General features: G+C 44.9%; 1 protein-coding gene across 1 annotated transcript; it reads right to left on the bottom strand.

Annotated features, from left to right (window-relative positions):
* Positions 1-13743: 13743 nt before the first annotated feature.
* LOC115462836 (oocyte zinc finger protein XlCOF6-like) lies at positions 13744-70258 on the bottom strand. The gene is made up of 5 exons (XM_030192874.1): positions 70176-70258; positions 60559-60713; positions 49399-49525; positions 29868-32189; positions 13744-14424 (listed from the first exon to the last, which is right to left on the bottom strand). The coding sequence occupies exons 2-5, from the start codon at positions 60583-60585 to the stop codon at positions 14369-14371; spliced, it is 2532 nt and encodes an 843-aa protein (XP_030048734.1). The 5' UTR covers positions 60586-60713; positions 70176-70258; the 3' UTR covers positions 13744-14368.
* Between the last annotated feature and the right edge of the window lie 1831 nt (positions 70259-72089).

The following is a 72089-nucleotide window of genomic DNA, read 5'->3' as shown; positions in this document are numbered from 1 at the left end:
CGTTTTCATTACTATGTAATTATATATATCAAAATGACAATTAGCATAGTTTTTGAACATATTTACAGAATAATAAAGTTAAAAATCTATTTCTTTGAAAAATAATCTGTGGCCCTTAACTCCTTTTGGAGGTGCAGGAATAGGATGCAGGGGCTGGAGTCCGGGACCTGCAACCACATAACTGAAGTTGCCCTTTCATTTTAAAGTTTCTTTTCTTATATAATTTGTATTGTAATATTCATAATGTTATGTAATTTCTTTTTTCCCTTTTGGTTTTTCCTCTGTTGTTTCCTTTTTCAATTTTAATTTTCCTTGTATAATTTTTAATAATTTTGTAAACTGCTTACATGATATCCCTGATTAGCAGTATATCAAGATAAAATAAAACAAAAAACTTGAATATGCACCTCTTGCCCATTCATTCAGAACCTCCTCTAATTAAATTTAGATCAGCTTTGAAGACCCACCGGAAGATTGGAGGGTGGCCAATGTAACTCCCATTTTTAAAAAAGGCTCCAGGGGAGATCCGGGAAATTATAGACCGGTGAGTCTGACATCGGTGCCGGGGAAATGGTAGAGGCTATTATTAAAAACAAAATTACAGAGCACATCCAAGGACATGGATTACTGAGACCAAGTCAGCACGGCTTTTGTGTGGGGAAATCTTGTCTGACCAATTTACTTCAATTCTTTGAAGGAGTGAACAAACATGTGGACAAAGGGGAGCCGGTTGATATTGTACATCTGAATTTTCAAAAGACGTTTGACAAGGTACCTCATGAAAGGCTACAGAGGAAATTGGGGGGTCATGGGATAGGAGGAAATGTCCTATTGTGGATTAAAAACTGGTTGAAGGATAGGAAACAGAGAGTGGGGTTAAATGGTCAGTATTCACAATGGAGAAGGGTAGTTAGTGGGGTTCTTCAGGGGTCTGTGCTAGGACCACTGCTTTTTAATATATTTCTAAATGATTTAGAGATGGGAGTAACCAGCGAGGTAATTAAATTTGCTGATGACACAAAGTTATTCAAAGTCGTTAACTCGCAACAGGATTGTGAAAAATTACAGAAGGATCTTATGAGACTGGGAGACTGGGCGGCTAAATGGCAGATGACGTTTAATGTGAGCAAGTGCAAGGTGATGCATGTGGGAAAAAAGAACCCGAATTATAGCTACGTGTACGTCATGCAAGGTTCCACGTTAGGAGTTACGGACCAAGAAAGGGATCTGGGTGTCATCGATAATACGCTGAAACCTTCTGCTCAGTGTGCTGCTGCGGCTCGGAAAGCAAATAGAATGTTGGGTATTATTAGGAAAGGTATGGAAAACAGGTGTGAGGATGTTATAATGCCATTGTATCGCTCCATGGAGCGACCGCACCTTGAGTATTGTGTTCAATTCTGGTCGCCGCATCTCAAGAAAGATATAGTAGAATTGGAAAAGGTGCAGCGAAGGGCGACTAAAATGATAGCGGGGATGGGACGACTTCCCTATGAAGAAAGACTAAGGAGGCTAGGGCTTTTCAGCTTGGAGAAGAGATGGCTGAGGGGAGACATGATAGAGGTATATAAAATAATGAGTGGAATGGAACAGGTGGATGTGAAGCGTCTGTTCACGCTTTCCAAAAATACTAGGACTAGGGGGCATGCGATGAAACTACAGTGTAGTAAATTTAAAACAAATCGGAGAAAGTTTTTCTTCACCCAACGTGTAATTAAACTCTGGAATTCGTTGCCGGAGAAAGTGGTAAAGGCGGTTAGCTTAGCAGAGTTTAAAAGGGGGTTAGACAGTTTCCTAAAGGACAAGTCCATAAACCGCTACTAAACGGACTTGGAAAAATCCAAAATTCCAGGAATAACATGTATAGAACGTTTGTATGTTTGGGAAACTTGCCAGGTGCCCTTGGCCTGGATTGGCCGCTGTCGTGGACAGGATGCTGGGCTCGATGGACCCTTGGTCTTTTCCCAGTGTGGCATTACTTATGTACTTATGTAAACACTCCCTCACTGAGGTTACAGTTCAGCCACCTTTCAGCAGGTGGCACTAATCTGGTAAGACTGAGGCTGTTAGAGGGGTGGGGCTCAAGTCGTGGAAAGGGCGTTAAATGTCCTCAAGTCAGTGAGAGAGAGGGAGGCCCCGAGTGTTGAGGCTTGCAGGAGGGAGGTCTCCATTCCAAGCTACGCTACAGTACCTTAGGAGAGGCTCAGGGAAGCAGTGTGGCTCAAGGTTAACCCTCCAGAGTGTATGCATGAAAACTATCAAGGTAGGAGAGAACCCTGAATTCTATGCAGAAAGTACTATTTTGAGGCATGTCCAGAGGGAACCTAGGAAGGGCTTAATGGACACTGTGTTGGGCTAGGCAGGGAGCCAGCCCTAAAGAAAGAGTGATGATAGCGACATGTGAGGAACCAGAGAGAGAAATATAGAGACTGCACTTGTGCTGGACTAAAACTTGTGAAGTAACGGGTGCACATGTTGAATCAAACAATAAAATATTTTCCCTTTTACTTGCAAACCCTGTGTGTATGACTTTGTGCCTGATCCACCCTCAATCACATTACCACAATAATAATGCAGCATGGTAGATTTGCTCTATGTCTTGAGTGATTTTTTTTTTTTTTGAAGCGTCATATTTATTTATTCATACTTGTATCCCACAATTATCCAAAAACGAGTTTCGGTTCAATGTGGCTTACATTTAACAGTTGTTAGAGATTACATTGATCCAATTACATTTTCAAGGTTGAAAGATGCTGTGTTTTACAGTGGTTGGTAAGATAACTACCTTAGTGCGTATGGAATAGTCATTGGATTTCTTGAGAAGATCTGTCTTAGTTCATTTCTTAAATGAAACTTCCCAATATGCCTGGTACTAAGAAGGTTTGTATTATGTTTGTAAGATTACCCCCCCAAGTCAGAAGTGTCTTTGTATGGTGAGCTGTATGTCCTGCCTGTGTGTGGGGTGACAGACAGAAGGATGGTTGCAGGTGTGTGCGGAGGTGGGGGGGGGGGGGTGGACAGAAAAAGATGGCAGTGTGCATTTGGGAAACAGCAGCGAAAGAGAGGGGGGCAGGCTGGCCATGCACATTGAGGAAGGGCAGAGAGAAGGGCAGGCTGGCTGTATGTGTGTTGGGGAGGACAGAGGGGGGGCATTTTACCTATAGGTGTGGCGGGGGGGGGGGGAGGTGGCAGTGTGCATTGCATGGGACAGAGGGGAGGGATGGGCTTGCTATGTATGTGTGGGGAGGAAAGGGAGGGAGGGACGTGCTAGCTGTAGCTGTGTGAAGGTGTGGGGCAGAAAGAGATGGCAGTGTGTACTGGAAGGAGGACAAGAGAGAGGGAAAGTCTGCCCATGTGAATTTAGGTGTGTGTGGGGGGTGGGAACGAAAGAGCGGGATGGACTGGCTGTTCATGTAGAAAGATGTGGCAGTATGCCAAATTGGCAAGAGGAGGCAGATAGATAGACAAGCTGGCTTTATGGGGACAAAAAGGAATGGTTTTGTTTTACTCCTTTGTTTGCTCTTTTTCTGTATCTCTACCTTAATAATACTGTGCATTTTAGTTTAAAGCATGTTTCCTGGCATTTCATAGTTATGTGGCCAGTGGCCAATGACTAGCAAATGACTACTACTAATGATTTCTGTAGCGCTACTAGACGTACGCAGTACTATGCACATTATATTCAGATACTTTCTCTGTCCCTAGAGGGCTCACAATCTAAGTTGTTTGTACCTGGGACAACGGAGGGTTAAGTGACTTGTCCAAGGTCACAAGGAGCTGCAGTGGGAATCAAACCCATGTCACACTCCTCCACTCAACGGCAGTGGAGGAAGCTTCGCTTGAGTCAAGACGGGAACCGGCTCCTTGACACCGTTCTTGAAGGCATGGGTCCTCAACGTCAAGGTGGGCCCGGTCTCGGATATCCGAGAGAAGTGCTGTCTGATACTGAAGAGGAGCGCTCATGGGGATCAGAAGAGGATCCCAGGTACTTTTCCTCAGATGAGTCCTATGGGATCCCTTCTGAGCCCTCCCCTCAACCTGAGAGGAGACTGTCCACCTGAGAGCCTCTCATTCACCTCTTTTGTACGGGAAATGGCTGAGGCCATTCCATTCATAAGCACCGCCACGCTGGGAAAAGACCAAAGGTCCATCAAGCCCAGCACTCCGTCTCTGACAGCGGCCGATCCAGGCCACAAGAACCTGGCAAAACCCCCAAATTTAATAACGATCAACGGACTTTTCCTTCAGGAATCTATCCAGACCTCCTTTAAACTCAGCAAGGCCAGCTGCCGTCACTACCTTCTCCGGCAATGAGTTCCAGAGTCTAACTACGTGCTGAGTAAAGAAAAACTTTCTCCGATTTGTTTTAAACCATCACACTCTAATTTCATCTTGTGTCCCCTGGTTCTATTATTGTTAGAAAGTGTAAACAAACGCTTCACATCTGTCCGCTCTACCCCACTCATTATTTTGTACACCTCTATCATATCACCCCTCAGCCGCCTTTTCTCCAGGCTAAAGAGTCCTAGCTGTCTTAACCCCTCCTCATAGGGTAGTCGTCCCATCCCTTTTATAATTTTTGTTGCCCTTCTCTGCACCTTCTCCAATTCCTTTATATCTTTTTTGAGATGAGGCAACCAGAACTGAACACAATACTCCAGGTGCGGTCGCACCATGGAGCGATATAATGGCATTATAACATCCTCATGTTTGTTTTCCATCCCTTTTCTAATAATAACATTCTGTTCGCCTTCTTAGCCACCGCAGCACATTGAGCTGAAGATTTCAACGTCCTATCCACGATGACTCCCAGATCCCTTTCTTGGTCCGTAACTCCTAAAGCGGAACCCTGCATAACATAGCTGTAATTCGGGTTCCTCCTTCCCACATGCATCACTTTGCACTTGTCAACGTTGAACTTCATCTGCCATTTGGATGCCCAATCCCCCAGTCTCGCGAGGTCTTCGTGTAATCTTTCACATTCCTCTTGCGACGAGACGACCCTGGATAACTTTGTGTCATCTGCGAATTGAATTACCTCACTAGTTACTCCCATCTCAAGGTAATTTATTCCCCGAATAACTGGAGGACAAGCCCAGGACCAAGATGCTCGAGGACCTGAATTACACCTCCCCTGACGGCTCCTCTTCACAAGCTACTAAAGGCAGGAACTGGGTGTCTCCTCTGTCAGTCCCTGTGGATCCCAAGAAAATCAACACCCAGTATCGGATCCACAGAAGCACACTGATGTTATGTCTTCTCTCTCCCCCGCTGGGCGTCTTCTGCAACTGCCTCTTCATCCAGGAGGTATTTTGGTAGGTCACGGAGTGCCCTCTATTCCTAATCCAAGTGTAGGTATACTCCTGCGGCTCACCAGCCTGCTCAGGCTCAGCCCCAGCACGCTTGTTCGCGCAATAGAATGCACCCAAGGCCCCTGCTGCTCCCCAGCAAAAGCAAGGGACGAGTTTTTGACTGGCTCCAGCAGAGCACAGTCACAGTAAAAGTGTCCGCCCCGGACGATTTGTTGGTTGGGGGAAGGTTAACATTTTTTCACCAAAGGTGGCTTCTCATAACCCGCGATCGGTGGGTTCTTTAAATCATCCGGCTCGGATACACCCTCAATTTGCTTTCGAAACCTCCAAATTTCTCGAGAACCCATTCTCTTAGCTCTCAACACAGGCAGGTATTTGCAGAGGAACTCTCCACCCTTCTAAAGGCCCATGCGGTCAAACCTGTTCCACCAGGGGAGGAAGGGCAGGGATTCTATTCCAGGTACTTTCTTGTGCAGAAAAAGACAGGGGGGATGTGTCCCTTCCTAGACCTAAGGGCCATGAACAAATTCCTAGTCTGAGAACAGTTCAGGATGGTTTCCCTGGGCACCCTTGTTCCCATGATTCAGGAAAACGATTGGCTATTTATTAATTTATTTGTTGCATTTGTATCCCACATTTTCCCACCTATTTGCAGGCTCAATGTGGCTTACATTATTCCATAATGGCGAACGCCATTCCTGGAATGAGAAATACAAATTGGTATTGCATTAAAGTTCATAAGTGACAGAGTAGATTAAGTGGTCAAGTATAGAGAATTCATTTTCGGGATGAGAAATGAAGAGGTAGTGCGTTAAAGTTCACTCGTGACAAAGTAACTGATGCAGTCAGGTATAGAGAGTTTGGTTTTGTCAGTTCTGGTATAAGTTTCGTTGTATGGTATTTAGGATGGATCATTGTAGTATGCCTTATTGAACAGTTGGGTTTTAGCGATTTTTGGAAGTTAGTTAGGTCGTGCATTGTTCTTATGGCATTTGGTAGTGCATTCCTTTGTTGCGTGCTTATGTAGGAGAAGCTTGATGCATATGTTGCTTTATATTTTAGTCCTTTACAGCTGGGGTAATGAAGGTTCAGGATTGTGTGTGCTGACCTTTTTGTGTTCCTGGTTGGTAAGTCTATGAGGTCTGACATGTAGGCTGGGGCCTCGCCGTGAATGATTTTGTGAACCAAAGTGCAAATTTTGAACGTAATACGTTCTTTAAGTGGGAGCCAGTGTAGTTTTTCTCTTAGGGGTTTGGCGCTTTCGTATTTCGTTTTTTCAAAAATGAGTCTGGCTGCTGTGGTTTGGACATTTTGGAGTTTCTTAATGATTTGTTCTTTGCATCCGGCAAAGATTGCATTGCAGTAATCTAGGCTATGCTCTCTGGACTTGAAGAATGCATATACACACACCCCGATACTTCCAGCGCACAGTATCAGTACCGCGTATTGCTTTTTGGCCTTGCATCAGCTTCCAGAGTCTTTACCAAGTAGTCGCTACGCAGAATGGGAGTTCATGTGTTCCCTTATCTTGACGATTGGCTTGTGAAGAGTACCCCCGAGGACGGTGCTCAGGAGTCCATGTGGATGACTATTCGGGTGCTGGAACTACTAGGTTCGTGATCAACTATCTCAAGTCCGCCCTTTCTGCCTCGCCTCACCCCATGCTTGGAACAAACTCCCTGAGCCCATACGCCAGGCCCCCTCCCTGCCCATCTTCAAATCATTGCTCAAAGCCCACCTCTTCAATGTCGCCTTCGGCACCTAACCACTACACCCCTACTCAGGAAATCTAGACTATCCCAACTTGACATTTCGTCCTTTAGATTGTAAGCTCCTTTGAGCAGGGACTGTCCTTCTTTGTTAATTTGTACAGCGCTGCATAACCCTAGTAGTGCTCTAGAAATGTTAAGTAGTAGTAGTAAGTCTCATCGCCATCCTGTTCAACAATTGGAATTCATAGGAGCCCAGCTTGATAAGAAAAATGTCCAAGCTTACCTCCCGGGGGTGCGTGCAGGCAATCTTCTTTCGCTAACATCCAAGGTTTAGGTCACAGCTCGGCAGATGTTGAGATTGTTGGGCCTCATGGCTTCCACAGTATATGTTACAAACCTTGCACGTCTACACATGAGATCTGCTCAATGGACCATGGCTTCTCAGTGGTATCAAGCCACGGGAAGTCTAGAAGATGTCATCCAAGTGTCCCCTGAGCTTGTGCGCTCTCTTGATGGTAGACAGTTCGGCCCAATTTGACCTTAGGACTTCCATTTCAAATATCTCAGCCACAAAATGTGCTGATGATGGATGCATCTCTCCTAGGTCCCTCCAGGAAAGAGCTTGGTCCCTCCAGGAAAAGAATCTTTAGATCAATCTCCTGGAACTCTGAGCGATCTGGAATGCTCTAAAGGCTTTCAGAGATTGGCTGTCTCATAAAATTATTCTCATTCAAACAGACAATCGGGTTGCGATGTATTACACCAACAAGCAGAGAGGCACCAGATCTCGCCCTCTATATCAGGAAGCTGTCCAGATGTGGCGTTGGGCTTGCCAACATGGCACGTTTCTTCAAGCCACTTATCTGTCAGGCGTAAACAATGACCTGGCCGACAGGCTGAGCAGGATAAATCAACCTACGAGTGGTCTCTGAATATGGGCTTAGCACGCAAGATCTTCCGAGCATGGGGCACCACCTCAGTGGATCTTTGTGCCACTCACATCAACCACAAGGTCCCTCAGTTCTGTTCCAGGCTTCAGGTCCACAACAGGCTAGTGTCAGATGCCTTCCTCATCAACTGGGGGACAGGTCTTCTGTATGCGTATCCTCCCATACCTCTAGTGGAGAAGACTTTGTTGAAATTCAAACAAGACTGCGGAATCATGATTCTGATCGCACGCTACTGGCCGCGGCAGATATGGTTCCCTCTTCTTCTGGAATTATCCTCCAAAGAACCGTGGAGATTGGCGTTTTCCGACCTTCATCACACAGAAAGAGGGGTCGCTTCTTTATCCCAATCTCCAGTCTCTGGCTCTCATGGCCTGGATGTTGCTGACTTCCGAGAAAGATTCAACTAACAGGTGTTATTCTTTTAAATGGAGGAGGTTTGCCATCTGGTGTGACAGCAAAGCCGTAGATCCCCTTTCTTGTCCTACTCAGACCTTGCTTGAATACCTTCTACACTTGTCAGAGTCTGGCCTCAGGACCGTAAGGGTTCACCTGAGTGCAATTAGTGCTTATCAGCGTGTAGAAGGTAAGCTTATCTACTACTACTACTTATCATTTCTATAGCGCTACTAGACGTACGCAGTGCTGTACACTTGAACATGAAGAGACAGTCCCTGCTCGACAGAGCTTACAATCTAATTAGGACAGACAAACAGGACAAACAAGAGATAAGGGAATATTAAGGTGAGGATGATAAAATAAGGGTTCTGAACAAGTGAATAAGGGTTAGGAGTTAAAAGCGGCATCAAAAAGGTGGGCTTTTAGCTTAGATTTGAAGACGGCCAGAGATGGAGCTTGACGTACTGGCTCAGGAAGTCTATTCCAGGCATATGGTGCAGCAAGATAAAAGGAACGGAGTCTGGAGTTAGCGATGGAGGAGAAGGGTGCAGATAAGAGAGATTTACCCAGTGAACGGAGTTCCCGGGGAGGAATGTAGGGAGAGATGAGAGTGGAGAGGTACTGAGGAGCTGCCGAGTGAATGCACTTATAGGTCAATAAGAGGAGTTTGAACTGTATGCGGAAACGGATAGGAAGCCAGTGAAGTGACTTGAGGAGAGGGCTAATATGAGCATAACGACACTGGTGGAATATTAGTCGTGCAGCAGAATTTTGAACAGATTGAAGAGGAGATGGCTAAGTGGGAGACCTGTGAGAAGCAAGTTGCAATAGTCTAAGCGAGAGGTGATAAGAGCGTGGATGAGGGTTCTGGTAGTGTGCTCAGAAAGGAAAGGGCGAATTTTGCTGATATTATAGAGAAAGAAACGACAGGTTTTAGCAGTCTGTTGAATAATCTCTGGACAGCCTTTAGTTGTTCACTTCACGAGAGGTTTGCTTTTGTCAAAGCCCCCTGTCAAACCTCCACCAGTGTCACGGGATCTCAACGTTGTTCTCACCCAGCTGATGAAAGCTCCTTTTCAGCCACTGAATTCCTGCCATCTGAAGTACTTGACCTGGAAGGTCGTTTTCTTGGTGGCTGTTACTTCAGCTCGTAGGGTCAGAGAGCTTCAGGCCTTAGTGGTGGATGCACCTTATACTAAGTTTCATCTAAACAAAGTAGTCCTCCGCACGCACCCTAAGTTCCTGCCGAAGGTGGTGTCAGAGTTCCATCTGAATCAGTCGTTTGTCTTGCCAACATTCTTTATCCAACCTCATACCCATGCATCTTGCACACTTTGGACTGCAAGAGAGCGTTGGCCTTTTACATAGATTGGACAAAGTCCCACAGTCCACCCAGTTGTTTATTTTGATTCCAACAGGATGGGGGTCGCCATCAGGAAAGAAACACACCATATCCAATTGGCTAGCAGATTGCATCTCCTTCGCTTATGCCCAGGCTGCGCTGACTTTGGAGGGTCATGTCACGGCTCATAATGTTAAGAGCAATGGCTGCGTCGGTAGCCCACTTGAAGTCAGCCTTCACTGAAGTGATTTGCAAGGCTACGACGTGGTCTTCAGTCCACACATTCACATCTCACTACTGCCTTGAGTGAGATACCCGACGCGACAGTTTGGGCAGTCAGTGTTGTAGAATCTGTTTGGGGTTTAGAATCCAACTCCACCCTCCTAAGCCCGTTTTGTTCTGTTCCAAGCTGCACCCTCATCTAGTTGTATATAGTTTCAGGTTAATTTGCGTTAAGTCTTTGCGAGGCCCAATTGACTAGTGTTTGTGGTTTTGGGTGAGCCTGGATGCTAGGGATTCCTCACTTGTGAGCATGGTAAGCCTGCTTGTCCTTGGAGAAAGCGAAAATGTTTACCTGTAGCAGGTATTCTCTGAGGACAGCAGGCTTCACATTCTCACAATCCTGTTGTCTTTTCTTCATATTTTATTTCATATTTTGCTTTTGTATTAAACTGAATGGCCGCGCTGCGGGCGGGAAGGCACTCGCGCATGTGTGGTGGAGCGCTGCTCATGCTCCAGAAAGCTCTCGTTCTTTTTGTATGGCATTTTGCTGACCCTGGCGACATGGGATGAGTCTACCCACTTGTGAGAATGTGAAGCCTGCTGTCCTCGGAGAATACCTGTTACAGGTAAGTATCTTTGCTTTATCACTGCAAGAACATTTAAAGCGTTTCTCTCCAGTGTGAATCAGTTGATGTGTTTTCAGATATTGCTTATGCCTAAAGCTTTTTCCACACTCAGAACATCTAAATGGTATCTCCCCTGTGTGGGCCATGCGATGAAACTGCAACTGTGACTTCACAGAAAATTGTCTTTCACACTCAGTACACTGAAATGGTTGGTCTCCCAGGTGGATCCTGAGGTGCTTTTCTAGCTGTAATTTTATATAAAAATATTTATCACACTCTGTACATGAACAACATTTCTCCATTGATGATGGAATCATTTTATGCTGATTTAAATGTAATAATAAGAAATCCACACGAATGAACTTTTTCCCACATTCCATACATGGAAATGGTTTCTCTCCAGTGTGACTTGTTAGCTGATAATTTAGGCTTCCTTTTCTAGCAAATTTTTTATCAACATTCTGTGCATGGAAAAGGTTTCACTTGTGTGAATTCTCAGGTGAGATTCTAGGCTTTATTTTCTTGAAACCTTTTTATGGCATTCTGTGCATGGAATCTTATCTCACCAGAGTGGGTTCTTTGATGTCTAACTAATTCTGTGCTTCGAATAAACTGCTTTCCACATTCTCTACACTGGAAAAAGTTTCGCTCCCGTGTGGATTTTAAAATGGTCTTTTAGGCATCTTTCCCAAGAGTAACATTTCATACATTCAGTACACTGAAAAGGTTTCTCCAGATGGGTTGGCATTCTCTCTCATGGTTCCTACGATGTCTCGCTAGTTCATATTTCAAAACAAAACATTTCCCACATTCAGTGCATTGAAAGGGTGTACTGCTATGGATTTACAGCCTATCTCACTGACACAGGCTACTCAATAATTATCGTGGATTCTTTTGGATTTATATTAGATAAATGAAACCTTTATTAGAGGTGCTAAAATCTACAATGATTTATTTATTTTATTTATTGCACATTTTCCCACCCATTTGCAGGCTCAATGTGGCTTACAAAGACCTGTCATGGCATCACCATTTCAGGGTACAAAGATACAATAGATGTTACAGGGATAACAAGAATGAGAAGGCTAACAGCTTGATCTAAACATCAGTTTTAGAAAGAGAAGAGACTGTCATAGTAATGAAGGAGTGGCGCTGTGTTGTACTTGGTTATGGATTCTCATGGTAGGCTTTGGTGAAAAGATAGGTTTTCAACGATTTCCGAAAGTTGGCTATTTCTTGAATTGTTTTCAGGTGGGTTGACAGTGCATTCCATAGTTGCGTGCTCTTGTAGGAAAAGCTGGATGCGTGTGTTAGTTTGTATTTTAATCCTTTACAGCTGGGGAAGTGAAGATTAAGAAACTTGCGAGTGGATCTATTGACATTTCTGAGAGGGAGGTCGACAAGGTCGAGCATGTAAGATGGGGCATCTCCGTAAATGATTTTATGAACAATCGTGCAGATTTTGAACGTGGTTCGTTCTGTAAGTGGGAGCCAGTGTAGTTTCTCGCTTAGGGGTTTTGTGTTTTCAAATTTAGACCTTCCAAATGTAAGTCTGGCTGCGGTATTTTGGGCCGTTTGGAGTTTCTTGATAATTTGTTCTTTACAACCAACGTAGAGTGCATTGCAGTAGTCCAGATGACTTAGTACCATTGATTGCACCAGGTGTCGAAAGATGGTCCTCGGAAAGAAAGGTTTTACTCATTTAAGTTTCCACATGGCGTGGAACATTTTCTTAGTTGTATTCTTCACGTGGTTCTCCAGTGTGAGATTTCGATCTATGGTGACTCCAAGGATTTTCAGAGAGTCAGATACGGGGAGGGATAATGTTGTGGTGGAGATGGTAGGGAATTTACTTGTGTTATGTTGTGAGGTAAGTATCAGGCATTGTGTTTTTTCTGCATTGAGTTTTAGCTGAAATGCATCTGCCCAAGAGTGCATGATTTGGAAGCTTTGGTTAATTTTGTGGTGATTTCCTTGAGATCGCGCTTGAACGGGATGTAGATCGTGACGTTGTCTGCATATGTATATATGGATTAAGATTTTGATTGTCAAGGAGCTTGGCTAGAGGTATCATCATTAGGTTAAAGAGGGTTGGCGATAGGGGGGATCCTTGGGGAACTCCACATTCAGGTGTTCCTGGGGCTGATGTCGCTGCATTAGTTGTTACTTGGTATGATCTTGTGGTCAGGAATCCTCTAAACCAACTAAGCACGTTTCCTCCGACTCCAAAGTAATCTAATATGTGTAGCAGTATTCCATGGTTGACCATGTCAAAGGCACTGGACATTTCAATTTGCAAGAGGAGTATGTTGTTGCCAGTTGCAATCATTTGTTTAAATTTGTTCATTAGTGTTACTAGTACTGTTTCCGTGCTGTGGTTCGTTCTAAATCCTGCTTGAAATTCATGCAGAATTGAGTGTTTATTTAGGTGGTTAGTGAGTTGTTTTGTCACTGCGCCTTCCATGAGTTTGGTTATCAGCGGGATCGATGCTACTGGTCTATAGTTGGTTAGGTCACTTGTGGATTTCTTTGCATCCTTAGGCAAAGGAGTGAGTAAGATGTTTCCTTTATCTATTGGGAAGAGACCATTTTGAAGCATGTAGTTAAGGTGTCTCGTGAGGTCTACTTTGAATTGTTGATTAAGATATATACAATGGTTAGCTATATACACACAATGATTAGCTATATAAACAATCATTACATCACTGGTCTCTACATCTAAGCAATGCTAAGAGTTCTTAGACCAGGAAAAAAAGCAATAATACACTATACATACAATCATCACTGGTCCTTACACATCATCCAGGCTCTTATCATCAGCTGGGGGGGGGGGCCGTTACAGCGAAAGCCAGGAGCTTTTTAGACCAGGAACAAGTCCTCTGCGCAGTACTTACGTTACTCACAGATGAGCTCCCGATTTCACTGAAAGAAACTCCCCTTTTTATTAGGCTCAGAACTCATGTTCAGAGCTAAGGAAAATTACAGAATGCTTCTCTGTTTAGGTAAACAAGCCATACTGTGAGAACGTGGTCACATGCTTTACAAGTCCAGGTGGCCAGGCTGAACTTCAAAAAACAAGAACCATCCTCCCCTTTGCATACCAAATTAAGTCTTATCTTCCAACTTGTTTTTGTTATTTACAAGGAAAGTTAGTTTTGGTCAAAGACAGATTTCAGAGTTCATTATCGATCAAAGCAGTGTTGAAAAGCAATCCTTTACATCTTCCATTACAAAGGGTTTCTCACCTGCGTGGAGTTTCTGGTGATTCTCGGAATACTTAAGACAGAAAAATTTCCCACATTCAGTACACTGAAACGGTCTCTCACTGGTGTGGCTTTTTCTAGTGTCTTTTTAGGTTGCCAGTATAACTGATTGACTCCATTATGCATAGAGACAAGACCTTAAAGATCTTTCTTTAGTAATATCTCCAAATGCTGCTGCTTCAGTGAGTGCTTTCAGGTGTGCCATTAGTGAATGCTTATAAGAAAAAAGTCTTCCACATTCAGTGCATTGAAGAGACCTAGAAAGCCCTTCTAAGGGCTCAGTCTTCTCTGCTCCAAGAGATTTCCTCCGTTTTGTCTCTCTGTGATGGAGGTCAGAGGTCGTTTGCTCACTGTTATTATTTTGGGAGGGTATCTCTGTTCTTAGGTATCTCCAGTGCTCGGGGAGGTTTGTGAGCTCCCTGTCATTTCTTTCACGGTGACCCAATTCAGTGAGTCTCCTGCAGGGTAACTCTGTGATTCCTGCCAGATTCTTCCATCTCTGTCCTTTGGGAAACACAGACATGTCTTGGGCGCAGTTTCCATTTTCAAGGATCTTCTCTACTTGCCTCCTTCACTTCTTCCTCTGTCGCCTCATTTTCTGCTGGATATAAAAACAAGAAATTAAATATTTTTTAGCAATCGGAAATCAGACTTTATCCATTGCCAACTTGACTCTCCCCAAGCTTCCTTGCTTTCAGCACTGGCCTGACTTTCCTGACTTCTGCTTTCAGCCTCTTCTATCAGATCGATTCTCTCCCCTCCTCCATTTCTGCAGCTGTTTCACCCCTCTGTCAGCCTCATGTTTAATTTAATATGACGTTTATATCTTGCTTCTTGAAAAACGTGTCCCTGTGAGTAGTGCCATTATAGAGAATGGATATAAAATACTATATCGCTGGTACTACACCCCGGACAGACTAGCCAAAATGATACCAGAAGCGTCGAATCAATGCTGGAGGGGATGTACAATGAAGGGAGACATGCTACACATCTGGTGGACGTGCCCAAAAATACAAAGATACTGGAGAGAACTGTTGGACATGCTTAAACAAATACTGGGCAAGGAGTATCCAATGACAGTGGACCACTGCATACTACACTTTCGACCTACAGGACTTTCGAAACCGCTACATCGATTGGCCTCCATGTTTTTGGCGGCGAGCAAGATAGCGGTGGCATCCGCATGGAAGCAACAATCGACTCCACCAGTAATGAAGGTTATATATAAAATGGACTACTTTTACCAAATGTCTAAATTGACAGCAATAAAGAATGGACAAGTAGCCCAATTCTTAAAAATATGGGATAAGTACAAAGAGTGGAGGCATCGAGACGGGATCGACCTTGATACGCCCCAGCTGATGACACCGAGGCTCTGAACGCCACTAAGAGCACAAGGACCGAAATATATCATAAATTTATCCACGGGTGCAGCAGTGTTGTGACTATTGCAAAATGAAAATAGAAGAGGCATATGGGCAGGGAGTTGGGGAAGTGAGGGAGGGGGGAGGGGATATGGGATTGTTTATATGTAAACTACAGCAATATACTTTGAAATGTATGTTTAAATATATAAATAAACATTTAAAAAAAAAAAAAAAAAAAAAAAGAAAAACGTGTCCAATGCAGTTTCAATATACAAATACAAAATATTTTGACAGCGTTCATGAACATAGCTAAGACGAAAACATAATACAACTTCTAAATCCTTTCCCAACAGCCAGAGGAAAAAAAAAAATAAAGATTTTCTTCCCATATATAAGGCCAGAAAAACCCTTTTTTTATACAGGAGAAAGAAGCGGCAATCAATTATAAATTACTGAGAGAAAAAATATGAAAAAATATTACAGGTGTTTAAAACTGATACTGAAAAGTGTTTTCAATTAATGGAACAAAATACAAGCCATTAATCAGCTGGCAATTCCTACACTCTCATACAGCTTTGGAATTGTAGACTGGCATTATAAAGGATCTTGAAAAACTGCAAGTACAAAAAAGAAAACTTCTCCATGCCCACAAGGTCACTATAAGAATCATTATGTGCCAAGATTGTATATTCCCTAAGCCAAAGGAGACATGAGCCTCACAGAAATAGATTATACCTATACAGCTACTGTCATCGGCCTCCAGGTCTGCTTAACAGCATTATTAGATGCAAATACACAGAAAGAGACACGTTCTAGACACTTTGTTAATGTGCAAAGATCCATTTGAAAGACCCGCAGCAGGGTTGCACGTATAGGTGCAATGTAAAAAAATCAGCAACTCTCTGCTCCCTGGAATACACAAGTTAATTAAAAAAAAAAAAGTCCGGCTGAAGATAGATGTGGAAATGATCTAAAATAATATCATAAGTACATAAGCACCGCCATACTGGGAAAAGACCAAGGGTCCATGAAGCCCACCAGCATTCTGTCTCCGACAGCGGCCAATCCAGGCTTCAAGAACCCGGCAACCTCCCCCCCCCCCCAAAAAAAAGAAATATATATATATATTTAATAATGTTCAATGGACTTTTCCTTCAGGAATCTGGCCAAACCCCCCTTAAACTGCGCAAGGCCAGCTGCTGTCACTACATTCTCTGGCAACGAGTTGCAGAGTCCAACAACACGCGGAGTAAAGAAAAACTTTCTCCTACTTGTTTTAAATCTACCATGTTCTAGCTTCATCTTGTATCCCCTGGTTCTATTGTTTGAAAGTGTAAACAAACGCTTCACTTCTGTCCGCTCTACTCCACTCATTATCTTGCAAACTTCTATCATATCACCTCTCAGCCGCCTTTTCTCCAAGCTGAAGAGCCCTAACCGTCTTAGCCTTTCCTCATAGGGAAGTCGTTCCAACCCTTTTATCATTTTTGTCGCCCTTCTCTGCACCTTCTCCAATTCCTTTATATGTTTTTTGAGATGCAGCGACCAGAATTGGACACAATATTCGAGGTGCGGTCGCACCATGGAGCGATACAATGCCATTATAACATCCTCGTGTTTGTTTTCCATTCCTTTCCTAATAATACTCAACATTCATGTACAATGCCCATACGTCTAAAGGATGTGAAGAAGTGCAAAACATGTTCAAAATGCAGATACAGTGCATATTGGACCAGAACATCGCCTGCACATGTAAAATCTGCTAGCTACGATGGACATTTGCAGATATTAGTGTAGTTATTGTGGTATGCTACAGTGTAACATAGTAACATAGTAGATGACGGCAGAAAAAGACCTGCACAGTCCATCCAGTCTGCCCATCAAGATAAACTCACATGTGCTACTTTTTGTGTATATCTTACCTTGATTTGTACCTGTCCTTTTCAGGGCACAGACCATATAAGTCTGCCCAGCACTATCCCCGCCTCCAAACCACCAGCCCCGCCTCCCACCACCGGCTCTGGCACAGACTGTATAAGTCTGCCCAGCACCATCTCCGTCTCCCGCCACTGGCTTTGCCACCCAATCTTGTCTAAGCTCCTTAGGATCCATTCCTTCTGAGCAGGATTCCTTTATGTTTATCCCACGCATGTTTGAATTCCGTTACCATTTTCGTTTCCACCACCTCCCGCGGGAGGGCATTCCAACTACTACTACTTGACATTTCTAAAGCTCCAAGCATCCACTACTCTCTCTGTGAAAAAATACTTCCTGACATTTTTCCTCAGTCTGCCCCCCTTCAATCTCATTTCATGTCCTCTCGTTCTACCGCCTTCGCATCTCCGGAAAAGGTTCGTTTGCAGATTAATACCTTTCAAATATTTGAACGTCTGTATCATATCACCCCTGTTTCTCCTTTCCTCCAGAGTATACATGTTCAAGTCCGCAAGTCTCTCCTCATATGTCTTGGAACGCAAATCCCATACCATTTCACATGTAAAAACACTTGGTGTATTTACACATGCCTGCCACCTCATTTCTGTATCTACTTCTGATAGGAAACTAAGACATATCTTCTCAATAAACCCACTGACTATTCCCATATGCACTAACAGTTATCTTGGCAACCCACTGTAAAACACAGCATCATTCAACCTTGTAAATGTAATTCAACCAATATAATCTCTAACAACTGTTAAATGTAAGCCACATTGAACCAAAACTCGTTTTTGGATTAATTGTGGGATACAAACATGAATAAATAAAATAAATAAAAAATACATTTAAATTTATGTATGGCTGTTGGAAGGGGGGAGGGGATACAGAGGGGGAGATGCTAGACCATGTTGGGGGGAGGGGAATTGGGAAAGATGGACAAGGAGGCTGATGCTGGATGGTAACAAAAAGGGGGTATCGTGTTAGAGAAAGGGTCTGATTCTGGAGGGGCAGAGACAGGAGTTGGGAAAAGCAGAATGTCTAACATTCTGGCATTGGGGGCTGAGTTAGGAATGGAGGCTGAATATGGGGTTAGGGATGATATAGGGGCAATCCTTGGCCCATCCTTGGCCACCTTTTTTTTTTTTTTTTTTTTTGAAAAATGAAATAATATTTATTTTATGCAGATACATAAAAACAGCATACAATTTTCCTCTAACCGCCCAACATGGCCATATTTCACCCTAACAAGAGCTGCAACAGGGGGTTAACATAAAACTGTAAAATAAATACATAAAATGCCATCAATATGATTAAGCAAAAAGAACTATAACTTAATACACCCTCCCTCAAATTTCTATAAAGGGCACTTTCAGTTGTGTTCGCTAATTTGGTTAATTGATTAACAAGCCAATCAGTGCTGATAATTGCTAGTTAACAACCAATTAGGCGCAGGTTTTTAGGCATGGTTTTAGGTGGTCTATGTTTCAACGGTTTTTATTGATGACTTGAAGAAATACAAATCCGACTCAATACCTTAACGGTGTTATAACATTACAATTTTAAAATCATAACAAAACAGGGGAGCTACCCCACTACTTACAGTCATCACGTTTTTTCCAACTTTTTCCCCATCCCCCTCCCTCCCCCCTAGCCATGCTTTATCAACAGTGTTCACCATGGCCAATATACAAATAATAACTTTCATTGATGTGTTAGCACAGCCTTCCCTTCTCCCATATCCACATTCCAAAATAATATGTTCAAAACTCATATGTTCCCCCATCTCACACCAATCTCCACCACTTTTTAAACGTTATGAGGAGCATGTTATTACCAAAAAGTGTTGTGATATAGTGAAACAACTACAAAGATCCCTTCCTCCCCCCTCCCTCTACTTCCCACCCCGTGTTGAGAGATTTCCAGATTTTAACTTATTACCACGAAGGATGATCCAATTTCAAGATACATCTAAAGTGAGTTCACCATTAAACTGCGTCCTTTAGGAGACAGAGTATTAATATATGGTCCCCAAACATCCAAAAACCGCTTCAACCTCCCAGGGGAGCTCCCCACCCCTCTTCTCTCAAACAATACAAATTCGTGTAACTTGTTGCGCCAGTGCCAGAAGTCCGGGGGGGTCTCCGCCATCCACTGACTCATTATTAGTCTTTTACCAATCAAAAAGGCCTTCCGAACCATTTGACGGGCTGACCCCCTCTGCAACAGAAAAGCTTCATATTTATCTAACAAGATTCCCATCGGAGAGCACATGATTCTCAAGTCCAAAAGATTCGCCAGGTATTGGGCAATAGAATCCCAAAAGTGTCTCACTTTATAGCAGCTCCATAAATAGTGAAAGAAAGATCCCGGAGCCCTCCCACACTTCCCACATAGAGGTGTAGAAACTCCTCCCATCTTGAATACCTGAGCCTTCGTTAGATAGGCCCTATGAAGAATGCGATATTGGCACTCTCTAAGCCCTGCATTCCCCGTTAAGCTCCGTATCCTGGCCGTCAAAACATTGAAATCTAAAGAAAGATGTGGTCTTTCCAAGTCTCCTGCCCATCTCTGACGAATGTTCTCCCGATCCCTGGGCGCCAAAAGTGTCCCCAAAACCTTATGTAACCCAGAAATAGATAGTCGTTCACTTTGTACCGAATGGAAAAACTGTCTCAATAAGCGACAGTGTCCAGCGCTCAAGGCTTCCATCTCCAATGAATCCACATAGTGTTTTAACTGGGCATAGGCAAAAGTACCGCCCATATCATATCCCAGCCCCAGTGCTCCTAGGTTTAACATGCGACCTTGTCGATTTAATACATGCTCCAACCGATTTATCCCATGTCTCGACCAGGTCCGAAAAACCGCGTTCTCCAAGCCCGGCCGAAACAACAGATTACCCTGAATAGGGAGCAAATCTGATACACACCTATTCAGGCCATACATCCGCATCATATCTCTCCAAAGCATCCGTAAAGGGAACACAAGTATACTAGAACGTAGATCAGGAGGAAGCGATTTACTAGGAGCCTGCAAAAGAAAATGAAAGTGACACGGTGCATAATATTGGCTTTCCAACCTTCTCCAAGTATAATCATCTCGCGCCAAAAACCAATCTCCAAGATGACGCAAAAGACAGGCCCAATTATACCTCCTTAGATCCGGGAGCCCTAGGCCTCCCTCCCTCCAAGTCCCCTGCAATATATGTATTGGCAATTTTGCTTTTCTACCTCCCCAGCAGAAGCATCTGAGCACTTTGGTCAGCAAATTCACATCTTTTGTTTTCAAATAGAGGGGCAACATATGCAATAAATACAGCCACCTAGGAAACTCTACCATTCTGAATAATTGAATCCGTCCACTGAGAGACAGAGGCAACGACCGCCAAGCACGTAATCTCTCCGTCGTGTTCCCCAACAGTCTAGAAACATTCAAACTATACAGCTCTGAGACTTTCATCGAGATATGTAGACCAAGATATTTGAAAGATCCCGGTGCCCATCGAAGAGGAAATCTCTCTCCCCATGTTTTCTTTAGACCTTCCACCGAGGGCAGTGCCAGTGATTTACTGTAATTAAGACGGAACCCTGCAAAATCTCCAAACTCCGTAAATAATTCCAGGAGAGCTGGTAAAGAAGAGTGCGGCTCTGTGAGATGTACTAGTAAGTCATCTGCAAAGGCAGAAAGCAAGAACTCAGAATTCCCTATCTGTACACCTCTAATCTCCGGGTGTTGTAGTATTTCTCGGAGAAGAGGATCCAAGGATAAAACAAACAAAAGAGGAGACAGGGGACATCCCTGTCTCGTTCCTCTATAGATCCGGAAGGATCTCGAGCGCTCCTCATTTACCCATACATAAGCACTCGGCTCCGAATATAGGACCTTGACCGCTTCCAGGAAAAAACCCCCAAAACCATAAGCACGTAGTACCGCAAATAAATGTGACCAACTGACCCGGTCAAACGCCTTTTCCGCATCAAAACTCACTAAGAGCGACGGAAGGCGGCTTTTGGCTACAACTTCTAAAGATGTCAATAAAGATCGAACATTTTTCACTGCCGTCCTTCCCCGCACAAAACCCACTCCTTGGCCACCTTTAAATCTAGACTGAAAGCCCACCTCTTTGACATTGCTTTTGACTCGTAACCACTCGCCTCCACTTACCCTCCCCTCTCTTCCTTCCCGTTCACATTAATTGATTTGATTTGCTTACTTTACTTATTTCTTGTCTATTAGATTGTAAGCTCTTTGAGCAGGGACTGTCTTTCTTCTATGTTTGTGCAGCGCTGCGTACGCCTTGTAGCGCTATAGAAGTGATAAATAGTAGTAGTAGTAGTAGTCTCTTGTAACCAGAGCTAATAGTGTGATGTCATAATGCCTCAGTCCACCAATAAGAGCCAACCTCATCAGTGATGTCACAATGGCTTGATTGTCCTATACTTGGCTCACTTTTATTACATAGCTCTTTGAGCAGGGACTGTCTTTCTTCTATGTTTGTGCAGCGCTGCGTACGCCTTGTAGTGCTATAGAAATGCTAAATAGTAGTAGTAGTAGAAGGGAGCTGATGCTGGCAAGCGGCAGAGGTAGAAGTGACAGTGATGCTGGGGGGACTGACATAGAAGAGGAGGGCATAAAGGGTGGGGGGGGGGGGTACCAAGAGCCTAGGGAGGTGACAGTGGAAATGAAGAGGGGTGGGGCAATGCAGAAGAACAGAGCAAATGAATATTACGGGAGGAAGTAGATGAGTGGATATCATAGAAGGGGGTATCAGGGAAGACGTGTGTCAATGGATGCTTGGATTGGAGGAGTGGCAGGGGCACTGGATGCTGAAGCAGGAGAAGAAAGAAGCTGAGGCCTATGATGAGGGTGAGATACAAAGGAAAAGAGGCAGATATTTGCCAGAGAATGTGGTTAAGGCGGTTAGCTTAGCAGAGTTTAAGAAAGGTTTGGCCGGCTTCCTGAAGGAAAAGGCCATTGAATGTTATTAAATGGACGTAGGGAAAAATCCACTATTCCTGGGACAAGCAGTACAAAATGCTTTGCTCCGTGGATCTTGTCGGGTGATTGTGACCTGGATTGGCCACTGTCGGAGACAGGGTGCTGGGCTAGATGGACCTTTGGCCTGTCCCAGTGTGGCGATGCTTATGTCTTATGAAGGAGGTAAGAGGGGGTAAAATGGGGATGTAAAAAGAGGAACAGAAGCCTTAATAAGGGGGCAAGACATAAGAAAGGGACTGGAGAAGAAAAGGGATTGACTGACAGGGACCTGGGGTTGGTGAAGGGATGAGAGGAAAGTAGATAAGGTTAGGAAGGAGATGAGTAAGATGGAAATGGGGGACTAGAGAATGGCTCAAAAACAAGAAAATAAGAGGCAGACAAAGGAATTAGAAACAGAGAAAAAAAATGTAGGCAAATAAAGACCATCCCTTCAATATTCAGCGCTACTTACAGTGGGGGAAATAAGTATTTGATCCCTTGCTGATTTTGTAAGTGTGCCCACTGACAAAGACATGAGCAGCCCATAATTGAAGGGTAGGTTATTGGTAACAGTGAGAGATAGCACATCACAAATTAAATCCGGAAAATCACATTGTGGAAAGTATATGAATTTATTTGCATTCTGCAGAGGGAAATAAGTATTTGATCCCCCACCAACCAGTAAGAGATCTGGCCCCTACAGACCAGGTAGATGCTCCAAATCAACTCGTTACCTGCATGACAGACAGCTGTCGGCAATGGTCACCTGTATGAAAGACACCTGTCCACAGACTCAGTGAATCAGTCAGAGTCTAACCTCTACAAAATGGCCAAGAGCAAGGAGCTGTCTAAGGATGTCAGGGACAAGATCATACACCTGCACAAGGCTGGAATGGGCTACAAAACCATCAGTAAGACGCTGGGCGAGAAGGAGACAACTGTTGGTGCCATAGTAAGAAAATGGAAGAAGTACAAAATGACTGTCAATCGACAAAGATCTGGGGCTCCACGCAAAATCTCACCTCGTGGGGTATCCTTGATCATGAGGAAGGTTAGAAATCAGCCTACAACTACAAGGGGGGAACTTGTCAATGATCTCAAGGCAGCTGGGACCACTGTCACCACGAAAACCATTGGTAACACATTACGACATAACGGATTGCAATCCTGCAGTGCCCGCAAGGTCCCCCTGCTCCGGAAGGCACATGTGACGGCCCGTCTGAAGTTTGCCAGTGAACACCTGGATGATGCCGAGAGTGATTGGGAGAAGGTGCTGTGGTCAGATGAGACAAAAATTGAGCTCTTTGGCATGAACTCAACTCGCCGTGTTTGGAGGAAGAGAAATGCTGCCTATGACCCAAAGAACACCGTCCCCACTGTCAAGCATGGAGGTGGAAATGTTATGTTTTGGGGGTGTTTCTCTGCTAAGGGCACAGGACTACTTCACCGCATCAATGGGAGAATGGATGGGGCCATGTACCGTACAATTCTGAGTGACAACCTCCTTCCCTCCGCCAGGGCCTTAAAAATGGGTCGTGGCTGGGTCTTCCAGCACGACAATGACCCAAAACATACAGCCAAGGCAACAAAGGAGTGGCTCAGGAAGAAGCACATTAGGGTCATGGAGTGGCCTAGCCAGTCACCAGACCTTAATCCCATTGAAAACTTATGGAGGGAGCTGAAGCTGCGAGTTGCCAAGCGACAGCCCAGAACTCTTAATGATTTAGAGATGATCTGCAAAGAGGAGTGGACCAAAATTCCTCCTGACATGTGTGCAAACCTCATCATCAACTACAGAAGACGTCTGACCGCTGTGCTTGCCAACAAGGGTTTTGCCACCAAGTATTAGGTCTTGTTTGCCAGAGGGATCAAATACTTATTTCCCTCTGCAGAATGCAAATAAATTCATATACTTTCCACAATGTGATTTTCCGGATTTAATTTGTGATGTGCTATCTCTCACTGTTACCAATAACCTACCCTTCAATTATGGGCTGCTCATGTCTTTGTCAGTGGGCACACTTACAAAATCAGCAAGGGATCAAATACTTATTTCCCCCACTGTAACTAGTCAGGAACAGCCGCTGCCAATTTATATAGCATATCGGCTCCTAAAAAAACTGCAAACTGCTCAGAACACAGCAGCTCGACTCATCTTCAGTAAATCGAGATTTGAAACCTCGAGACCACTGCGTGAGAGTTTGCACTGGCTTCCTGTGAAGGACCGCATCGCTTTCAAGATCTGCGCATTGGTGCCCAAAATCATTTACGGAGAAGCCCCTGCTTATATGGACACTCTCATTAACTTGCCGCCCAGGAACTCCCGCAAGTCAGCTCGTTCGTACCTCAATCTCCACTACCCAGCTTTTAGTGGCCTAAAATATAAGGCCGTCTATGCTTCCTCTTTCTCTTATCTCAGCACTCAGTTGTGGAACGGGCTGCCTCAGGTGGTCAAATTCACTCCTGATCACGTGACCTTCAAGAAGCGGCCCAAGACCTTCCTTTTTGGTACAGCATACGCCGTGAGCCTGCCTGGTGCCACATCCTTCTGAACCACGGCTCTCTTAGCGACCAATTGTCACCTTCTCTCCTCTCTCCCTTTCCCTCCTACGACTTTGAATACTGTATTCTGAATTATTGTTTGCTTAATAAACCATTGTACACCACATTGAGCCTGCCTGTGGGCGGGAATATTTTGGGATATAAATGCCACAAATAAATAAATAAATAAATATGCAGCAGGAGATAACTGGTTAAATCTTGCTGAATAATGCCAGTCAGACGCTAACTGGTGTAGAAAAATGCTATCACTTGCCTTCAGTAAAATACAGGTCAAGGCAGGCTTAGAGCTGAGAACTTCCTCAATCTGAACTTCCCCAGCTGCAAAGGAATTAAATACAAACAGTCATACGCTACTACTTTTGCGTATAAAAGCACACAGATCTGCAACGCATTACCCATGGCCCTGAAGAATATGGACAATCTAACCAGCTTTCGCAAATCTTTGAAGACACACCTCTTCAACAAAGCCTACGAAAGACATCCTTAATAAATCATTCCTCAAATCACTCAGGTGCATCAAAAACGCCTCTCGCAACACCTTTCTAGCACCTTGCATCTAATTCACTGACCTTCAGCTTATTATCGTCTGTATTTAAGATCATGTAACGACTGCATCATAACAACGCTCTGTAAGCCACATTGAGCCTGCAAAAAGGTGGGATAATGTGGGGTACAAATGCAATAAATAAAATAAAACTAGGCCTCCAAAAATCAAAGAGCATGTCTGACCCAGACAATGCCACTACTGTAAAATGCTGAATTAAGCAACTGAGAGCCGACAGAGGAAGACGGAATCTGTTCTCAAAACAACAGGTGGACAGACAATAACAAGAGGTTGAGAGTGAAGATATTTTGTTTAAGGCAGGTAACAGTGGGTCAAGGCGAAAGTAAAATAAGAACATCCAGGGGGGCTGAAGGAAACATGTGAACTCATTATGGAGGAGTGGCCTAGTGGTTAGGGTGGCGGACTTTGGTCCTGAGGAACTGAGTTCGATTCCCGGCACAGGCAGCTCCTTGCGACTCTGGGCAAGTCACTTGACCCTCCATTGCCTGCCGCATTGAGCCTGCCATGAGTGGGAAAGTGCGGGGTACAAACGTAACAAAATTAAAATAGATACTATTGGAGATTCTACATGGAATGTTGCTATTCCACTAGCAACATTCCATGTAGAAGGCTGCGCAGGCTTCTGTTTCTGTGAGTCTGACGTCCTGCACGTACGTGCAGGACGTCAGACTCACAGAAGCAGAAGCCTGCGCGGCCACATTGGTGATCTGCAAGGGCCGACTTCTACATGGAATGTTGCTAGTGGGACTCTGGGCAAGTCACTTAACCCTCCATTGCCTGCCGCATTGAGCCTGCCATGAGTGGGAAAGCGCAGGGTACAAATGTAACAAAAATAAAATAGATACTATTGGAGATTCTACATGGAATGTTGCTACTGTTGGAGATTCTACATGGAATGTTGCTATTCCACTAGCAACAATCCATGTAGAAGGCTGCGCAGGCTTCTGTTTCTGTGAGTCTGACGTCCTGCACGTAGACGTCAGACTCACAGAAGCAGAAGCCTGCGCGGCCACATTGGTGATCTGCAAGGGCCGACTTCTATTTGGAATGTTGCTAGTGGAATAGCAACATTCCATGTAGAATCTCAAATAGTAGCAACAGTGGAGGAGTGGCCTAGTGGTTAGGGTGGTGGACTTTGGTCCTGGGGAACTGAGGAACTGAGTTCGATTCCCACTTCAGGCAGCTCCTTGTGACTCTGGGCAAGTCACTTAACCCTCCATTGCCCCACGTAAGCCGCATTGAGCCTGCCATGAGTGGGAAAGCGCGGGGTACAAATGTAACAAAAATAAAAATTATTAGCTAAGATGTTGATACTTGGAACTTGGAAACATGTGAAGTCATAATTATCAACTGATAATATGCCAAGACTGGCAGTGGGAAAGTGAAAACCTAATAGGGATCAACGGTAGATGAAATGTATTTAAAGGCTAGTAGCTAAGGCATTGCCCCAGGAGACTACAGAAAACGCTGACGGCACCCGTTCTGTGTCACGGAGCTCTGCTCTCCCAATACGAGAAACGAGTGTCTGATAAATGCCCTGTGATGATTCTGTACTAATCTGGCTTTTGGTAAGTGAGCTAATAAACTTTGACAGCTACTTTCTCATGCTTTCAGAATCCCTGTGTCCTTCTGTTTGTGGAGTTCCTTAGTGCCTAGACTGGCTGATTGTTCTCACAAACCCACCCACCTCCTCTTTGGAGTTGTTCTAGTTCTCTGGTTGCTTTTTATTAAACTGACAATGTCACGCTCGTGCCACCGGCAGGAAGCCGTTCGCGCATGCGCGGTGTGCTCTGCCCGCGCGCCGGAGCGTTCTAGAGAGTTTTTTTTATTTTGCTTGCAAACTTTTGTCGGTTTCCTGGGCCGCCGCGGACGTCGACCCAGTCGTGAGAACAATCAGTCTGCTGTCCTCGGAGAATACCTGCTACAGGTATGTATCGTCACTTTTTCTTCATTTGGGTGCTTTTTCCATTTTTTGAAGGATAATCTTTTGGCTGTAATGGTCTCTTTCACTTCACCTTTTAACTATGTTGGCTGACATTTTCTCTTCTTTCCACCTTTGCAAATATGTGGAATGCATCTGGACTGGGCTTCTAAGATGGTATTTTTTTAATAACACCCACACCTGATTTAGCGTCCTAACCTTTGTAGCCGATCATTTTAGATTCTTTTTAACCATTTTCCTCATTTTATTAGTCACCCTATCGAAAATTAAATGCAGCTACAGTAGATTTCCTTTGCAGGTTCATCCCATTTAGTAGCTCAAACTAAATCATATTATGATCACTGCTTCCCAGGGGACCCAACACCGCCACCTCTCGCACTATGCCCTGCACGCCACCAAGTACCAGATCCAAAATGGCTCCCCCAATTGTCGGTTCCTGGAACAGCTGCCCTAAGAAGAAGTAATTTATTACATCTAGAAATTTTATCTCCCTGGCACTCCCGGACGTCAACATTTATCCAGTCAACATCGGGGTAATTGAAATCACCCATTATTATAGCGTTGCCCAATTTGACAGAATTCCTAACCTCTGTAAACATTTCTTCATTGGTCTGTTCTTTCTGTCCCAGCGGACGGTAGTAGAGCCCTACAAGAATACTCCTTCCCTTCACACGTGCAATTTCTATCCATAATGATTCTACGCTATCTGTGTCATGTGGAATATTTATTTTATTTGACTCAATTCTCTCTTTAACATATAGCGCAACCCCCCTTCCCCACTCCAATTTGATCCTCTCTATCCTTGTGATAGAATTCGTACCCTGTTAACATACAGTGTCCCATTGACTGTCCTCTTTCCATCAAGTCTCTGGGATGCCTATTATATCTATCCAGTGGCGTAGGAAGGGGAGGGAGGGGCGGTCCGCCCCGGGTGCACGCCGCTGGGGGGTGTCGGTGCCTCGCTGGTTCCTTGCTCTCTCTGTCCCAGAACAGGTTACTTCCTGTTCCGGGGCAGAGAGAGCAGGGAACCAGCGAGGCGCCGACACCCCCCAGCGGCATGCACTCGGCGGATTGGCTCTCCCACCCGCCCCTCACCACCTTCCAGGTATGTTCTCGGGGGGGGGGGGGGGGTGCGCAGCGGCGACCCGCCCCGGGTGTCAGCTGCCCTCGCGACGCCACTGTATCTACCTCATCATTTAGTGCTATATATTCTACCTCCACCATCTTATTTTTTAGGCTTCTAGCATTTGTATACTGGCACTTCAAATTATTATTTTTCCTTTGATACACAAGCTGCTTAGAAGTTGAAGGGGATGATGTGCATCCTTTATCCTGCTCTCTCATTAAGCACACCTGGCTTATTTTCAGCATTGTTGAAACCTCTCTACTGGGATTCCCTAAATGTCGTGTTTCAAAAGTACCCTTCAAGGATACTCCACACCGAACCATGCGCTCCTGGGTGACTGTCTGCTTCCCCCCTCCCCCCATTCTAGTTTAAAAGCTGCTCTATCTCCTTTTTAAAAGTTAGTGCCAGCAGCCTGTTCCATTCTCCTTTCGGAACAGTCTCCTCCTTTCCCAGAATGTTGCCCATTTCCTAACAAATCTAAATCCATCCCCCAGAATTGTACACAATATTCTAAATGAGGACTCACCAGACTTTTCTCCTTTCTCCTACTGGCTATTTCTCTCCCTTTGCACTCAAGCATCCTTCTAGGTTTCGTTGTCACCTTTTCTACCTGTTTAGCCACCTTAAAGATCATCACATATGATCATACCCAAGTCCTGCTCCTCTTTCATGCAGAAAAGCTCTTCACCCCCTAAACTGTACCGTTCCCTCGGATTTTTGCAACCCAAATACATGACCCTGCATTTTTCAGTTTTACATCTATGCTTCCAAATTCCACATCATTCCTCTAGCTTTGCTAAGTTCTTCCTCATGTTATCTGCATATGAAAATGGGATGACTAGGAAGGTAGGCACAAGCAGTGAAGGGAGTGAGGACTGGTGGAAGAATGAGAAATACATTTTAGCTATAGGTAATAAAAAGGTAGATATGAGAAACGGAGGAAAAAAACCCAGAAAGATCAGTGTCAGAGACAAAGGCATAAAAAAGGTTTCTCTCCTGTGCAGAGCCGTAGCGAGGGGAGCTGACACCCGGGGCGGGTGGCCGCTGCGCACCCCCCCTCGGGTGCAGCACGGCGCACCCTCCTCCCGCTGGAGCGCACCCCCCCCCCGGAGCGCATACCTGCGGCGAGAGACGGGCGGGAGGGCCGATCCGCCCCGACTGCACGTTGCTGGGGGGTGTCGGCTCCGCGCTGGTTCACTGCTCTCTCTGTCCCGGAATAGGAAATAACCTGTTCCGGGGCAGAGAGGGCAGTGCACCAGCGCGGAGCCGACACCCCCCAGCGGCGTGCACCCGGGGTGGACCGTCCCCCCCTTCCTACGCCACTGCTCCTGTGTGACTTCTCAGGTGATTTTCTAGGCCTTCTTTTCTTGCAAGTTTTTAATGACATTCAGGGCATGGAAACTCTCTCTCTCCAATGTGGGTTCTTTGATGTTTAACTAAGTCTGTGGTCTCACATTCAGTATACTGAAAGGGTTTCTCACACAGGGCTATGTCTCTCTGATGTTCCACTAGTTTTTTTTTCTTAAATCTGATTTCTCATATTCAGTGCATTGAAACATCATCTCACCCGTGTGGTTTTTCTGGTGATTTCTCAAATAATCCTTCCGACTGAAACATTTTCCACATTCAGTACATCGAAAGGGTTTTTCTCCCGTGTGGATCTTCTGGTGATTTCTCAGTGAAAACTTGTGACTGAAACATTTCCCACATTCAGTACACGAAAAGCGCTTTTCTCCAGTGTGGATTCTAAAATGGTTCACTAGGTTTGATTTCCAAAGAAAGCTTTTTCCACATTCAGTGCATTGAAATGATCTGTCACCTGTGTGGATTTTCTGGTGAGTTCTCAGGGAATGCTTCCGACTGAAACATTTCCCACATTCAGTGCACTGAAATGGTTTCTCACCTGTGTGGATTTTCTGGTGAGTTATCAGGGAATGCTTCCGACTGAAACATTTCCCACATTCAGTGCACTGAAATGGTTTCTCATCTGTGTGGATTTTCTGGTGAGTTATCAGGGAATGCTTCTGACTGGAACGTTTCCCATATTCATTGCACTGAAATGGTTTCTCACCTGTGTGGATTTTCTGGTGAGTTATCAGGGAATGCTTCTGACTGAAACATTTCCCACATTCAGTGCACTCAAAGCGTTTTTCTTCATTGTGGATTCTAAAATGTTGCACCAGTTTTGATTTTGAAGCAAAGCCTTTTCCACATTTAGTGCACTGAAATGGTTTCTCACCTGTGTGGATTGTTTGGTGATTTCTCAGGGAACGGTTATGACTGAAACATTTTCCACATTCAACACATGAAAAGCGTTTTTCTCCAGTGTGGATTCTAAAATGTTCCACCAGTCTTGATTTCGAAGGAAAGCCTTTTGCACATTTAGTGCACTGAAATGGTTTCTCACCTGTGTGGATTTTTTGGTGATTTCTCAGGGAATGGTTCTGACTGAAACATTTTCCACATTCAACACATGAAAAGCGTTTCTCCCCAGTGTGGATTCTAAAATGTTGCACTAGGTTTGATTTCCAAAGAAAGCTTTTTCCACATTCAACACATGAAAAGCGTTTTTCTCCAGTGTGGATTCTAAAATGTTGCACTAGGTTTGATTTCCAAAGAAAGCTTTTTCCACATTCAACACATGAAAAGTGTTTTTCTCCAGTGTGGATTCTAAAATGTTGCACTAGGTTTGATTTCCAAAGAAAGCTTTTTCCACATTTAGTGCATTGAAATGGTCTCTTAGCGGTGTGGATTGTTTGGTGATTTCTCAGGGAATGGTTCTGACTGAAACATTTTCCACGTTCAACACATGAAAAGCGTTTTTCTCCAGTGTGGATTCTAAAATGTTCCACCAGACTTGATTTCGAAGGAAAGCCTTTTGCACATTTAGTGCACTGAAATGGTTTCTCACCTGTGTGGATTTTTTGGTGATTTCTCAGGGAATGGTTCTGACTGAAACATTTTCCACATTCAACACATGAAAAGCGTTTTTCTCCAGTGTGGATTCTAAAATGTTGCACTAGGTTTGATTTCCAAAGAAAGCTTTTTCCACATTCAGTACATGTAAATGGTTTCTCACCGTTGTGGATTGTTTGGTGATATCTCAGAGACGACCTGAGAGTGAAACATTTCCCACATTCAGTACATGAAAAGCGTTTCTCTCCAGTGTGGATTCTAAAATGTTGAACCAGTCTCGATTTCGAAGCAAAGCCTTTTTTACATTTAGTACATTGAAACGGTCTCTCGCCTGTGTGGATTTTTTGGTGATTTCTCAGAGAAGACTTGTGAGTGAAACATTTCCCACATTCGGTACACGAAAAGCGCTTTTCTCCAGTGTGGATTCTAAAATGTTTCACTAGGTTTGATTTCCAAAGAAAGCCTTTTCCACATTCAGTGCACTGAAATGATCTGTCACCTGTATGGATTTTCTGGTGCATTTGCAGGGAATCCTTCCGACTGAAATATTTTCCACATTCAGTACATTGAAATGGCATCTCACCCGTGTGAAGTTTCTGGTGCGTTTGCAGGGAACCCTTCCAAATGAAACCTTTCCCACATTCAGTACATGAAAAGCGTTTTTCTCCAGTGTGGATTCTAAAATGTTTCACTAGGTCTGATTTGCAAAGAAAGCCTTTTCCACATTCAGTGCATCTAAGGTACTCAGGGATGTTTGTTTGCTCCCTGTCACTTCTCTCACACTCAGTGACTCCATCAGGTGAGTCTCCTGCAGCATCTCTCTGCTTGTTCTGTGATTCCTGCCGACTTCTGCCAGATTCTCCCCTCTCTGTCCCTTGGGAAACACAGACATGTCTTGGGTGCAATGTCCATTTTAAAGAATGTTCTTCTCTATTTGACTCCTTCGCTTCTTTCACTGTCATCTCATTTTCTGCTGGATATAAAAATAGACAAAGATTTTTTTTTTAGTAACCAGAAATCAGATTTTATCCAATGCTAACCTGACTGTCCACAAGCTTCATGCTTTAATCACTGGCCTGACTTTCCTGAGTCCCGCTTTCAGACTGTTTTAATATGGGGTTCAGAGACCTCAAATCTGATTCCATCTCTAAATAGCACTAGTACTGAGGTAATCAAGAAGTTGTGAAGTTCTAAAAGGAATTGCCACTAAGAGAGACGTTAGGTCTAAGGAAAAGATACCAGCCTTATGACAAACTGGATTTAGATTACAAGTTATACAATGCAGCGAAAGATAGCCTGATACAGCAAAAGCATTTATACTTACAGCCTCTGATCATAAAGTGAAGTCCACAGAACATCATTTGGGATGAGGAGTTTATTTGCCAAGATACAAGTCAAATCAGTGATTGACAACAGGCACGTACAATCAATTAATTATAGGAATATAATAATCCAGCTGCAAACAGGTGTTAATTAGTTCCTAATCTTTTATAATTTCTTTTACCAATTAGAGGTTTTACAAGGGAAAGCAATTAGGTAATTTGTCAATTCTGCTGGTCACATTGGTTTCCCTTGGAGAGAGAGAGTGGCAACCCTTCTCTCTAACTTAAACCAGGAAATACTCTGATTTTTATAGGTGCCCTCAGGATATGGATAATATGACAATAGATATACCTGATTGGATCTATGCTAATGTCATGATTACCACTGATTGGCTCATACTAATGAGTAGCTTCTGTCTTGCTAACATGGTTTTGTCTCTAGCTCACTTGACCACAAATCTTAAGCAAGACCCTGCATCCAGCTACACCTTTCCATGGCTGACCACAATGTCACTCTGTCCTTTGGACCCCCACCTTTGTGTTTCCTGTTGTTCTCTTTAGAGCTCCAACACTGGGAGTTCAAGCAAGAGTCACACAGGCCTGTAAGCTTTTCCCTCATTTCAGAGCCTGAACCAAAGTCTAGGCAGGGGACCAAGGCTCATAGCTGTAGCATTTTTATACAAGACTCTTCTACCAGATCGACTCTGCTCCCCCCGACCTCCATTTCTGCTGCTGTTCCACTCCTTTGTCAGCCTCATGTTTAACTTAATATGACGTTTATATCTTGCTTTTTGGAAAAACTTGTCCAATGCAGTTTCAATATACAAACACAATACACTTTTGACAGGAAGAAGCGATGTCTTCGCTAGAAGAATGGTGGCTTAAGACTATAGCTCCGGCAGAATACAGCATTTTTACGCTTGTTTCCCCTCATTTTCGCCTCCTCAGCGGGGGAGGGGGTTGTATGGTTATTAAGTGCATGAAAGCAGTTATGCACACTCAGAAAAGTCTTGACTGATTTAAATATTTGCCAGTCAGTAAGGAGCGCAGCACAGTTGTAAGTCGCTGCACAGGAGACTGCATGGCCAATATGGCGGTGACATCCACTAAACATAAAAAAAAATCAGTGTGGTGTGGAAATACAAGCAACCTAACAAATAACTCAAAAAATCCACGTTCTCAAAAATGACAAAAATCCTTCAATGCAAGAAGGAAAAAAAAAGGCCTCAAAGATCCTTATGATCTTCCCTTCATCATCGGACAAAAAAACCTTCTGGAAAACAGTAAACCTCCATCTCATATGGTAGTAAACTCTGGATGAAGGTTATATAGCGAAATATAAGCTTTTTCTTTGTTAGTCTAATGTCGGTAGACAACTACTCGAAAGCACTTGATATAAACACCAGCACTTATCTTTGAAGGCAGTGCTCACAATGGACCATGTTGCCCGATCAAGTGTTCTGCTGTGCAGTCTTTCTCATCCAGCCCCGAGCCGACGGTGGCCAGCGTTCCGCGCTGCTTCTTCAGGGTCTCGGTGCCAGGGGTATTATTGGGACACACACAGCTCAATTAGGCAACGTTCCACTCGTCAATATGAGGTGGAGGTTTACTATTTTCCAGAAGGTTTTTTTGGCCGATGATGAAGGGAAGATCATAAGGGTCTGTTTCAGCTCCCTCAGATTATTTAATATCTTGGAGCTCTTTGAGGCCTTTTGCAGTACATGGATTTTTGTCACTTTTGAGAACGTGGATTTTTTGAGTTATTTGTTAGGTTGCCAATATGGCGGTGATACACGCGGAGTCCAAAGATGAAGATTCAGTGAGTAACTTGGGATAAGTGGAAGAAAAGATTGTGTATATTCCTTCCTCTGTTAGGCCTGTTGCTAAGGGCTAGGCCTGCCACTAAGGCCTAAGGCCTGTACTTTGCTCAGTTTGGTTCTCACAAGATGGCCTAACAAGTTAGCATCTTTGCAATATACAGTGCTTTTCTCAGGAGCTGAGATCATGCTTTTCATATAAGGTAACCGTGGCAGTTGCTGACAGGCTGAGGACACAGTGAGGGGCATAATCGAACGCAAACGCCCATCTCCATGGGTGTCTATCTCCAAGAATGGGTATGTGAAGGGGTGGGACAGACCATATTTTCAAAAAAGATGGGCGTCCATCTTTTTTTTGATAATACGGTTTGTGCCCGGCAAATGCATCGGATTTGTGCGGATTTGAGCTGGGCAGTTTCGTTTTTCAGCGATAATGGAAACCAAAGGCGCCCAGCTCAAAAACTAACAAATCCAAGGCACTGGGTCGTGGGAGGGGCCAGGATTCTTAGTGCACTGGTCCCCCTCACATGCCAGGACACCAACCGGGCACCCTAGGGGGGTTTATCGGCTGAGGGCGCCCATCTCTCCTCGGCCGATAAACACGCCCCTGTCCCGCCTTCACCACGCCTTCGACACGCCCCCATCAACTTTGCCCATTTCTGCGACAGATTGCAGTTGAAGACGCCCAAAATCGGCTTTCGATTATATCGATTTGGGCACCCACAGGAGAAAGACGCCCATCTCCAGATTTGGGTCGAAATATGGGCGTCTTTCTCTTTCGAAAATAAGGCTGAGTGTGAGCCTAAGATGTCCAGAATGTTTCATTTGGGGAGACAGACAGAGAGAGGACACAAGGGTATTATTCTGGCTATGCATGCAGAACTGGTAGCTAATTAGCCAATGGCCACTGACTGTTCACGTGGATACACATCAGGAGAGAGTAATATAATACAGGAATATCCATATATGGTACAGGCTAGTTTCTGATTTCTAGTTAGGGAAAAATCACATGATTTATGAGAAACAAAACTTTACTCAGAGTATATATGTAATGGTTGGGATAGTGTTAGCTGAGCAGTTCCCTGTCTTTCAGGATGCACATTGCTGACTGACAACCTGCTCCAGGGAAGAGAACTATTGTTTGTATTTTTGGCTCTGTGAGATACTAATAAAGGTAATTACTGGTTGCGCCTAACGAAGCCTAAGTTCTCTTTCTTATTTTTCCAGCTGTTGGGGCTGTAGTGCTTTCCCTCCCTGTGGGGGCTAAGGGACGGAAAACACAATTGTTAAGCAGGAAGTTGTACACTGGTTCAAGGATCTAAAATCTGAAATGCAAGCCATGTGGGGATAGTTGCAGTAAGCAATGACAGAGCTCCGGAGAGACGTAAGTGAACTCGGGACACGGGTTGATACGATGGAGGTGGTGAAAAGGGTTACATGATGCAGGGAAGTGGAGCATAGGGTTCAATAAGCTGAAACAATTGCAATGGGATATCTTTTTTTTTTTTTACAGGAAACACACCTGTGAGCAAGGGATTGTCATCTACTCCAGAACAGTTGATGTTTTTTTTTGTTTTGTTTTATTTTAAATAGCTTGCGGGACTCATTTCTCGGGGGAGGGTGGTAAGGAGAGGGGTCTTGCTATCCCTTGTAAAGCCACTTGTCCCTTGGTAATTGAGGAGAGTTATAAAGACCCTTTGGGGAGGTGTCTGGCATTGAATGGTAAGACTGGGAGAATTTCAGTTACTTTAATCAATGTATATGCCTCCAACAAATGACAGGGTGTTTTCTTTAACTCTCTTTTAATGCCTCTACAATCTTTTGTGCAAGGTAGTGTACTTTTTTTTGGGGGGGGGGGGGGGATGTCAGTCTACCTCCAGATGGGATTTGGGATAGAGCTCAAGGGGACGGGGTGATTATAGGAGAAATAGGAAGACACTAAGTAGGCTTATTAAGCAGTTAGACCTTTTAGATGTCTGGCGTTTACACCATCCTTTGACCAAGAGTTATACCCATTACTCTCACTCAGCTGGAAGCTACACACAGATTGACCTTGTCTGGTGTCACCAGAGACTTTGGGGTCAGATCCGAGATGCAGGGATTGAGTCACTGCATGTCTCTGATCATTCACCTGTGTAGATAGAGTTGTGTCTAGAGGGCTTTCATCGCCCTCAGGGCTTTTGGAGACTTAATGAACAATTACTTGGAGATCGAAAGGTCTTTGATGATTTGAAATTGGTTATTCAAAACTATATTCTTTTACGGTCTGTGCCCTGATCGTGACTGAATAGATATGGATGGGCTGGAGTGTAAATTTGAAGGGGCTTCGATGCTAGCTTCAGTACTTTTCATACAGGAACAGTGCTGGGCAGACTTTTATGGTCTGTGCCCTGAGAAAGGCAGGGACAAATGAAACTCAGGTATACATATAAAGTATTACATACCATGTAAAATGAGTTTATCTTGTTGGGCAGACTGGATGGACCGTTCAGGTCTTTATCTGTCGTCATTTACTATGTTACATTCGAGATAATGGGACAGTCTCTGATAGTATTCTATGGGATGCCCTTAAGGCAGTAATGTGGGGAGATCTGATAAATTGGGGAGGCCTGATGGAAGAAGGAGAGAGTCAGTAAGCACTTAAAGCTTAGGGAGGATCTTTTGCAATTAGAGCAGCAACATCAAAGATCCCCCAGTGACAGGGTGTGGAGGGTGTTATATTTCGTTCGTGCAGAAATGGGACAGTGGCAGCTGGAACAGGTTGACTTTATGAGGAGATGTAAGAAGCGTAGGCATTTTGAGTTTGGTAACAAATCTGGGACCCAGTTGGCCCGTCTGTTAAGGGCATGTCAAGCTTTGCAGTTGATACAAAAAATTCGAGATCCGGATGGCCAGTTATGCTATTCGGATGATTCTATCTGGCAACAGTTTCTGAGTTTTTATAAAAAACTATATGAGGAGTCCGAGACTTGCAATGAGATGTTTTACACCGCATATGAGAGAGGCGGGTATAACAGTTATTTTAAAACTGGGGAAGGATCTGGCGAGTTGTGGTTCATATAGGCTGATTTCTCTGCTCAATATAGACGTTAAACTTTTGGCCAAAGTTTTAGCAACTTGCTGAATTGGGGTTTTGCCTAATTTGATTCACCAGGACCAGGTGGGTTTTGTTCCTTGACGACAAGCGAGTGATAATATCAGAAGAACCCTGGGGGGGCGCAGCGGACCCGGACAAGGCTCTTGTTTCTGTTTTTGGATGCGGAGAAAGCCTTCGATCGGGTTAGCTGGAGGTTTTTATAGAAGGTATTGGCTAAAATGGGATTGGGCCAGTTTTTATTTCCAACCTGTGGCACAGGTACAGTTCAATGGAGGTTACTCAGACCCGTTTAATATCGCTTGTGACACCAGGCAGGAGTGCCCACTTGCTTTTATTGTTTGCCCTGTCGATTGAGCCTTTGGCACAGCGAATCAGAGATAATCCGGATATTAGGGTTTCCAGCTGGGTGAGAAGACTCCACATAAGTTGGTCTTATTTGCTGATGATATTTTGATGTATGTTTGCAATCCACATCTTTCTACACCGGTTATATTAAGTGAATTGAAGAGCTTTGGGAAACTATCGAGCTTTAAAGTGGAGGAGTGGCCTAGTGGTTAGGGTGGTGGACTCTGGTCCTGGGGAACTGAGGAACTGAGTTTGATTCCCACTTCAGGCACAGGCAGCTCCTTGTGACTCTGGGCAAGTCACTTAACCCTCCATTGCCCCAGGTACAAATAAGTACCTGTATATGTAAGCCGCATTGAGCCTGCCATGAGTGGGAAAGCGCGGGGCACAAATGTAACTAATATAAAATAAATGTAGATAAAACTGAGATTTTGGGGGGGTTTGTTAAACGCTGGGGAGGAAGCTCTTTTAAAGGCTAATTTTCCTTTTATGTTTCAAAGTTTTTATTGATGATGCCACAGATTAATACAGTTCTTTGATTAAATACATAACAGTTTTAACTTTGTCAGTCATATGTACATTAATCCGCGGTCATTATCATCAAATTGATTTACAGTTTTCTTCCCAATTCCCCCCTCCCCCCCTTAATACTGTCTGTAACCTATTCCTTATATCAAAATAGAGTAATAAACATCAATAAACATTGTCCGCTATCTGCACTTTCCAAAAATAATAACTTGTATTTGCGTTGCGGTTAACCCCTTATCTAATATCTCCCTCCCTTCCATCCCCTTCCCCCCTCCCCCCCTTTATCATGAAATATTCCACCTTCACTTCATGAGCCATTCAGTTGCTTCACCCACTCACCCTTGTGTTACAGTGTTGGTTAAGGTGCTCTGCCTTATGTTGTGTTATTGAACTCTATTTGCCATTATCCTCTCCCACCTTTATGATCCCCTATGTGGAAAATTTATTAATATTGCACTTCTCGCTTTATGGGATATACTTTGTATATACTTGGTCCAGATGGAGATAAACTTCTTTCTTTTCTTGGAAGTGCCCTGGGCTTCCCTGGCTAATTTTCCTTTTAAATGGGCAAACACACACATCCACTACCTAGGAATTCAGGTTCCCAGGGACCTTACACGGCTGTACACCCCCTTAATTACTATCCTCTACTCCACACTCTTAAAGGGGATTTAGATAGGTAGCAGCCTACTTGGCTATCTTGGTGGGGAAGAACAGCAGCAATAAAAATGAATGCGCTGTCATGCTTATTGTTTTTGTTCTAAACACTGCCCTTAGCAGTGCCAGAGGGGGTTCTGAGGCTGTTACAAAGGGATTTTTCTAGGTTTATAGGGGAGGAGGATCCCCCAGGTTGGCCAAGAAGGTCCTGTGGCATGGGCAGGAATGGGGTGGTAGGGCAGTCCCAAATCTTCTTTGGTATTTTTGGGTGGGCCAGCTTAAGCAAATTTGGGAATGGGAGGGATCCCCGCATAAAGAAGGGGTAGTGCTTGAGCAAGAGCATTTTCATACAACTGTTCCCCTACGTTATTTACTTTGGTTATCCCAAATTCCCTTGGCGTATGTACAGAGAATTGCCAAGCCCTTTAAGAGCCATTTCTTGAGACTGTGAAGGAAGGTAAAAAGAAGATTGGGGATTGGGAATAGGAGTTCATCTTTAGCACCAATTCGTTTTGAGCCTGGCTTTCGGGCGGGATGGGAACGTGAAGTGTTTCATAGATGGGAGGAGAAGGGGCTCGCATGTTTTCACCAGTTGTTGGATGTGGGTGACTTTATACCCTTTGCAGAATAGAAAAACACATATGGGTTGTCAGAAGGTGATCTGTTTTTATATCTGCAAGTTAAACATTATATGATGGGACAAGACTGGCATAATTCTGACCCAGATACTGAGCACTTTGAGAATCTGTGGCGAACAGGGTCTACTTGGCCACAACCTCTTTCATTAAAATAGAAATTTCTTTGGGGTTGGTCCTTTTACAGATTTGGGTCTATGGACCAGTGGGAACGGGACTTGGGAGGGGAGCTTACACAAAGTGAATGGAAACATGTGTTTACAGAAGTTCAAAAGGCTTCTATTTGTGTACTGATTAAAGAAAATGCTTATAAAGTAGTTACACAGTGGTATTATTATTATTATTTTTTTGTTACATTTGTACCCCGCGCTTTCCCACTCATGGCAAGCTCAATGCGACTTACATGGGGCAATGGAGGGTTAAGTGACTTGCCCAGAGTCACAAGGAGCTGCCTGTGCCTGAAGTGGGAATCGAACTCAGTTCCTCAGTTCCCCAGGACCAAAGTCCACCACCTTAACCACTAGGCCACTCCTCCACTGTTGCTACTATTTGAGATTCTACATGGAATGTTGCTATTCCACTAGCGAAGTCGGCCTTTGCAGATCACCAATGTGGCCGCGCAGGCTTCTGCTTCTGTGAGTCTGACGTCCTGCACGTGCAGGACGTCAGACTCACAGAAACAGAAGCCTGCGCAGCCTTCTACATGGAATGTTGCTAGTGGAATAGCAACATTCCATGTAGAATCTCCAATAGTAGCAACATTCCGTGTAGAATCTCCAATAGTAGCAACATTCCATGTAGAATCTCCAATAGCAGCAACATTCCATGTAGAATCTCCAATAGTAGCAACATTCCATGTAGAATCTCCTCTAGAAGCAACATTCCATATAGAATTTCCAATAGTAGCAACATTCCATGTAGAATCTCCAATAGTATCTATTTTATTTTTGTTACATTTGTACCCTGCGCTTTCCCACTCATGGCAGGCTCAATTCGGCTTACATGGGGCAATGGAGGGTTAAGTGACTTGCCCAGAGTCACAAGGAGCTGCCTGTGCCGGGAATCGAACTCAGTTCCTCAGTTCCCCAGGACCAAAGTCCACCACCCTAACCACTAGGCCACTCCTCCACGTTATACTCCAGTGAAACTCAAAGTAATGTTTCCCATACAGATGTATGTTGGCGATGTTTGCAAGCTACAGGAACCTTTTCTCCTCATTTGGTGGGAATGTGTGAAGATCCAACAATACTGGACTTGTGTGGTTCAGGGACTAACTCAAATTTGGGGTAAACCCTTTCCGTTGACACCCAGGGCTTGCCTTCTGAGTTTGAGTAACACAGCGGGATTTCGTTGGCAGGTTCAACTTCAGAGACTATGTTTAGATGCAGCTAAAGGCGTGATTGCAGCACTTTGGAAGCAGACCATCGGACCCACTCAATTAGACTGGTTAGTGCGGGTGGCCCATCTGCAGGATCTGGTTATCCTTACTGACTGCCTTAAGGGGAGCTATTATCTGACTATATGACCATAGCTAACATAAAAACATATTACAATTTCTAAATCCTTTCCCAACAGCCAGAGAAAAAAAAAAATCTTCCCACATATAAAGACAGACAAAACTTTTTCTATACAGGAGACAGGAGTGGCAATCAATTATAAATTAGTGAGAGAAAAGATGAGTCAAAGAAAATATTACAGTCGATTAAAATTGATACTGAAAAGTGCGTTAATGTAATGGAACAAGGTACAAGCCATTAAGTCAGCTAGCAATTCCCACACTCTCATACAGCTTTGGAATTGTAGACTGGCCTCTTAAAGATCGTGAAAAACTGCACGTATGAAGAAAAGTTCTCCATTACCCAGTTATTCAGACACTAGACATAGAGGCATATTCTCAAAGCACTTTGGGAGGCTAAGTGCTTTGAAAATGAGCTTGATAGTAACATCGTAGATGATGGCAGAAAAAGACCTGCATGGTCCATCCAGTCTGCCCAACAAGATAACTCATATTTGCTGCTTTTTGTGTATACCCTACTTTGATTTGTACCTGTGCTCTTCAGGGCACAGACTGTATAAGTCTGCCCAGCACTATCCCCGCCTCCCAACCACCAGCCCCGCCTCCCACCACCGACTCTGGCACAGACCGTATAAGTCTGCCCAGCACTATCCCCGCCTCCCAACCACTATCCCCGCCTCCCAACCAGGTCTAATCCTCCTTGGAATGCCTCCATAGCATTTCGCTTATCAGACAGTTGCTACGTACAGCCAAAGTTTGCATTGCACAGAAATGGAAAGACCCGGTTTTACCTTCCAAACGTTTTTGGTTAGATAAAGTTTGAAGAATTGCTGGAATGGAAAGATTACTCCTAACTCCCTCCATTTCTTATTACCTCTCAAGTCCTTCCATTTTCACCTGTCTCTAATTCCTATATATTGTCAGCTGGCCCCTCTTCCACAAACGGGCCGAGGCTGATACTGCTTAGCTTTTTCAGATTCACTGTTGGCCAGGAGGCTTCAACCACCGTCTTGTCCTCACTCAGTTCTCCCGGGCTCCAGCCCTCTTCTCCAAAGATCATTACCCTCTGTTCTCCTCACAAAAGGTTTCACTCACAAACGCACAGCAACTCCAATGCTTCTTATAAGTTAAGAATTTATTTGGCTTAATCTTTGATTACACTATTCATAACCTTTATTGTTCTCCTTTTCCTTTAACATAGTCCAGCATACTACTACTACTTAACATTTCTAGAGCGTTACTAGGGTTACGCAGCGCTGTACAGTTTAACAAAGAAGGACAGTCCCTGCTCAAAGGAGCTTACAATCTAAAGGACGAAATGTCAAGTTGGGGCAGTCTAGATTTCCTGAATAGAGGTATGGTGGTTAGGTGCCGAAGGCGACATCGAAGAGGTGGGCTTTGAGCAAGGATTTGAAGATGGGCAGAGAAGGGGCCTGGCGTATGGGCTCAGGGAGTTTATTCCAAGCATAGGGTGAGGCGAGGCAGAAAGGGCGGAGCATGGAGTTGGCAGTGGTGGAGAAGGGTACTGAAAGGAGGGATTTGTCTTGAGAGCGGAGGTTACGGGTAGGAACGTAGGGGGAGATGAGGGTAGAGAGGTAGGGAGGGGCTGCAGATCGAGTGCATTTGTAGGTTAGTAGGAGAAGCTTGAACTGTATGCGGTACCTAATCGGAAGCCAGTGAAATGACTTGAGGAGAGGGGTGATATGAGTATGTCGGTCCAGGCGGAAGATAAGACGTGCAGCAGAGTTCTGAACGGACTGAAGGGGGGATAGATGGCTAAGTGGGAGGCCAGTGAGGAGTAGATTGCAGTAGTCAAGGCGAGAGGTAATGAGAGAGTGGATGAGAGTTCGGGTGGTGTGCTCAGAGAGGAAAGGGTGAATTTTGCTAATGTTATAGAGGAAGAAGCGACAAGTCTTGGCTATCTGCTGGATATGCGCAGAGAAGGAGAGGGAGGAGTCAAAGATGACTCAGAGGTTGCGGGCAGATGAGACGGGGAGGATGAGGGTGTTATCAACTGAGATAGAGAGTGGAGGGAGAGGAGAAGTGGGTTTGGGTGGGAAGACAATAAGCTCGGTCTTGGCCATGTTCAGTTTCAGGTGGTGGTTGGACATCCAGGCAGCAATGTCGGCTAAGCAGGCCGATACCTTGGCCTGGGTTTCCGCAGTGATGTCTGGTGTGGAGAGATAAAGCTGGGTGTCGTCGGCATAAAGATATTGGAAACCGTGAGATGAGATCAGCAAGCCCAGGGAAGATTGAAAAAAGAAGGGGACCAAGGACAGATCCCTGAGGAACTCCAACAGAGAGCGGGATGGGGGTGGAGGAAGAACCATGAGAATGTACTCTGAAGATACGGTGAGAGAGATGAGAGGAGAACCAGGAGAGGACAGAGCCCTGGAATCCAAATGAGGACAGTGTGGCAAGAAGTAAGTTGTGATTGACAGTGTCAAAAGCAGCGGATAGGTCGAGGAGGATGAGGATGGAGTAGTGACCTTTGGATTTGGCAAAGAACAGGTCATTGCAGACTTTAGATAGTGCTGTTTCTGTCGAGTGTAGGGGGCAAAAGCCGGATTGAAGCAGATCGAGGATGGCATGAGAGGAGAGAAAATCAAGGCAACGGCTGTGAACGGCGCGTTCAAGTATCTTGGAGAGGAAGGGCTGGAGGGAAATGGGGCGGTAGTTGGAGGGAGAGGTAGGGTCTAGTGAAGGTTTTTTGAGGAGTGGTGTGACTACAGCATGCTTGAAGGTGTCAGGGACAGTTGCAGTGAAGAGAGAGGTTGAGGATATGACAGATGGGGGGGTTACAGTAGGAGAGATGGTGTTAAGTAAGTTGGTGGGGATGGGATCAGAAGAACAGGTGGTTCATTTCGAGGAGGAAAGAAGGTGGGCGGTTTCCTCCTCGGTGATATCAGGAAAAGAGGAGAAGGAGGCCTGGGTTGGTTGGTTGAGGGAGTGGGTTAAAGGGTGAAGAGGAGGAGGAGGCTTGGTGGTGAATTCGAGGTTGATCTTCTGCACCTTGTCGCGGAAGTAGTCAGCCAGTGATTGAGGAGAGAGTGGGGGGGGGGGGGCGGGTTGGAGCGGAGGGCACTTTGAGGAGGGAGTTAAGGGTGGCGAAGAGACGAAGAGGGTTGGAGCTGAGAGAATTAGTCAAATGGGTGTAATAGTCCTGTTTGGCAAGGAATAGGGAATAGGGAAGCCTGGAAAGAGGATAGCATGAATTTAAAATGAATTAAATCAGTATGGGTGCGAGATTTCCTCCAGAGGCATTCAGCCGATTGGGCACAGGAGCGAAGGTAATGGATGCAAGGGGTCAGCCAGGGCTGGGGATTAGTGTGCCTTGTGGGACGGGAGATACCAGTATATTATCCTCTCTTTTTTTTGCTTTTAGAATTGTAGTGGTAGCATATGACTAATGTTTATAAAGAGTGCTCAGTAAAACATGCTGCTACGGCTGGACTACTCAGATGCCCCGCCAACCTCCAGTGTCACTATAAAGGTAATATCCCTGATCTTCAACTGAATAGATTCCACTTATCTTTAAACTGGAGGAGGAGCTGAAATAAATCCAATGCTTCTCAGTAAAATCACAGCTCGTGTAGGTGCTCATGTGATGATAAAAGTCTTGTTTAACAGTTCAGTTCATTTTCATAAACTTGATCTTATTCATTCTGGGGACTTACTCATCTTTGATTTAGAAGCCGCATCCGTGGATCAACCCTGCAGCCAACGTAAATGCCTTGCGGCTACACCTAAAGCTATGGACTTAGACGAGGCTTTCAGCAAATTGTACAAAGAATCGCCAAAAAGGCAGAACCCATCTCAACCTTAGCCACTTCGGAGTCTATCAAAGCCAAATCATCTGAAGTTCTATCCAAGACTCTCTCAGACCAGTGGAAACAAGCCCTAGCCACCAAAGAACCACAGATAGCTGCCTGAACCACCAAAGTGGAGACATCAAAACTGCTCTTTAACAGAGCTTCCATACGTCGATCCTGAACATCCTTAAGAGCCATGCCTCCATCCACGGGGACAGTATTTCTCTTAGTAACAGCTAAGACCACTGCATCTACTACTGGAGGCTTGAGAAGGGACATGTCTGAATCAGGGACTGGATAGAGACAAACCATAGACCTAGCAAGCCGAAAAGGAGAATCTGGCACATCCCACTGAGCCTGAATAATATCTTTGATATCCTGATGCATAGGGAAGGCCTTATCAGGACTTCTAATGCCCTTTACTAGGAGATCCACCTTACGGCCCTCCACAACCATGGGCTCCTCTTCCTCAAAATGCAAGGTAGTAGCCACCAAAGAAATAAGCTCATGTAAATCTTCTTTGTGACAAATTCTGACTACCAATGGATCCTCACCTGGGCATAAAGACTCTGCACCTGGGTCCACCGGACCGGAGTCCTCAGAAAGTAGTTCTTCTCCTGATCTGGCTCCGATACTAGATCCTCCTGAAGATCACAGGATCCCCTAGGATGCTTTGCTGAGACCACCTGCCTCTCTAAACACCCTCCTAAAGGGGCTGGAGGAGGACTTGACTTCTGCAACATGATGGCCTTGTACATCTGCAAGACAAACTCAGGAGGGAAATTCCCCCTCCGGAAGTTCCGAATGCACCGGCAGAGCTAATCATGACTGCTCTAGTGAATGAAGCGACAGAGAAGCAGGCCGCTCCTCTACCACAGACTGAGAGGATAAAATGGCGGCGTTTCCAGTCAAAACAGGAGCTGGCACCTTATCTTTACTGACCCCAGGGTCCTATGCTGTGGACGGTGAAGAGCAAGTGGAGCGAGAGGGACAGTCCTCTGTCAAAATCTCTACAGTGGTGTAGTACTTACAGACACCGATAGCCGCAAGACCCCACCGCTGACAAACCGCACAATAGCGGAGTTTCTCTGCCATCACGCTGTTCTCCAAAGCGCTGGAGCGGCTTCATTTTTTTTTCTTAAAGTGGGAATCTGCGACCAGAGCTACAAAATAAGATCAATACCGCTGCAAACACAGGTGGAAACAGAGCTGCCTTGCTCATTTGCACCCGATTCCGGGGGGTTTCTTTTATTAATGCGGCTATCTCTCCCAGGCCTCAAAACACTTTTCCCTCGAAGAGGTTGAGGCAAGCTTCCAACCCACAGCCAAGCAGAGCCCTGGAGGGAAGTAACGGCAGGACAGTGGGGAGGGACCTGGCCACCTGAGTTTGATACCCCCGAGGCTTAGAGTTAGATACCCCCTATGGACTTCAGCCTCCAGATACAGCAAGAGACACCGGTGCACAGAAATAATAAACCCTAAAAAAAACAAACTCTTGGTCTGCAATAAAAATACTCTCCACCCTAAGTAACCTCTCTTTTTTAATTTAACCAGAAAGAAAGAAAGAGAGCAGAGAGAAAAAGAAAGAAAGAAAGAGAGCAGAGAGAAAAAGAGACTAAAGGGCTCATCACCTTCCATCTGCTGGAGACTGAGAATACTGAATCTAGTTCTAGTTAGCCAGGGATCTTATTGGCTCTCTGGACTCAGAGTTCTCAGTCTCCATCTGCTGGAAGGCGTGCACAACCCATCAGTCACATTCTGGGTCAATCCAGAGGGACGCTAAGGAACTTTCATTTGTGAAAATTTTGAGTACCATATGGTAGGTGTTTCATGTTATACAGCCTAAAAACTGCAGATACCTAAAGTGAGGTATGTGGCTTCTGGGGTTAATTACTTTCACATTGATAAATGTTTCTCATAGTAACATAGTAACATAGTAGATGACGGCAGAAAAAGACCTGCATGGTCCATCCAGTCTGCCCAAGACAAACTCATATGTGTATACCTTACCTTGAATTTGTACCTGTCCTATTCAGGGCACAGACCATATAAGTCTGCCCAGCAGTATTTCCCGCCTCCCAACCACCAGTCCCGCCTCCCATCACCGGCTCTGGTACAGACCGTATAAGTCTGCCCTCCCCTATCCTCGCCTCCCAACCACCACCCCCTCTTCCCCCCAACTGCTCCGCCACCCAATTTCTCATTTGTTAAAGATGTAATTAGTCTATACCTGAAGCTGAAATTTTGCAGGATTATGCAAATGATATCCCTCCATCTTGTAGTATAAATAAGTCACATACCCCACTTTTGGTACCTTTTCACTCAGCCAATCACACTACAGCTCGTGCATCTATACTATGCATTTTATTTTTTAAAGACAAAACATTTTAAAACAATAAAATCACATCAGAAAAACAAATGCCTGTTATGTACCAGGTTCAGTTAATCAATTCAGGAAACTCAATATATGCAAAGATATCTTAGAGATTAGACAGAAGGCGAGAGGAGAGGTCGTTATAACTGGGGATCCATGCGGGGAAGGAACTTGCAGAGGGGATTAGAGAAGAAGCGGGGATCTCAGATTGGGGATGGGAGATAGAATCTCAGGTATAAGGAGAGGAAAGGAAGAGGGAGAGGGAGGAGGATCTGGGGTCTTGCTTATATAGAGTGGTTCATCTCTCCATCACTCTTTATCTGGTGTAGACATCACTCAGGCTTCCTGTACTGAGACTCACACACTGCCAGTCACTCATCACAAACACACGATAAATACTCAGAATGACTGGCAGGGGCTGGTCTCAGGAGAAAAGACCCAAGAAAACAATCTCAGGTACCAACCCAGACACAGAGCAATGCAGGAGCTGGAGTCAAAGGAAAAGTCACAATTGACCTTCAGGAATTCAACAAAGCCTACAAAAGTCACCCTCAATGAAACAAATCATTCCAAGTGCAGCACTACATTGCCTCTCTCCCGGGGGACCCTTTGAGAACTCAGTTGGGGGATAAGATACAAGATTTCTTTCACTCTTTGGGTGAGGGCGAACTCACGATATCTTTGCTCCACAAAAGAATATCAGGATGGCGACCCCCCAGGGATTACAGAAAGTTGAAGAGTGCTTGGGGAAAGGAATTGGGGGTTGGAGTAGTATCGTGGGATATCACTAAATCGATAGCAAGAATACCCTTGTTAGTATCGGATGCTCGCTTAAGAGAATGTGCCTATCGTTGTATTCACAGGGGATATGTAACTACAGCTCAACTAACCCACATGGGAGGGAATCGGAGCCCAGAGTGTCTCAAATGTGGAAAGGACCCTGGCACAATGCTACATATGTTTTGGAGTTGCCCCACCTTGAAAAGGTTTTGGACACAGGTTCGAGGCTTTTGGAAGGAGCGGTTGGGGCTTCGGATCTTAGGGTCAGCTGAACAATTGCTTTTAGACATCCCGGGGTCTTTCAGAGGGCAGAATAGATTTGAAACAATATTGCTCCGAAAGATGAGCTTACTGGCCAGGAAATGCATTTTACAGTACTGGACAATTAAAGATCCTCCAGCATATTGGCACTGGAGAAACCAATTGCACCAGTTGGCATCTTGGGAGGCTGGAGAATCCCGGCTCTCAAAGAACAAGAGAGTCACGTTTTTGGCTGTCTGGGGTCCTTATCTGCGAAGTCTAAACCATAGAGGTCGAAGTTTACTCTTAAATGCAGGGTGAATCCATGGATTAATACTGAATAGATCTCCAGGTCTGGGGAGGGAGGGGGGTAGAGGAGGGGGTTGGGGGAGGGTGGGGGTAGGATAAGTACACCCTGACGGGAGTAAATAAATAAAAATGTTGTATTAAAGGGAAGGGGGGGGGGAGAAAGGGGGGAAAAAAACTTAAAAATGATACATGTTCATTGACCAATGGTTGTATAATTAGATTGAGGTTTGATGACTGTTATCAGCAGAGCCTTGTAAGTCAACGTTTATGTTACTGTAATTTCAATAAAAACTGTTTAAACATAAAAGCAGAGGGGGAAGGAGGGAGGGTTAGGGGGGGACGGGAGAAATTGTTAAAAAGTTTTGATGATGGACTTTATCATTGTATTTCTATTTTGAAAGTTTGACGGTGGCATTTATGTTTATGCCAGATATTGGATGTAGTTATTTTGTTTCATCAATAAAAATGTTGAAATATATATGAAACAAATCATTCCTTAAACCATCCAAGTACACCAAAAAACACCTCTCACACGACCTTACCTAACACCTTTCCATCTAAATCCTCTTGTACCCAGTTTATGATCGACTGTTTTTAAATCATGTAACAACGTTATCATAACTATACTCTGTAAGCCACATTGAGCCTGCAAAAAGGTGGGAAAATGTGGGGTACAAATGCAATAAATAATAATAATAATAATAAATCAGTCCCTGTGTGTGTTAAACCCATAGATAACGAGATCCTTACCTAGAAACATCAGGGTCTCATAATTCTCCTTCATCACCTCCCTGTAAAGCTCCTTCTGCCCTTCATCTAAATACTCCCACTCCTCCTGGGTGAAAGAGATAGCAATGTCTTCAAACGTCACCTGCATCTGAAACACAAACCAGAAACACACTTAGGAACACGGGGAGGTGCTCAGAATGCATTAGATTTCAGCTAGAATTATTCTCCCGATGTCAAGTTCCTCATGCCTTCACTTTTAGGGTTCTAACTCCTTAGCCAGAAAGGCTCAACGAGAGAAACCTTTTGGAGCCAGGTCCAAAGCTTCGGCATCAACTTCAACAGTTGCACCGATCCATATTTTATTTGTTACATTTGTATCCCACATTTTCCCACCTATTTGCAGGCTCAATGTGGCTTACATAGTACTGTAAAGGCGTTCGCTAATTCCGGTATGAATAAATACAGTAATGTTGTGGAAGAATAAGGTTCGTGTGTACAGACACATTAGGGAATCATAGAGAGGAAGAGTTACTATACGTCCATTACGAGTTTTGATTTCGTTGTGTTGCAGGGTACAGGCATTTAAGTTGGGTCGGTAGGGTATGCCTTTTTGAACAGGTTAGTTTTTAATGATTTCCGGAAGTTTAGGTGATTATAAGTTGTTTTCACAGCTTTTGGTAATGCGTTCCATAGTTGTGTGTTTATGTAGGAAAGCTGGATGCATAGGTTGATTTGTATTTGAGTCCTTTGCAGCTTGGGAAGTGGAGATTTAGATATGTTCGTGTTGATCCTGTTGTGTTTCTGGTTGGTAGGTCTATGAGGTCTGTCATGTATCCCAGGGCTTTGCCGTAGATAATTTTATGAATCAGGGTGCAGATTTTGAAAGCAATACGTTCTCTGATTGGGAGCCAGTGCAGTTTTTCTTGGAGGGGTTTGGCGCTTTCGAATTGCGTTTTTCCAAATATAAGCCTGGCTGCCGTGTTTTGAGCGGTCTGAAGTTTCTTTATAATTTGTTCTTTGCATCCCACATAAATTCCGTTGCAGTAGTCTACATGGCTTAGTACCATTGATTGTATCAAGTTGCGAAATGTTTCCCTTGGGAAGAATGGTTTCACACGTTTGAGTTTCCACATTGAGTGGAACATTTTCTTTGTTGTAGATTTCACTTGGTTCTCTAGTGTGAGGTTACGGTCGATTGTAACACCGAGAATTTTCAGGCTGTCTGAGATAGGGAGGGTATAATCTGGGGTGTTTATGTTTGTGGGTTTGTTCGTATTGTATTGAGATGAGAGGATAAGACAGGGTGTTTTTTCTGTGTTGAGTTTTAGTTGAAATGCGTTTGCCCGTGAGTCCATGATATTCAAGCTGAGCTTGATTTCGTTGGTGATTTCTGTCAGATCACGTTTGTAAGGAATGTATATTGTGACATCGTTTGCATAGATGAAAGGGTTAAGGCCTTGGTTGGATAAGGATTTAGCTAGTGGGGTCATCATTAGGTTGAAAAGGATCGGTGATAGTGGTGATCTTTGAGGTACCCCGCATTCTGCTTTCTACGGCGAGACCCTTAAGACACTGGGAGTGACCATGCATCTAGTGGGCCTCCACCTGCCTCAGTGCCAGCTGCTATGCAGGCTCCCCCCAGGACCGATTGGCATTGGACCCAACCCCCAGGTGACGTGAGGATTCTATGTCATCCTTGGCACTGAGGAGCGTCGACGCCCATAATCAGAAGCAGCATTGGTTGTCCTTGGGAGCTCCGGGGAATTGAGGGATTTCCCGGTACCTGAGAAGCGTTGGTGCCAGGAGGACTGCTTGCCCTCCATACAAGAGGTGCTGATGCGTGGGCCTCCAGGCAGCCAGGACCAGGCACCCGCTTCGACCCCACAAATTCATCAGCCTGACTCTACACCAACACCCCAGCCTTTCCTGATGTCGGCCCTCAATGAGTGACTCTGAGCCTTGCTCCTTGAGCTTTTGGTGGGGTTCATTCAATAGGGTGCAGCGGCATCTGGAGTGCTTGCCCCTGCCATGCCTCTGGCTGCCGCCCCAAATGGCCACCTGCCTACAGTGAGGTCTCTGACGCCGGTGCTGCCTCGGCATTGACTACTGCCCATGTCGGCAGCTCCTTGACATTTGTAAAGGAGTTGAGACTGGAGCCCATACCTCAATGCCCCTCTTGGGGACATGGTTCCTCCTCATCTCAGTCTCAGCCCTCCGAAGAGGAATTCTTGGCCGACACTAATAAGAAGCGCACATGAGAATCAGATGAAGACCCACGTAACTTCTTGGAGGAGAAGTCCTGTGGCATCCCATCTGATCCATAGGAAAGGAGAAAGTCTCCACCTGAGAGACTTTCCTTCCAACCTTTTATCAAGGAAATGGTGACTGCCATTCCAGTTCCTTTGGAAGTGGAGGATGAGAGTAGGGCTAAGATGTTCAGGTCCTCTTTCAGATGTTTCAGATAAAGATTATTCAGATCCAACTGCGGCCTGAGGTTACCATCACCCTCCATTTCACCCTGAGAATATTTTGAGGATGTGGGTAAATAATACATTTTATTTATCGTGGGAATAGCTTCTGGGGAATATTCCAGAATTTCAATCAAATATTTCTTGAATAAATCAATAGGAAGTATTCCAGGGGTCTTTGGAATGCTCAGCTGCCTTACATTCAGTCTACAATTATAATTCTCAATATTTTCAATTTTTCTGTGCATAGCAAGGTTATCTTTAACAACAGATAACTTACAATTTTGAAAACGTTTTAATTCCCCTTGCATTTGATTAACTTGAGATGAAGAATCATATTTATCCTGTTCTGCTGCTTTAGTCAAATCTTCCACCTTCTTCCTCAAAGCATTTACCTCTCCAGAAGTTCTGATAGTCATAATATCCAATGTTTGCAACATTTTCCAGTTCTGCTAGAGTGTAACTTCCGTGGGAAACTGTGTAATCTTCACAGTTCCTGATGTCTCTTTACTTGGGCCAAGAGCGTTTACTCTGGTGCCCTCCACAGCAACTAATAAAATCAATTCCAGCAGCTACTTTGGCAGTGGGCGTCACCTCACCCCAAGCAGATGCCGATGGTGGACGTGAAGGAACCCAAAACGCCGGGGACGAAAGAGATGTTTCATGCCCCAAAGAGGTTGATTCTTCTGCATCTAACTTCACCACAGGGCTAGCATCCCTGGAGAATGGAGGAGAACGATCTGAGACTAGAACATAACCGGATCATCTCGCACATACCTAAACCTCCACTACCCAAACTGCAAAGGACTTAAATACAAAACAACCTATGCATCCAGCTTCTCCTATCTAAGTACACAACTATGGAATGCATTGCCAAAAGCTGTGAAAACAACCTACGATCACCTAAACTTCAGGAAATCACTAAAAACCAACCTGTTCAAAAAGGCATAACCCCAACGACCCAACATAAATGCCTACACTCTGCAACACAGCAAAACCAAAGCTCATAATGGACACTAACTATATAACCTTCTTCCCTTCGATCCCTACTGTACCCAAAACGCATGTACCTTTATCCGATCACAACATCACCTTGTACTTGTTTCTCTACCGGACTAGGAGAACGCCTTTACGGTACTATGTAAGCCACATTAAGCCTGCAAATAGGTGGGAAAATGTGGGATACAAATGTAACAAATAAATACATAAATAAATAAATTAAAAAGGCAAAGCAAACAATATTAACTAGTCCCCATACCCTTTTCCCCACAGTTTTAAAACTTGAACTTTCTGCCATAGCATTAACATATAGCCTCTAGAAGGCACAGCAGGACCTAATTCAGTCTTCATTCTCACCCTTTCCCAGCTCCCACCCACCCCTAGAACATCTCTTCACATATATAATCAATTATTCTAATTAGGATAACAAAAGGAGAGTTTCCTTTAGAGTTTTAATTACATTTAATTAGTTTCTGAGAAACAAACACTAAATAAATTACACATAATACCATATAATCTTAAGGCTCTTTATATTAATCTAACATCTCTACTACCTTAAGAAGTTTTAATTAAACAACTTTATAATACTAAGATGCAGACAGCAGTCCAGAAGCGAGGGGGGGGGGGGTGTTGTCTAATCTTTTGCACTGAGTTTCACATGTATGATTATCTCCCAGTTGGTGAGATGTCATATGTGTGTCCCCGATGCAAAGAGCTCCTAGCTCTCAGAGAACGTGTCCTTTCTCTTGAGGCTAGAGTAGCAGACTTGGAGGAGCTGACGGAGACAGAGAGGTACATATAGGAGGCCTACAGGGACATTGTAGAGAAGTCTCACCTACAGTCTGGCAGCTCCTATGCTGCCTTGGAGGAGGGAGGTCTCCTAAAAGGAGAGTATCATCCTGGTGAAATTGGAAGTAATCCTGTAGCCAGGAGCAGCCCACCAGGGGCATCTCCAGGAGCTTCAGGCCAGGAGGGAAGAGTTAGGACGGCTGTTGTAGTTGGTGATTCGATTATTAGGCATTAAGATAGCTGGGTGGCTGGTGGACGTGAGGATCACCTGGTCACTTGCCTGCCTGGGACGAAGGTGGCGGACCTCATGTGTTGCCTAGATAGGATTTTAGATAGTGCTGGGGAGAAGCTGGCTGTCTTAGTACATGTGGGTACCAGTGCCATAGGAAAATGTTGGAGGGAGGTTCTGGAAGCCAAATTTAGTCTCCTAGCTAGAAAGCTGAAATCCAGATCCTCCAGGGTAGAATTTTCATACGTGCTCCCCATTCCACACACAGGACCCTGAAGTCTCAATGCGTGGTTGAGGGATTTAGATTTGTTACGAAATGGGCAACATTCTGGGGAAGGGGGAGCCTGTTCCAAAAGGATGGGCTCCACCTCAACCAGGAAGGAACCAGGCTGCTGGCGCTAACATTTATAAAGGAGATAGAGCAGCTTTTAAACTACAATGGGGGAAGGGGGAGCCAACAGGTTCAGTGTGGAGTATCCTCGAAGGATACTATTGAAACAAGATCTTTAGGGAAAAGCAATAGAGAGGTTTCAATAATGGTGAAAGAAAGCCAGGAGTGTTCAAAGGGAGAACAGAGTAAAGGGTGCAAATTATCCCCATTAACTTCAAAGCAGCCTGTAGATGCAAGGAAAACAGACAATTTGAAGTGTCTATATACAAATGCTAGAAGCCTTAAAAATAAGATAGGAGAATTGGAGTATTGAGCATTAAATGAAAAGGCAGCTATAATAGGCATTTCAGAGACCTGGTGAAATGAAGATAATCAATGGGAAATTACAAATTATATTGCAATGATAGAGTGGATCAAACTGGAGGGGGGTTGTGCTACAATTTAAAGAGGGAATTGAGTCAAACAAAATAAATATTCCTACATGAAACAGATAGCAGCATGGAATCATTATGGATAGAAAATTCCATGTCTGAAGGGAAAGAGTATACTGGTAGGGATGTATTACCGAACGAACAGATAGATGAACATTTTTTTACAGAAGTTAGGAAAGCTGGCAAATTGGGCAACGTTATAATAATGGGTGATATCAATTATCCTAATATTGACTGGATAAATGGAGTGCTAAGGAGGTTAAATATCTGGATGTAATAAATGACTGCTTCTTGGAGCAACTGGTACAGGAACCAACAAGAGGGGGAGCTATTTTCTATCTAATCCTTCGTGGAATGTGGGACATAGTACGAGAGGTAACGGTGTTGGATCCGCTGGAAAACAGTGGTCATAACATGACCAAATTTGAGCTGACATCTGGAGTGAAGTCACTAAGGAATATCAGGGGCGTAGCCAGAGAACAGATTTTGGGTGAGCATAGATAAGAAGTGGGTGGGCACCAAATGTTCTCCCCCCCCCCCCCCCCCCCCCACCAAAAAAAATATCTCAGCTGGCAGGAAAATGCATTGAAAACTGAGAATGCACAGGTGCCAGTATTGTGGAGAGTAGAATTTTGTTACTATCAGGGGAAAGTCTTTGGCTGACAGAGCTTGGGATCTCCACCAGCTACCGCTAAACATGTGCTACTGTTGGGTGGGCCTGAGCCCTAAGTGGGTGGGCCCTGGCCCACCTGTGGCTACGCCACTGCTAAGGATATCTACTGTAGCAGCTTTTAATTTTCAAAAGGGCGACTACGACAAAATGAGGAAAATGGTTAAAAAGAAGCTGAAAGGCCACAAAGGTTAGAACTTTAAATCGTATGTGGACGTTGTTTAAAAATACCATCGTGGAAGTCTAGACAAAATGTATTCCATGTATCAACAAAGGTGGGAAAAAAGAGCAGCCAGTGTGGTTTAAAGGCGAGGTGAAAGGCTATTAGAGCCAAAAGAACATTCTTCAAAAAATGGAACAAGGATACAAATGAAGAAAATAAGAAGCAACACAACACAAGCACTTGCCGCAGAGATGGAGACGCAATACATGACTATTATGCCTCTGTATCGCTCCATGCTGTGACTTCACCTTGAGTATTGTGTTCAGTTCTGATCACCGTAACTCAATAAAGATGTGGAGGGGCATTTTTGAAAGAAACGTCCAAGTTCCGATTTGGACATCCTTGCAAAACGGGGGTGGGGAAACTCGTATTTTTGAAACAAGATGGACGTCCATCTTTCGTTTTGAAAATGCCGTCAGGGACGTCCAAATCCTTAAATTTGGACATCTCTGACTTTCGGCGATTTTCGAAACCAAAGACATCAAATGTCAAAAACGTCCAAATGCAAGCCATTTGGGCATGGGAGGAGCCAGCATTTGTAGTGCCCTGGTCCCCCTGACATGCCAGGACACCAACCGGGCACCCTAGGGGGCACTGCAGTGGACTTCATAAAATGCTCCCAGGAACACAGCTCCCTTACCTTGTGTGCTGAGCCCCCCAAAACCCACTACCCACAACTGTACACCACTACCATAGCCCTTACTGGAGAAGGGGGGGCACCTATATATGGGTACAGTGGGTTTGTGGTGGGTTTTGGAGAGCTCGCTGTTTCCTCCACAAATGTAACAGGTAGGGGGGGTATGGGCCTGGGTCTGCCTGTGGACCCAGGAGTGGAGGAGTAGCCTAGTGGTTAGTGCAGTGGACTTTCATCCTGGGGAACTGAGTTTGATTCCTACTGCAGCTCCTTGTGACTCTGGGCAAGTCACTTAACCCTCCATTGCTCCAGTACAAAATAAGTACCTGAATATATGTAAACCGCTTTGAATGTAGTTGCAAAAACCTCAGAAAGGCAGTATATCAAGTCCCATTTCCCTTTCCCTGTCTGACGTGCACTGCAATACCCAATAAAACTGCTCCAGGGACCTGCATACTGACATACTGGACCTGAGTATGACATCTGAGGCTGGCATGACATATTTTTAAAGATGTTTTTTGAGGGTGGGAGGGGGTTAGTGACCACTGTAACAGGAGGTCATCCTCGATTCTCTCCGGTGGTCATCTGCTCATTTCGGTCACCTTTTTGCGCCTTATTCGTAATAAAAACAGGTCCGGGTGAAAATGTCCAAGTGTTCGTCAGGGATGTCCTTGTTTTTTTCGATTACGGGTCAAAGACGTCCAAGTGTTAGGCACACCCAAGTCCCGCCTTCGCTACGCCTCCGACACGCCCCCTTGAACTTTGGACGTCCTTGCGACGGACGTCCGCTAGAAACATCCAAAGTCGGGTTTCGATTATACCGATTTGGACGTCCCTGGGAGGACGTCCATCTTCCGTTTTATGTCGAAAATGAGCCCGATAGCAGAATTAGAAAAGGTTCAAAGAAGAGTGACCAAAATGATAGAGGGGGTGGAACTGCTCCCATATGAGGAAAGGCTAACGAGATTAGAACCCTTCAGCTTGGAAAATCATTTACAGCTTTTGCAAAACACTGCTGATCGCTTGATATTTGACTTGGGAAAGTATAACAAGGCGAGCCCTTTATTATAGCAACTCCACTCCATTGGCTAAAAATAGAAGCGCGTATTAAATTTACAATCACATGCCAAGTTCATAAAAGTGTTTATGGGAAGAATTTGATTATGGTGGGACAATTGCTATCACGTATGGGTGCTAGAGGGCGTTTGAGAAGCTTGGAAAATTTGACACGAGATATACCTATTGTATGGAATTTGAAGTTGAAATCAGTTTGGGAACCTTCTTTTTCCTTTCAAGGTCCAATTATTCCAGTTTCTATAGGGACAATGGTTAATTATAGCTTATGTCAGAAAGTTTTAAAATCTTACCGTTTAACTAAATGTATATTAGTAGTCTATTGTAATAATGTCAGCCACGTCCACCTAGGATATTCTCTTGCTCTTAAAACACCTTGAAGACTCTGTTAAAGGCAGTATAGCAGTACCGAAATAGAATATGATTGAGGTCTATAAAATCCTGAACGGTGGGGAGTGGGTGTAGGTGAATCGATTTTTCACTCATTCAAAAGACTAGGGGACACTGAATGAAACTGCATGGAAATACTCTTTAAACAAATAGGAGGAAATATTTTTTCACTCGAAGAATAGTTAACTCATTGCAGGAGGATGTGTTAACAGTAGTTAGTGTATCTGGGTTAAAAAAAAAAGTTTGGGGCAAGTTCCTGGAGGAAAAGTCCGTAGTCTGTTATTGAGATGGATATGTGCTAGGTAGATTCTAGGGTCTGTGCTGGACAGATTTGGATGGGCTGGAGTGAGTATCGATGACTTCAGCAGTTTGGAGACTAAAGTTAATGTCAGGCAGATTTCTATGACCTGTGCCTTAAAACAGCGCAAGGACAAACCAAGATCAAGTATACAGTGCGAGCGTTGCGGAGGCAGACAATAGTTTCAACATGCAGCACCTGCTTCATCCCCGGGCAGAATTCCCTCAGGAGTAAGATTATGCATCTCACACTCATTTCTGTTACTTCTGTTATTTCAGTTTCGTGTCCTGAGAGGAAGAGAGTAAAGAGAATGTAAACAGATAGTGAGAGGTTCTAAAGCAGGAGGAGCAGCTGCTGTGTGAGGGGAGGAGGATCAGGAAGATGATGTTATAATGCGACCGCACCTCGAGTACTGTGTGCAATTCTGGTCACCGCATCTCAAAAAAGATAGAAAAGGTACAGAGAAGGATGACAAAAATGATAAAGGGGATGGGCCGAGTTCTCTATGAGGAAAGGCTGAAGCAGCTAGGGCTCTTCAGCTTGGAGAAAAGACGGCTGAGGGGAGATAGAGGTATATAAAATAATTAGCGGAGTGGAATGGGTAGACGTGAATCACTTGTTTACTCTTTCCAAAAATACTAGGACTAGGGGGCACGCAATGAAGCTACAAAGTAGTAAATTTAAAACAAATTGGAGAAAATATTGCTTCACTCAACGTGTAATTAAACTCTGGAACTCGTTGCCAGAGAATGTGGTAAAAGCAGTTAGCTTAACAGGATTTTAAAAAGACATGGATAACGTTCTAAAAGAAAAATCCATAAGCCATTATTAAGATGGACTTGGGAAAATCCACTGCTTATTTCTAGGATACCAATTCAAAAAGGGAAAACTGGCTACGCTCTACCTTAATACTATTGTAGAATTCACAAATCTAGATAGGAAGAGCACGTTGCCACAACAGAAATGTATTGTGAATAAGGGGACGTCTCATACAGTCACACAGGCACTTAGAAGTGTCTGGCTTATGGTGAGCCAATACGTTCGTGACACAATATAATCATTGACTGCCCCCAGCTTCCAATAGTGCACAATATTTGCTTTTTGTGGGTTTGCTAGTACTCAATTTTAAATGTGCATATCTTAATATCACACTGTGTCCATATCACTTTTTATAGTTATTTTTTCTGTGCACCCATAGAGTTCTAGATCTTCAAAAAACTACATCACTGTTGTAGTCAACTAAATCAAAAAAAGCAAAAGCATATATAAAACTTATCTTAATCTTCTTAGAAGCTACGAGCCACTTTGTTTCTTTAAATCCAACGACTGATGTGTCTCTCGTGCTTCATAGACTTCGCTTATCGAATCTTGATCAAATCCCCGGTATCAATACCTACCCGACAGGAGCCTGTTTCACGGTTATTTGCTTTGTCAAGGGCAATTGGCCTATATCTGTTAAAACACGGAGAACATATACTTAATTCAAGCAGATCAAGCAGATTTGTGAATTAAGTATATGTTCTCCGTGTTTTAACAGATATAGGCCAATTGCCCTTGACAAAGCAAATAACCGCGAAACAGGCTCCTGTCGGGTAGGCATTGATACCGGGGATTTGATCAAGATTCGATAAGCGAAGTCTATGAAGCACGAGAGACACATCAGTCGTTGGATTTAAAGAAACATAAAGTGGCTCGTAGCTTCTAAGAAGATTAAGATAAGTTTTATATATGCTTTTGCTTTTTTTGATTTAGTTGACTACAACAGTGATGTAGTTTTTTGAAGATCTAGAACTCTATGGGTGCACAGAAAAAATAACTATAAAAAGTGATATGGACACAGTGTGATATTAAGATATGCACATTTAAAATTGAGTACTAGCAAACCCACAAAAAGCAAATATTGTGCACTATTGGAAGCTGGGGGCAGTCAATGATTATATTGTGTCACAAACGTAGCGGCTTAACATAAGCTGGACACTTTTAAGTGCCTGTGTGACTGTATGAGACGTCCCCTTATTCACAATACATTTCTGTTGTGGCAACGTGCTCTTCCTATCTAGATTTGTGTATTTCTAGGATAAGCAGCATAACATGTAATTGTACTGTTTTGGGATCTTGCCAGGTACTTGTGACCTGGATTGGCCACTGTTGCAAACAGGATACTGAGCTTGATGGACCTTTGGTCTCTCCCAGTATGGCAACACTTATGTTCTTATAAGAGCCTGAGGGGCTGTAGGAAATAAAGAGCCCCAGGAATGGATTGAGCAGTGTCAGGCTCATTTCATCTTCTGCTTGCCCCATGCAACATGTGTGTATGTGAGAGAGGCTGGATGGCATTGCCTGGCACTACTGCCTAACTCCTGCTGATCTCCAGCGGAGGAGTGGCCTAGTGGTTAGGGTGGTGGACTTTGGTCCTGGGGAACTGAGGAACTGTGTTCGATTCCCACATGAGACACAGGCAGCTCCTTGTGAGTCTGGGCAAGTCACTTAACCCTCCATTGCCCCATGTAAGCCGCATTGAGCCTGCCATGAGTGGGAAAGCGCGGAGTACAAATGTAACAAAAATAAAAAAATAAAATAAATACCTTCTGAACAGAAAGCCCTGCAGCCATTCTCCTGTCCTTATCTACAGCTCCAGCTCCTCTTTGAAAGTCCCCTGGGCTACAAGAGATGAGTTTCGCTGGATGCCAGTGATCAGCTTCTTTCCTCCTTAATTCAGGGCCGTGAAGGTCTGCAGGAACTGGAGTTAGGGGAAAAGTCACAAATGACCTTCAGTAAATCAGTCTCTGTGTCTGCCATCAGGATCTCATAATTCTCCTTCATCACCTCCCTGTAAAGCTCAGAATACATTAGATTTCAGCCTCATGCCTTTGTTTTGAGGGCTATACTGTAATTTATTTATGAAATTTATCCCACATTATCTCAAATAGGATCCAAGTTCAATGTGGCTCACAATATAACAAAAGTAGAGCTGACAGGCCGTTCTGACTACATAGAACAAAGTAGATAGATATAACTATCTCTCTCTCTCTTTAATATATATCTACTAGTAAAAAAGGCCCGTTTCTGACACAAATGAAACGGGTGCTAGCAAGGTTTTCCTCGGAGTGTGTATGTTTGAGAGAGTGTATGTGCGAGTGTGTGTGTGTGAGAGAGAGTGAGTCTGGGTGCAAGTGCGTATGTGAGACACAGTATGTGAGAGAGAGAGAGTGTGTTTCACACAGATACAATGTGTGCGAGAGAGAGTGTGTGAGACACAGACTCTCTGTGAGACTGAGTGTATGAGACCAAGAGAGTGTGTGAGTGACTGTGTGACACATAGAGAGTGAATGTGATACAGTGTGAGACATAGAGTGTGTGAGAGTGAGAGAAAGACATTGACTGTGTGAGAGAGAGCGTGTGTGTGAGAGAGAGAGTGTATGTGTGACAGAGATACCTCCCCCTCCTCTCTGGTGTCAGGCCCCCTTCCCTCCCTCTCTCTGGTGTCTGAGCGTTACTGTGCAGGACGCTGAGCTCTGGCTGTGCTTCAAGGAACTGACCAATCCTATTTAATAGAATGCACCTCCAACATTCTGAAGCCGAGAAACCTCGTGTGGTTGGTCACTTCTGCTTGTGACGAACCCAGAAGTACTCGAGGGCGGAGCTTACAGAGATGGAGCCTGAGCTTCAGAAGCTTCAAACCCTTCACTGAAGCCAGGGAGTCAGCTTCAGAATGTTGAGGTTGGTTTTTATCTATATATATCTTATACAAAACTACTAATAACAGCATAACATGAAATCCTGATCATATAACATGTTTGTAACACATAGAATAGAATGTGAATATGGACAGATTTGTTGTTATTGCAGTTTAGTTAGAGAGTTAGTTATTTCTATTGTTAGAGGTCAATCTTATCAAGTGAGTTTTCAATAGTTTACGAAATATGAGATCGTCAAAATTGACGGAGTTGTTTCGGCAAAGAGTTCCATCTGGTTGAACTTTTACTGTTCCCTGTAGGTTATACACCCTCATCCTCATCTACTGCCACAGCAGAAAAGGAAGAAATTTTATTGTCAGAGTTTTCTATTTACAAATTAGAAGCATCCATCTTGTTGCTGAAACGGTTAAGAAAACAAGTAATTCTCCCGAAGTTAGAGGGAAAATCTATCAAATTCAAGGGCTATAAAACAATAAATTCAGGAAGCTTGTCACTCAGATAATGGTCCTAAATGGTCACTCTAGCTCCCACATGGTGATAGAGAGGGCAACTGCCTAGAGAGGTGCTTCCCTTTTATCTGGAGCAGCACAAAACATTTGCAATCAAGGTACATAATAGATATTAACAACTTGATAATCTAAAAGCTCATCTAGATACACTCTTCCTGAAGGGCTGTTTGTCTGGAATCACATTTACTTGGGGTACATGACACATACATATACACTCTTTAACTCAATTATTGGCTACAGGTATATATACTATTTATACTGGATACGATAAAATATATCATCAAACGTCTTTATATCCAGTTGAAGTTCATCCACCATCCTTTCATTCCAGTATAAAGCAATTTCCAAGTTTTCCAGTTCCTAATATATGAGAATCTGTACTTATTCATAATCTCTAATAAAGTAACCTCAGTGACGCTCACCGTCCACAACCCTCACAGGAATTACGTAGCGATATCATAAGCATCAATCATCTTCACCGGTACACTTTTCTCACAATGTTTTCAATATCAAAAAGCTCTTTCAATAATTATTCACTCATTTACTTATCTTTTTAAGACTTTAATTAGTCGGACCCAGGGGTTCAAATGTCCGACATGTTTCGCTCGCTACACGAGCTTCCTCAAGGACAACTCCCTATGATCTTTATCAGCGCCAGCTCTGCAAACTTTTCTTAACAGCAAGGAGTCTCAGTGAGGTGCATCAAGCAAAGGCTAAGAAGCACCGACACCGTTCTCCTTCAACACATGGTGCCACTTCCCCCTCCATTCAAGAGGTGCCGATGCATCAGCAGTCCGGTTCCTGCTCCCGAGCCTCAGGCGACTCTGCCACCGACTGCTCCACCGGCCCCACAGCCTTCTCCGATGGCAGCTCTTGATGAGCACATATGGGCCTTGCATCCAGAGCTCCTGGAAGGACTGCTGCGCAAATCTGCTTCGGCGTTGGGGGTGCTTGCGCCTGCCATGCCGTCTGCTGCAGCTGCGTCTGGCCCTCTACCCGCGGTGAGGTCCCCGAGTTTGGTGCCGCTTGCGGCTCCGGTGTCGGCTGCCACCCAGGTTGACTCCCCATTGATGCCGGTGGAGGAAGCATCACCGCAGTCCTTGCGGGGTTCGGCCCCTCAACATCACCATCAAGACCATACGTCTTCAGCATTGAGGCGGGTTCGGTTTCAGAGGTCACTGAGGGAAGTGCTTTCCGACATCGAGGAGGCGCGCTCGTGGGAGTCAGAAGAAGATCCCAGGCACTTTTCCTCAGATGAGTCCTTTGGGATTCCCTCTAAACCTTCCCCTCCGCCTGAAAGGAGACTGTCTCCTTTAGAGAGCCTCTCCTTCTCCTCTTTTGTGCGGGAAATGGCTCAGGCCATTCCATTCCCCATAGATGTGGAGGATGAGCCCAGGGCTGAGATGCTCGAGGTCCTGCACTACACCTCTCCATCTAAAGAGGCAGTGACAGCTCCTTTGCATAAGGTACTCAGGGAAGTCCTTATGCAAAACTGGGCAATCCCTCTGTCTGGTCCCGTGATCCCTAAGAAGCCAGAATCCCAGTATCGGATCCACGGTGAACCCGGGTTGATGAGGTCTCAGGTAACCTATAACTCCATGGTGGTGGACTCCACCCTCAAAAGAGTTCTAGAGACTACACTTCGGTGCCCCCAGGCAGAGAAGATAGATCCTTGGACTCTTTTGGGAGGAAGATGTATCAGTCACTATGCTCGCTGCCCATATACAGTCATACCAGCTCTTCACAAGCATCCACTTGTGGAACTTGGTGCGGCAGCTCTCTAGTTTGCTCGATGCCCTACCTCCAGAGCAGGCCGAACCTTTTGCCAGTTGGTCAGGCAGAAGAAGGCGTGTCGTAAATTCCTGGCCAGGGGCGCATATGACACATTTGATGTAGTATCCAGGATCTCTGCTCAAGGTACAGCGATGCGCAGACTCTCATGGCTTCATGTCTCGGACCTGGACCATTCGGTCCAGCAGAGAATAGCGGATGTTTCTTAACGGGGGGATAATCTTTTTGGAGAGAAGGTAGAGGACCTGGTTGACCAGATCAAGAAGCACACAGATGCTATGGCTTCTCTCTCCGCCAGACACCTTCCGCTACCACCTCCTCAGCCAAGAGGAACTTTGGTGGGTCACGGAGTGCTCCCTATTCCTACTCTAGGCGTAGGTACATCCCTGTGTCTTGCCAGCCTACTCAGGCTCAGCCCCAGCGTGCTCGTTCCTGTCAACAGCGTGTGCCCAAGGCCCGTACTGCTCACCAGCAGAAGCAAGGGACGGGCTTTTGACTGGCTCCAAGAAAGCATAGCCACAGTAAAAGTGTCTGTGCCGAGCGACTTGCCGGTTGGAGGGAGGTTAATGTTTTTTCACCAAAGGTGGCCTCTTTTAACCTCCAACCGGTGGGTTCTTCAAATAGTTAAGTTAGGATACACCCTCAATCTGGAATCCAAACCTCCAAATTGCCCACCGGGAGCTCATTCGTACAGCTCTCAGCACAGGCAGGTACTTGCAGAGGAACTCTCCGCCCTTCTGAAGGCCCATGCGGTTGAACCCGTTCCACCAGGGGAAGAAAAGCAGGGATTCTATTCCAAGTGCTTCTTCGTGCAGAAGAAAACAGGGGGGGGGGGGATGCATCCCATCCTAGATCTAAGGGTCCTGAACAAATTCCTTGTCTGCGGGAAGTTCAGAATGGTTTCCCTGGGCACCCTTCTTCCCATGATTCAGGAAAACGATCGGCTATGCTCTCTGGACTTAAAGGATGCTTACACACACATCCTGATACTTCCAGCTTACAGGAAGTATCTTTGATTTCAGCTGGGAATGCAGCACTTTCAGTACCACGTACGTACTGCCATTTGGCCTAGCATCAGCTCCCAGAGTATTCATAAAATGCCTAGCAGTAGTTGCAGCGTTGCAACGCAGACTGGGAGTGCATGTGTTCCCTTATCTCGACAACTGGCAGGTGAAGAGCACCTTGGAGGACGGTGCTCGGGAGTCTATGCAGAGAACTATTCAGGTGTTGGAACTACTAGGGTTTGTACTAAATTACCCCAAGTCCCATCTCATTCCTGTTCAAAAATTGAAGTTCAATGGAGAACTGCTGGACATGAGGACAGTCCGGCCCTATCTCCCCAAATCACAGGTGGAGAACCTTCTGTCCCTGGTGTCCACGGTTCGGGCGTTTCAGCAGGTCACAGCTCGGCAGATGTGGAGACTTCTAGAGCACATGGCCTCCACATTACACCCATGGCATGTTTGCATATGAGATCTGCTCAATAGACCCTAGCTTCTCAGTGGCATCAGGCCACAGAGAATCTAGAGGATGTCATCCAGCTGTCCACCAACTTTCAAAATTCCCTACAGTGGTGGACAATTCGATCCAATCTGCACATGGGACGTCCATTCCAAATCCCTCAGCCGCAGAAAGTGCTGACAACAGATGAATCTCTCCTGGGGTGGGGGACTGATGTAGATGGGCTTCACACTCAGGGAGCCTGGTTCACCCAGGAAACAGTTCTTCAGATCAACCTCCTGGAGCTTCGAGCGATCTGGAACGCTCTAAAGGCTTTCAGAGATCAGCTGTCCAACCAAATTATCTTAATTCAGACAATCAGGTTGCAATGTACTACACCAACAAGCAGGGGGACACCGGATCTCGCCCCATGTCAGGAAGCTGTACAGATGTGGCTTTGGGTGCGCCGTAATGGCATGTTTCTCCAAGCCACTTATCTGAAAGGCGTGCACAACAGTCTGGCTGACAGACTGAGCATGGTAATGCAACCTCACGAGTGGTTGCTCAATATGGGCATAGCCTGCAAGATTTTCCGAGCGTGGGGCACCCCCTCAGTGGATCCTTTTGCCACTCAAACCAATTACAAGGTCCCTCAGTTCTGTTCCAGGCTTCAGGCCCATGACAGACTAGTGTCAGATGCCTTTCTCCTACATTGAGGAACAGGCCTTCTGTATGCGTATCCTCCCATATCTCTGGTGGGAAAACTTTGCTGAAACTCAAGGAAGACCACGGAACCATGATCCTGATGGCACCCTACTGGCCACGTCAGATTTAGTTCCCTCTTCTTCTGGAGCTGTCCTCCGAAGAACCGTGGAGATTGGAGTGTTTTCTGACCCTTGTCACCCAGAACGAGGGGCTGCTTCTAAATTCCAGTCTCTGGCTCTCACGGCCTGGATGTTCCAGGAAAAATTCCATTAAGAGGTGTTACTCTTTTAAAAGGAGGAGGTTTGCCGTCTGGTGTGACAGCAAGGCCATAGATCCCCTTTCTTGTCATACACAGACCCTGCTTGAATACCTTCTACACTTGTCAGAGTCTGGGTCTCCAGACCAACTCAGTAAGGGTTCATCTTAGTGCAATCAGTGCTTATCATCAGCGTGTAGAAGGAAAGCCTATCTCTGGACAGCATTTAGTTGTTCGCTTCATGAGAGGTTTGCTTTTGTCAAAACCTCCACCAGTGGCATGGGATCTCAATGTCTTCTCTCCTTTCGAGCCACTGGATTCCTGCCATCTGAAGTACTTGACCTGGAAGGTCATTTTCTTGGTGGCTGTTACTTCGGCTCGTAGGGTCAGTGAGCTTCAGGCCTTAGTAGTGGATGCACCTTATACAAAATTTCATCACAACAGAGTAGTCCTCCTCACACACCCTAAGTTCCTGCTGAAGGTGGTGTCGGAGTTCCATCTTAACCAGTCAATTGTCTTGCCAACATTTTTCCCCCGTCCTCATGCCCACCCTGACAAAAGCAGCTTGCACACCTTGGACTGCAAGAGAGCACTGGACTTTTAAATGGAGAAGACGAAGCCCTTCAGACAGTCCGCCAAGTTGTTTGTTTCTCTTGATCCCAACAGGAGGGAAGTCGCCATTGGTTAGAAGATTGCATTTCCTTCGCTTATACCCAAGCTGGGCTGACTCTGGAGGGCCCTGTCGCGGCTCATAATGTCAGGACTGCCATGGCTGCGTCGGTGGCTCACTTGAAGAAAATTGCAAAGCTGCAACATGGTCTTTAGTCCACACATTCACATCTCATTACTGCCTTGAGCAGGATACCCGACGCGAGAATCGGTTTGGGCAGTCGGTGCTGCACAATCTGTTTATAGAATACAACTCCGCCCCCATAGTTCTGCTTTGCTTTGTTCCAGGCTGCACTCTCAGATAGTTTGTATATAGTTTCAGGTTAATCTGTGCTATGTCCTCGCCATTGCGAGGCCCAACTGACCAACGTTTGTTGTTTTGAGTGAGCCTGGATGCTAGAGATACTCCACTTGTGAGGATTATTCAGCCTGCTTGATCTCAGAGAAAGCGAAGATACTTACCTGTAGCAGGTATTCTCAGAGGACAGCAGGCTGATAATCCTCACAAACCCGCCCACCTTCCCTTGGAGTTGTCTCCTCTATCGCTCTTACTCTTCACTCAACTGAGCGCTGCGGGAAGACACTCAGTGCATGCGCAGTCGGACGTTTTGCGCACTTAGAAGGCTCTAGCAAACTTATTGCTAATTCAAATGCTAGTTCCCGGGCCGGCGCAGATTGCCAACCCACTTGTAAAGATTATCAGCCCGTTGTACATGGAGGAGAATACCTGCTACAGGTAAGAATCTTCACTATATTTGAGGTGCGGTCGAACCATGGAGCGATACAAAGGCATTATAATGTCCTCTTTTGTTTTCCATTCCTTTCCTAATAATACCTAACATTCTATTTGCTTTCTTAGCCGCCACAGCACACTGAACAGAGAGTTTCAATGTACCTTCCTGTTGCTGTGCTAGCATTCCTTATGTTAAATTCTGACATAGCCTGATTGCCAAACTCTGCTTTACAGAGGCAGCAAAGGTGACGTCAGCCATCCTAAGATAGCTGCGTAAATCTAGTAGTGCTATACAAATGTTTAGTAGTAGTAACTCTGATGCCGGGAACAGCCATATCAAGTACAGCAGATTTATGCAATGTAAAGAGATGTCAAGAAGCAGAAAGTGGGAGTCGGGTGGTGAGGGACAGGAGAAGGAGAATGTAAAGGGATGCGAGGAAGCAGAAAATGACAGAGGGAGAGAGGAAGGAGAATGTAAAGAGATGTCAGGAAGCAGAAAGTGACAGTCAGAGGGAGAGGGAGAATGTAAAGCGGAAAGTGGTAAAGCAGGAGGAGAATGAGGAAGAAGAGCCTGAGGGGCTACAGAAGGGAATGGATTGAGCAGTGCCAGGCTCATTGCTTCCTCTGTGTGTGTGGCATTGCCTGGCACTGCATCCCCTGCTGCCCACCTCCTGCTGTGGCATTGCCTGGCACTGCATTCCCTGCTGCCCACCTCCTGCCAGTGAAGGGAGGAGAATGAGGAAGAGCTTTCTGTGTTTGTGGCATTGCCTGGCACTGCATCCCCTGCTGCCCACCTCCTGCCAGTGAGGGGAGGAGAATGAGGAAGAAGAGCCTGAGAGGGAATTGATTGAGCAGTGCCAGGCTCATTTCTTCTTGTGTGTGTGTGGCATTGCCTGGCACTGCATCCCCTGCTGCCCACCTCCTGCCAGTGAGGGGAGGAGAATCAGGAAGAAGAGCAGCAGCTGCTGTGTGAGGGGAGGAGAATGAGGAAGAAGAGCCTGAGGGGCTACAGCAGGGAATGGATTGAGCAGTGCCAGGCTCATTTCTTCTGTGTGTGGCATTGCCTGGCACTGCATCCCCTGCTGCCCACCTCCTGCCAGTGAGGGGAGGAGAATGAGGAAGAAGAGCCTGAGAGGGAATTGATTGAGCAGTGCCAGGCTCATTTCTTCTTGTGTGTGTGTGGCATTGCCTGGCACTGCATCCCCTGCTGCCCACCTCCTGCCAGTGAGGGGAGGAGAATCAGGAAGAAGAGCAGCAGCTGCTGTGTGAGGGGAGGAGAATGAGGAAGAAGAGCCTGAGGGGCTACAGCAGGGAATGGATTGAGCAGTGCCAGGCTCATTTCTTCTGTGTGTGGCATTGCCTGGCACTGCATCCCCTGCTGCCCACCTCCTGCCAGTGAGGGGAGGAGAATGAGGAAGAAGAGCCTGAGGGGCTACAGCAGGGAATGGATTGAGCAGTGCCAGGCTCATTTCTTCTTCTGTGTGTGTGGCATTGCCTGGCACTGCATCCCCTGCTGCCCACCTCCTGCCAGTGAGGGGAGGAGAATCAGGAAGAAGAGCAGCAGCTGCTGTGTGAGGGGAGGAGAATGAGGAAGAAGAGCCTGAGGGGCTACAGCAGGGAATGGATTGAGCAGTGCCAGGCTCATTTCTTCTGTGTGTGGCATTGCCTGGCACTGCATCCCCTGCTGCCCACCTCCTGCCAGTGAGGGGAGGAGAATGAGGAAGAAGAGCCTGAGAGGGAATTGATTGAGCAGTGCCAGGCTCATTTCTTCTTGTGTGTGTGTGGCATTGCCTGGCACTGCATCCCCTGCTGCCCACCTCCTGCCAGTGAGGGGAGGAGAATCAGGAAGAAGAGCAGCAGCTGCTGTGTGAGGGGAGGAGAATGAGGAAGAAGAGCCTGAGGGGCTACAGCAGGGAATGGATTGAGCAGTGCCAGGCTCATTTCTTCTGTGTGTGGCATTGCCTGGCACTGCATCCCCTGCTGCCCACCTCCTGCCAGTGAGGGGAGGAGAATGAGGAAGAAGAGCCTGAGGGGCTACAGCAGGGAATGGATTGAGCAGTGCCAGGCTCATTTCTTCTTGTGTGTGTGTGGCATTGCCTGGCACTGCATCCCCTGCTGCCCACCTCCTGCCAGTTAGGGAAGGAGAATGAGGAAGAAGAGCCTGAGGGGCTACAGCAGGGAATGGATTGAGCAGTGCCAGGCTCATTTCTTCTGTGTGTGGCATTGCCTGGCACTGCATCCCCTGCTGCCCACCTCCTGCCAGTGAGGGGAGGAGAATGAGGAAGAAGAGCCTGAGGGGCTACAGCAGGGAATGGATTGAGCAGTGCCAGGCTCATTTCTTCTGTGTGTGGCATTGCCTGGCACTGCATCCCCTGCTGCCCACCTCCTGCCAGTCTCCTACCTGCTGAACTGCTGTGAGTCAGATTTGAACTTTGTTGGATGATCAGTTGCTGAGAAATGCCATTCACGGTCTCTCTTCTTAATTTAGGAGGAGGAAGGGGCTGTAAAAAGTCTAAATGTCACTTCCTGCACTTCAGGAACGAATAGGGAGGATCTGGCCCCTCCTTCAGGAGGAGACCAATCAGTGTCAGAGGGGTGGGTCCTCTCCCCGCTCTCGGGAGTCTTGTGGCCAATCAGGGGAAGGAGCGGGGTCTGGAACAAGGAAGTTTAATAGACAGGAGACCGTAACGTCCAAGTCGTCAATACGTTGAAGCCACTTAGGGTAATCTCTCTTTCCCTTTCTCTGCGCGGCGTCGTTCTGCGTACACTCAAAGCACACAAACCTAGCAGCTGCTGCTGCATCCACGTTCTTTATTTAATCTCATATTTTCAAACATGCCACCTTGTGCAGCATACTAGATGTACACAGAGGAAATATAATAACGGAATAATACCTTTATATAGATATAGTAATTTGTTTTATAGATCGTAATCAGTGTGTCATTTGTGGCAATGTCAACAAATCTATGTAAGCCACATTGAGCCTGCAAATAGGTGGGGGAATGTAGGATACAAATGCAATAAATAATAATAATAATTTAGAGGGGTTGGTTATAGGGAGACTCTAGCATGTGTTTATATTCGTGCAGAGATTTATTTTCTCCTGCTAAAGAGCCACTAAAACAGACATCAAGTTATGAAAATCAGATGCTCAATATTCAGAGTTTCTATATATCAATTTATTTACTTATTTATGACATATCTCACAGTAAACACGAAGTAGGTTGAAACCTGGGAGCATTACAAAAACATTTTTTCCTATGCTTTGCCCAAAAGAAAAAGAGGGCATTTTTTTAATTACATTTTGTTAATAATAATGAACAGAAATATAATGAGAACCTGTTGAATAGTATGAAGTTCCTATGGTCAATGGAATGTAAGCATTAAGGCAAACGAGATATGAGTCACAGGCCCGTGAAAACAATGAGGGAGTCATATTAACCTTGAATTGAGAAGCAGCTTTGTGCGAAGCAGAGACAGTGCAAGGGGGAGGGGAGACCCTCTTTGCTGGACAGAAAGAATGTGTTTGTAGATAAGGAATGTGAAAACAAGCTTCAAAGAGAGAGGATTGATGACGTGCACATATTGGGTGCAGTGTGTTTGTAAGTATTTAAACTGAGGGAGAAATAGGTATCTTAGCAAAGCAAAGCAAGAGCAAAGCTAAGCATATATCTTTGTATCACTGCTAAGCAAATATATATATCTTTGTGTTATTGCTAAAAATATATTAAATAAGCAGACTTTGCTTCCAAATGAGTGTTCCTCATTTGCTTCTGTCCGACAGAGGGCAGTCGAGAAAAAAATAAAACTTTTTTGATTATTCTTTTTATAACAGGTGTCAGTTTCTTTATTTACACACATATAGGGTGTAAATCATCAATTTGTACCACGTGCTTTCCCACTCATGGCAGGCTCAATGCAGCTTATATGGGGCAATGGAGGGTTAAGTGACTTGCCCAAAGTCACAAGGAGCTGCCTGTGCCTGAAGTGGGAATGGAACTCAGTTCCTCAGGACCAAAGTCCACCAACCTAACCACTAGGCCACTCCTCCACTGTTGTTACTATTTGAGATTCTACATGGAATGTTGCTAGTGGAATAGCAACATTCCATATAGAATCTCCAATAGTAGCAACATTCCATGTAGAATCTCCAATTGTATCTATTTTGTTACATTTGTACCCTGCGCTTTCCCACTCATGGCAGGCTCAATGCAGCAGGCAATGGAGGGTTAATTGCCCAGAGTCACAAGGAGCTGCCTGTGCCTGAAGTGGGAATCCAACTCAGTTCCTCAGTTCCCTAGGACCAAAGTCCACC

This window comes from Microcaecilia unicolor, chromosome 1, assembly GCF_901765095.1.
Source record: "Microcaecilia unicolor chromosome 1, aMicUni1.1, whole genome shotgun sequence".
NCBI lineage: Eukaryota > Metazoa > Chordata > Amphibia > Gymnophiona > Siphonopidae > Microcaecilia > Microcaecilia unicolor.
The sequence above is the reverse complement of the archived record's forward strand: the minus strand, read 5'-3'. Positions and strand labels throughout refer to the sequence as shown.

Excerpts from the sequence above, each read along its gene's own strand:
- LOC115462836 (XM_030192874.1), bottom strand. The coding sequence starts at position 60,585 with ATGGCTGCAGGGCTTTCTGTTCAGAAG. Across the intron at positions 32,190-49,398 it reads TGAGACCCTGATGTTTCTAG|CAGAAAATGAGATGACAGTG; the intron begins GTAAGGATCTCG and ends TTTTATATCCAG. Across the intron at positions 14,425-29,867 it reads TCACCAGAAAAACCACACGG|CAGAAAATGAGGCGACAGAG; the intron begins GTGAGATGATGT and ends TTTTATATCCAG.